At 30.8% G+C, this 72,089-nt stretch overlaps 2 protein-coding genes across 2 annotated transcripts; one reads left to right on the top strand and one right to left on the bottom strand.

Annotated features, from left to right (window-relative positions):
• Nucleotides 1–15,726: 15,726 nt before the first annotated feature.
• On the bottom strand, nucleotides 15,727–32,821 carry LOC119604785 (protein O-mannosyl-transferase 2). Its single transcript, XM_037957623.1, has 13 exons — nucleotides 32,606–32,821; nucleotides 32,344–32,427; nucleotides 32,200–32,284; nucleotides 32,005–32,109; nucleotides 30,063–30,171; nucleotides 29,712–29,986; nucleotides 29,341–29,640; nucleotides 28,914–29,114; nucleotides 28,605–28,845; nucleotides 21,984–22,132; nucleotides 21,666–21,876; nucleotides 18,658–18,804; nucleotides 15,727–16,216 (listed from the first exon to the last, which is right to left on the bottom strand). Exons 1-13 carry the CDS (start codon nucleotides 32,677–32,679, stop codon nucleotides 16,023–16,025), a joined length of 2,175 nt encoding a protein of 724 aa, XP_037813551.1. The 5' UTR covers nucleotides 32,680–32,821; the 3' UTR covers nucleotides 15,727–16,022.
• A 13,884-nt stretch (nucleotides 32,822–46,705) lies between these two features.
• LOC119604783 (coiled-coil domain-containing protein lobo) lies at nucleotides 46,706–47,675 on the top strand. The gene is made up of 3 exons (XM_037957621.1): nucleotides 46,706–47,188; nucleotides 47,295–47,423; nucleotides 47,670–47,675. The coding sequence occupies exons 1-3, from the start codon at nucleotides 46,769–46,771 to the stop codon at nucleotides 47,673–47,675; spliced, it is 555 nt and encodes a 184-aa protein (XP_037813549.1). The 5' UTR covers nucleotides 46,706–46,768.
• The last annotated feature ends 24,414 nt before the right edge of the window (nucleotides 47,676–72,089 follow it).

Raw genomic sequence — 72,089 nt, 5'->3', positions numbered from 1 at the left:
TTATTTAGATGGCCTGACCAGACTATAGGTAAATTGATTTATCCGTTTATTGTACTTACTCTTTTAGTGCACATAAACACACAAACATTAAGTACAAGATAGTATCAGGCGAAGTAACGATTAAACCTCATTCGTACATCGACGGATGGCGCACTTTTCCGCTGAACACAAGATATTTATGAAGCAATTAAACGGTACAAGTAATTATCAATATTTCAATAGATTCGAGTCAGACAGACGGTTCAGGTAGCCAATTACAACTACTTTTGGTTTCATAAATGACGTTGACGACGACATTCTCTCTAAATAATTCTAGTTATGATCAAATATTTGTAAATACATAGATAAATGTAGGTATGTATCTACATATGTATGTATGTCTGCAATATGCACAGACAAACATTTCATACGCGGTTCGCCATATAGAAATTGTCACAAACTAAATAAATAATAACTTTGTTTGATTGTTATTGAAACAAGGAACATTTCTATCATAGATTGATCCCACGTTTCATTTATATAACTACATACATATATTATTTATTTATGTAAAATTTGCAATTGCAGTCGTAAGTTGACATTGTTTTCAGATGTTAATGTACATTTAGTTATTAATAATAACTAAATGCACTCTTTAATTAGGGTTCAAACATTGTTTACGTTTTCATTAATGAGCCACGAAACATACAGGTATACTACATGTATTATTCAATTACGAGTTGATGATTTGTATGCTAACGGGTAAGTTCTTGTACACACATGAACTTAATATTAATGTGTCTCACAATATATGTATGTATCTTTTCTACCTTTTTTAATGTATGCGTAGTGAGGTGACACTTGTCGATATTGTCGCAATTAGATGTGAAAGGAAGTGAATTTAAATCCTAGCGCCAGGGTCATAAAAGACGAACACAATTTGAAATCATTGTTTCTCTCTCAAATGAAGATTAAGATTACACACACACATACGAGTACATTACTAAATGTATAGTTGGTTCATAGTCGCGATCACAAGTAAAAACAGACACTTAATTGTTTATAGAGAGTGTTGCAATCATTAATGATTGAGTAATTTACAAGGATTCAGAGAATTTTTATTTTATTTCATTGTCGTTAATTTTTTTCTTCAAGTTCTATGTGTAATTGACCCAGGTGCGTTAGAACAAATTTGTATCAAATATTGTGGGTTTGAAAACACATGAAGTGTTTTATTTATCATTTGTTTTCAAATACCCCCTGTAGTTGAAGGTAAAACATTTTCATTGTTATTTTTAACTACCGACTCAGTGGTGACATCACACTTGGAGAATTCGCCTCAAAGATTATAGTGTATCTAAACTATTAACAATTAGAAATGTGTTAATAGAACATTACATCACTCTGTGCGGAAAGTAAAATCGTGTTTTGGTTACCCCTCTCAAAATTTACCTTGCTTTATTTTTTTTAAAAAAAGGTATTTTTTATTTTTTTCTTAAATTCTACCGAATGAGATCTCTGTTGTAGAACAAAGTAGTCCTTATCGATCAGTACATTTGTTGTATGGAAACTGAGTAAAAAATTGACCTACATATGCCATTGGGCTAAAAGAAACCGTTGCACTATGAAATCAGTGAAGGTTTTTTATCTTATCCCAGTAAAATATTTTAAAATTTTGGTAATGAGTATTGTAGGTAATGTAGTTATTTCATACATTACTTGGTAATGAGTGGTCTTTATCAATAATTTTAAATAATTTTTTTGGATAGGATTTGTAGGCAATTGTCTATAGCGTACGTCTAATAAGAAATTAGTTTGTGGTTCTAACCCTAGTCGATATTAGAATATTTTTTAAAAAATATTGATTTTTTCATTTGTGTAGAAACCATTTCAGACAGAATGATAAAATAACTTGTTAATGGAGCACTGAGTAAGAGAATAGACTAACAAACATAGAAAATAACTTTAAAGCCGGTTTTAATTCCGGAAAAGTCGGGTAAGCACATTTGTAACCAGTTCTTTTTTAGTCATCGTCGAACAAAAATAAATCGTCGAACAAAAATAAAAAAAAATAAGAAAGTACTTACACTTTGCTCCAATATAACATGCCCACTTACTGGGTAAGTAAAGATTTTGCTGGGATGTATTACCGACATCCCACTGATTAAATTGACGTTTTCAATTTGGATTTGTCTTTAATATTCGCATATCTACTAGCAGTCAAAAATACAGTTTTACAAGAAGTAATTTTGAAGGATTTGGCGATAATTTATTCAAACGCAATTTTTGTTAATTTAAGCACAATTTTGTTTATATTTGAACTAAAATGTTTCTTTATTTATATGGTTCATATTTACTAGAAAAAAGTGTATGGCCTTCTATTGATTTAATTGAATTCAATAGAAATTTACTATAGGAGGTACCCTCTATTAAAGGGCATAATGTTTCGTAGAATGCAACTTTCGGGATTCGATCCAATTTTTAATTTAATTTTATTAATTATTTGATTCTTGCATTGTTTTGATGCTGTCAAACCCCGTCCATTTTAAATCGAAATACACATAATTGTAATAGTATAATTACCAAGGCAATTTCTTGTGAAATTTATTTTATCACTAATTTTTCTCCTATCGTATCAAGTTAATTTTTATAGATATTAAGAACTTAAGTTTTTGACAACAAATATATAGGCTCCTGATGACAGAGGTGCCGCTTTATGTACTCTAATACCAATTTAACAGAATCACGATCTCGAGAATGACAATAACTATAAAGCCTAAGGAACACCTTTAACTAATATATAGGGAATTTCACGTCAAGTGGCTCAAAACTCAAAAAATCGATTTCGACGAAATTTGCACTAAAGTTAGTACTATTGGAGAGTAGGTCAGACACAAATTTACAGCTCTATCGGTCAAGAACTGCCAGACTTAGAGGGGATCCAAGTTGGACATTTTGGTCATACAGGGTTTTATTCAAATGAGTGTTACTTCTCACCTATTGGTCCTAGCAAAAATTGTCCAAAGGAGTTCAATTTTTCCAATTTTTTTTTTCATTTTTTTTAATATTTTTTTTAAATTTTTTATTTCAAAATGGGCCATTTTTATTTTTCTGCTTAAAAGAAAGCTCAGACAAATTTCATTAAAGGTCTTTATAGTACCATAATGGGATGCGAGTAGGATATCCATCAAAAAATTATTTTTTAACTCAAGAATAAAATTTATTTGGCACTTAATTTTTCCCTATTTTTTCAAAATGGGCGTTTCAAAGAACCCATTTTAAAAAAATAGAGGAAATTAAGTGCCAAATATTGAAAAAAAATTATTCTTGAGTTAAAAAATAAGTTTTTTGGTGGATATCACACTCGCATAAAATCCTCTATGACCCTCTGACTCCGGCAGTTCTTAACCGATAGAGCTGAAAATTTGTGTCCGGCCTACTATCACATCGATTTTTAAAGTCACTTGATACGAAATTCCCTATATACATATTATTTATTTATTTTTTTTTTAATATTTTTTAATTGTATGCTATAAAAATGTTGGAATTAATGCATTTATAACAAAATATGCAAAAATATGCAACAACTATTTTGTTGCAAATTCTTAGATTCGAAAAGAAAACTATTAAAAGTTATTTTGAATTACTGACTACAAACATGCATTTACTTAGAAATTAGGGTATTCAAACGATTAAACGATTGGTTAATCGATCAATTGTTGACGATTAATCGCTCGAATAAATGAAAATTTCCAAATTTCAAAATAACGAATAAACCAAATAACTTATATCAATTAACCGATTAAGAAAAACTTATTACATATTTAACAATCTTATACAAAATTCAATATTTTTATAATAAATTTCTTTCTGTATTAATTCCCTTATTACTTTTCTATAATGAAGAATATTTATTGGATGATTTTTATAACAATACTTCAGAAACATTGTTGTTCTGATTTACATACTTCTAGAATGGGTTCATGCAGAAACATTTCAGATTTCTGAAAAGAATGATATCGCCTTTACTTCTAAATCCAGTTTTGAGGAACATTATTGTGTTTCTAAAGTATTTCTAATAAGTTCTTCAGCAATACATAGTTAACACTAGTTCATTGGAACGTATGAATTCTGGAATTCGTTGAAAAATCTCAAAAAAACATAAAATTAATTAACTTAATTTCTTTACATAGAAGAAAATAAATAATTTCTAATATTTGAGAAAAAACTTAATTAACAAATTTTAATTAAGTTTTTTGTTTGTTATAGGAAGAAAAATATTCTAAAAAAGAAATAATATTATTAAAAAAACATCCACTCTCCCTTTATTCGATTAACCGAATAATTTTGAATTATCCGATTATTAACCGGCCAACTTAAACCCCCAAAGAATTATTTGTCGAATAAACCGAATACGACAGAAAGCCTAATAATTGAATACTCTAATAGAAATCCATGCCCTGCTTATTTATGTAATATAGATAAGTCGAAATAAATTATTTAATATTGTAATATATTAACCTATTAAATGCAATAACTACGTAGTCATAACTAATTCCGAAATCTTCCAATTTATATTAAAAAATGTAAAATTCACATTGAAATTCCAAAATTTCTATGAAATTTAGAACTTACGCAGATTTAGATTATTGTTTTGGTTTAAATATAATTATGTGATTATTTAAAAATAAATAAAAACAAAAAGTTAGAAAAAATTTTGATTTCGTGCGAAAAATAGAAAAAAAATAGCTCCCAAATATGGAACAAATTTAAACGATAAATAATACTGCTCTATATAAATTTTTAGCAATATAATAATTTATTTAACTGTATAAATTTCTTATTGATGAATAAATTATTATATCAGGCTCGTGTTAAACTTCTACCAAGTGCACTGGATATTTTTTACTGGAAAGTACTCAAACACAAAATGATATTGTTTGACAACAGGACTGAGTTATTGAATTCGCATTATTTGAATGGATGAACGCAATGAATTCAATTCAATTAAATATTTAAAAAATAAAATAAAAATCAATCAATTAAATATTTTAAAAATAAGTCGCGACAAATACAAAAACACCAGTCTCAATTATGTCGATAAAATTTTAACTCATATCCTGTTTACATAGTCCATTTAGTATTAATTATTTGGTATAATATAAACACAAATGTCATTTAACAGTGTAAACACAACCACGAACAACTTCATTGTCTGTCCGTCAGCAGAGTTAAATATTATTTTAGAAGCAAAAACAATTTCTACGTCTGGTTTATTGGTTGGTTAGTTGGCCGGTCGGTTTAGTATGTAGCTGTCATTTAAGCAGGCAAACGTCAGATGACACTTGCCACAGCAATTTAAGAAAATAAATTCCCAGCCACAAGACTATACTCGCATGCAATTTAATCGATTAGTCGTCAGGCGAAATGAGCGTCAATGTCTGTCTGAACCACTTGCGACAGCACAAAGAACGAAACAAGCATATAAATATGTGTACATTAATTTACATGCATACATACATACATACATACATACATACATACATACATACATACATACATACATACATACATACATACATACATACATACATACATACATACATACATACATACATACATACATACATACATACATACATACATACATACATACATACATACATACATACATACATACATACATACATACATACATACATACATACATACATACATACATACATACATACATACATACATACATACATACATACATACATACATACATACATACATACATACATACATACATACATACATACATACATACATACATACATACATACATACATACATACATACATACATACATACATACATACATACATACATACATACATACATACATATTCTACATTTAGTAAGATTGCCATTGAAAGTGAAAATGGATTAGTGCTAATCTCCTATTTACATTCAAATAGAGACTAATAGAGGCTTAATCCTCTACAAAGTAATAAACAACGAATCTACTATATTCTTTTAAAATTTTAATTTAATTGATTTTTGAATATGGTGGGACAGATTAAAAAGTAGTTGAAATAATAAATCTTAAAATACTTATAGATGAAATAGATACTTAAATGAAGATATTTTATTACATTTTAATAAAGATAATTTATCTATATTTTCTTTTTCGTATTGCGCAAGTTTAAGGTGTATTTTCATACATTAGTGCTTATTAGAATTTATATCGCACATTTGCAACAAATTATTCGGGTGTTTTAAGTTAAGTAGGACAAAATATTTCGTTTGGTAAAATGTTATCTGTTTATATCCACCAAAATTTGTCACAAATATTGATTTTATATACAGAAACTAGCTATACCCAGTGTGTTTTGCTACCTGAAAAGATTCTAGCTCTAATAATTTCCCAGATATACGATATCTTGTATTCATTTCATATTGGATATGCCACGCCTACCATTGCAAGTTCACCAATTTCTCCAAATGTTAAGATAGGTTGATGAAATACACCTGGACCACTATTGGGCCTATCGTGCGCTCCTTTTCAAGGGAAATGTTTTTTGGTAAAAACGAAATAACCTTATATACTATTCACTGAATATATTATCGTCTGATGTTCATAAGCTCAGTTTTCTATACGTAGTTCCTATACGTAGTTCTATACGTAGTTCCTAAGAATTTTTAGCAATATAATAATTTATTTAACTGTATAAATTTCTTATTGATGAATAAATTATTATATCAGGCTCGTGTTAAACTTCTACCAAGTGCACTGGATATTTTTTACTGGAAAGTACTCAAACACAAAATGATATTGTTTGACAACAGGACTGAGTTATTGAATTCGCATTATTTGAATGGATGAACGCAATGAATTCAATTCAATTAAATATTTAAAAAATAAAATAAAAATCAATCAATTAAATATTTTAAAAATAAGTCGCGACAAATACAAAAACACCAGTCTCAATTATGTCGATAAAATTTTAACTCATATCCTGTTTACATAGTCCATTTAGTATTAATTATTTGGTATAATATAAACACAAATGTCATTTAACAGTGTAAACACAACCACGAACAACTTCATTGTCTGTCCGTCAGCAGAGTTAAATATTATTTTAGAAGCAAAAACAATTTCTACGTCTGGTTTATTGGTTGGTTAGTTGGCCGGTCGGTTTAGTATGTAGCTGTCATTTAAGCAGGCAAACGTCAGATGACACTTGCCACAGCAATTTAAGAAAATAAATTCCCAGCCACAAGACTATACTCGCATGCAATTTAATCGATTAGTCGTCAGGCGAAATGAGCGTCAATGTCTGTCTGAACCACGCGACAGCACAAAGAACGAAACAAGCAGAGAAAGAGGGGGACAGGAAGGACAGGCAGACAGACAGACAGACAGACAGACATACAGACAGACAGACAGACAGACAGACAGACAGACAGACAGACAGACAGACAGACAGACATACAGACAGAAGACAGACAGACAGACAGACAGACAGACAGACAGAAGACAGACAGACAGAAGACAGACAGACAGACAGACAGACAGACAGAACAGACAACAGACAGACAGACAGACAGACAGACAGACAGACAGAACAGACAGACAGACAGACAGACAGACAGACAGACAGACAGACAGACAGACAGACATACATACATACATACATACATACATACATACATACATACATACATACATACATACATACATACATACATACATACATACATACATACATACATACATACATACATACATACATACATACATACATACATACATACATACATACATACATACATACATACATACATACATACATACATACATACATACATACATACATACATACATACATACATACATACATACATACATACATACATACATACATACATACATACATACATACATACATATTCTACATTTAGTAAGATTGCCATTGAAAGTGAAAATGGATTAGTGCTAATCTCCTATTTACATTCAAATAGAGACTAATAGAGGCTTAATCCTCTACAAAGTAATAAACAACGAATCTACTATATTCTTTTAAAATTTTAATTTAATTGATTTTTGAATATGGTGGGACAGATTAAAAAGTAGTTGAAATAATAAATCTTAAAATACTTATAGATGAAATAGATACTTAAATGAAGATATTTTATTACATTTTAATAAAGATAATTTATCTATATTTTCTTTTCGTATTGCGCAAGTTTAAGGTGTATTTTCATACATTAGTGCTTATTAGAATTTATATCGCACATTTGCAACAAATTATTCGGGTGTTTTAAGTTAAGTAGGACAAAATATTTCGTTTGGTAAAATGTTATCTGTTTATATCCACCAAAATTTGTCACAAATATTGATTTTATATACAGAAACTAGCTATACCCAGTGTGTTTTGCTACCTGAAAAGATTCTAGCTCTAATAATTTCCCAGATATACGATATCTTGTATTCATTTCATATTGGATATGCCACGCCTACCATTGCAAGTTCACCAATTTCTCCAAATGTTAAGATAGGTTGATGAAATACACCTGGACCACTATTGGGCCTATCGTGCGCTCCTTTTCAAGGGAAATGTTTTTTGGTAAAAACGAAATAACCTTATATACTATTCACTGAATATATTATCGTCTGATGTTCATAAGCTCAGTTTTCTATACGTAGTTCCTAAGAATTTTTCCATCAGTGTTCATGAGGAATGTTATATCAGGAATCATTTGGATCTAATGTCTACAAAAGCCTGTCCTCTCTACATTAGTTTGAATCCGAATATCCAATTTTGTACAGCCGTGCTTGTACTAAACTCAGAGTTGCTCATTTCGAGGAGGCTTCTCGCCCTGCTCTCGTTAGGGTCACCACATAGGATTTCTGTGGTTCTACCCACCGTTTCAATATTCCAAGAGGCCTTATGGAATTCTTTCACCCATGTATCCTATGAAATATTCTAGCTTTAATATAGGAATTTTTGTATTTAATTTATATTCGAGGTGTCAAGCACCCTATTAAATTTCCGACCATTTTTCTCCAAATGTTCCCATGAATGTTAAAGTCCTTAGTGCTAAATTGAATCTGTGAAAGTTTCCCACATATACGAATTTATTCTCCGTGCAAAATTTGTTTATTTTAGCTCTAATAGTTTCTCAGTTATATACATATGAGGGGTTTTAAGCCCACTAATGAAAGTTCGCCCATTCCCCTTTAATATTCTAGCTCTAATAGTTTCCCAGGTAAACGATTTTTTTTAATTTAGTTCATATGGCCACACCTCAATTGCTATTCCGCCAATTTATGATCCAAATGTTTACATGGATGTCAAAGTTGTAGACAACACGCAGTAGACAACACCCGTTGTACGCGGCAACGCGTTATAGGCTTCTGTCAAAAAAGGTGGAATAGTGTATTTTTATTTAACAAGTTACACATTGTAGTTTTAACGCGTCTGCCGCGAAAAGTTCAGCAACTTTCAACTTTCGGCAGCTGATCAGGGTTGTATTTTGTTTTGTGTAGAAACTAAAATAAATTTCGCAAACAATGGATGAAAAATATTTAAAAATATACAATAACTTAATATTTTGATTTTTAAAACAGCAATAGTCTTAAAAAACATCAGGAGAAAGATCCAAATGACGCGTGGTGTGTAACTTGCCGCTTATAAAGCGCGAAAAGTTTTAAAAACGTGAAACGCGTTCCATATTCTAAACCGAGTTTTTGTATTTAATTCACATGAGAGGTTCTAAGCTCCCTAATGAAAGTCCGCCCATTATTCTCCAAAATGTTCGCATGGATGTTAAAGTTCTTCGTGTATAAATTTAAGATTCTAGATCTACTATTTCCCAGATAAACTATTTTTTTAATTTAATTCATAAGGAATATGACACGTCCCCTATTGCTAGTACGCCGATTTATTACCTAAATATTCACATGGATGTCCTGAAAAATTTGAACATTTTAGCTTCAAAAGTTTCTCAGATATACGAATTTTAGTATTTAATTCATATGGGATGTTCCAAGACTCCTAATGAAAGTCCGAAAATTTACAAACAAATATTCAAACACTCATTCATTTTTATACCCTCCATCAGCAGAGATGGGGGTATATTGATTTTCATTGGTCGTAGACTATAGAATATATATTATGGGTCCTTCTTAAATTCTTAGACGATCTAGCCATGTCCGTCCGACTGTCTGTTGAAAGCACGATAGGGTTCGATCGGAAAGAGCTAGAGAGCTAAATTTTCAACATATATTCCTTATATATAAGGTTTTATTGGTATTGTAAATGAGCAATATCGGTCCCGAAAAACAGCTTTAACAGTCATAAAAAATCCCTCTACCAAATTTTATCGGGACCAGTGTATAATTGACCCTACCCCCCATATAAGGCCTCTTTCAGAAAATGTCTTTAACGCTAATTACTGGCTTAAAAAACAGCGATAAAATTCGACAAAAGTAAGTTTCATACAAGTTAAAATGTCTCTACCAAATTTAATGAAATTTAAAACAACTCCGAAAAAAATACACATTCTGATGTAATTTTCACAAAAACTATGCAATATAATTCCATGAAAATCATCATACATTTGTTTTTACATGTCAATAGAATTCATTTCGAGAAAAAATTTTCTGGATCGGTCCATAATCGGACATAGCTCCCATACAAGGTGCTCTCCCGAAAATCACTTAAACGCGCATAACTCATTACTAAATTGAGATATCCATATGTTTGGTACAAGTATTGCATTTATATACAAAAATGTTACTGTGAAATTTTTTTCCGATCGGTCCATAATTGGTCATAGCTCCAATACAAGATTCCCTTCCGAAAATCACTTAAAAGCACATAACTCATTACTAAAAATTGATATCGATACATTTAGCACAAATATTGGTCTTATATACATAAATCATCCTATACAATTTTTTCACGATCGGTCCATATTTGGTCATAGCTCCCATACAAGGTCACCACCAGAAAATCACTTGAATGCACAATATTCATTGCCAAATAATGATATAGATACAGAATTTAGCCAAAATTTTGTCTTTATATACATTAATGTTACTGTGGAATTATTTACGATCGGACCATAATTGGTCATAGCTCCCATACAAGGTCCTCTTACGAAAAACTCTTAAACGCACATTACTCATTACCAAACAAAGCTATTGATACAAAATTTTGCACAAATATTAGTTTTATATACAAAAATTATATTTTAAGATTTTTTCACGATCGCTACAAGCTTCCCTTCCACAAATCACTTAAACACACATTACTTATTACTAAATTACGATATAGATACAAAATGTCATATCTCCCATACTAGGTCCTGCACCGAAAATTTTAATTTCCTTAAATTTTTCACACAAACTATTGTAATTTTCAATAAATCTTGCAATTGTAACAGATTTAAGCTGTTTATAAATCTTGGGGTTTTTCTGTTTAAGACATGAGAAAAATTATTTCTACCAATATTTGATCAATTAAAGAAGTATTAATATAAAAGTAGTTGGTGGGGGGTATTTAAGATTCGGCTCAGCCGAATATAGCACTCTAACTTGTTCAATATCAATTCATCTAAAATTTCCACCCCAGGTACTGAATAGTAGAATAAAAACCTACTTCTGAGCAATAGCTTATTATATCTTATAAGTATAAAATAATATTATTCGACAATACGCTTGTTAAAAAGTTATTTTATCTCGTACGGAAATTATATTTTTTATATTAGGTTAGGTTTCACAGGCTGCGTACTAGCAAGAGTACAACGCCTTATAAGGAAAACCCATACATCTTGCATGGTTTCCAAATTTACAATTTGTTGAAACCTACAATTTAGGTAGTATGTTTTATAAGGAACCATACGAGGCTACAGCACCTTAGCAATTGAGCAAGTGTACTCGTGTGACCAACCGTCTTGAGCTGAATATCGGATACAGTAGTTTTCCGATTTAACGAACCCATATGTTGTCAGGCCTGTTCGTAAAATTGAAAAGTTCGTTATATGCAGTACTAACTAAAACGTGGGTTTTTGGTAGGAAAATAATTAAAAATATGTACATAAAATATTTTTTAAATGTATTTTATAAAAATTAATTCTTTTTTTTTTTTTTTAAATAGCACAAAACACAAAATTCCGAATCTTATATACCCACCTTCAAACCATATTTGTGTCGAATTTAATCGCTGTATTTTAAATTCAGTCATGAGCTTTAAAGTTATTTCTCGAAGTACATCGCTATACTCGTATTTTTAAGCGAGTAATGAGCGTTGAAGAAATTTTCTTAAGGGGGCCTGATATGGAGGGTAAGGTCAATTATGGACCGATTCCCATAAAATTTGTTAGAGATTTCGGTTAGTATAGAACAAGTTTGTATCGAATTTCATCGGCGTACTCGTATTGTTAAGCGAGTATTGAGTTAAAGTCATTATCTGAAGGACGGACATAGCTACATCGAACTAAAATTTAATAAGAACCCAGAATGTGTTACAGTTTTGGGTATAAAAGCACCGCTTAAAACAACGGTATAGTTTTTTGCTACAACTTAGGTTATTTGTTATTTTTGATAAATGTCATTTTATCTTCATTTAAATAATAATATTTTTATGAGTTCGTTAAACAGAGTACAAAAAACAAGTTTTGTTCGTTATTTAAGGTAGTCAATAGGAAAAATTAGCTTGTTCGTTAAATGCGATGTTCGTAGAATTGAATGGTCGTTAAATCGGAAAACTACTGTATATGGTTTTTAATTGCCGTAAACACTACAGAACTGGTCTATATCAACGGTATATTGGGTTTGTCCCGAGTATGGCTTTTGAGCTCATAATTATGTTTAATATACTCGTATCTCGACAAAAAACCCCCTTCAAAAGATGACATTGATGTCCAAAATTCACAGTTAAATTCAGCATAAATACATTTTATGTAAGCGTAAATTCATCCTCCAAATTTTATGAGGATCGGCTCATATGGGTCATCTTAAGTGTAAAAAATTACTTAATGAATAATGTAATTCGATTTAAAAAGAGGCCGAAATGTTTAAAACTTTATGATCCTGCTTATTTTTTAATCAAAACCTATTAAAATTCTCTTATTTAATAGTTTATAATGTATAAATTTAGCGGAAAAAATCCCGAAAATCCCCGGGATTTAATTTTTAAAAATCCCGGTTTTCTGTATTTTCAATTCCCGTTTGGCATCCCTAGTATGTACATACATAGATACAAAATTTGGCTCAAATATTTCTTTTATATACAGAAATATTATTGTAAAAATATTTCAAGATCGGTCCATAATTGGTCAAAGCTCCGAAAATCACTAGAGATATTTAGAACTTTTTGACAACAAATATATATGTATGTATTTATAACAGATTTAACGCTTTATGAACTCTAATACCAATTTTACGGGACCACGATCTCGAAGATGACAATAATTATAAAGCCTAAGCATCATCTTTAAATTGTATATATTTAATTTCTAAAAGTGGGAAAGCTTACGAGCTCCATTCAAACAACGAACATGTGCGAATTAAAAAAATAAAGTTAAGTCGGACATGGTATGATACTCCAATTACGATTATATTTATGAAGGATATTTTGTGTGGGGGTTAGAGTTAGAGAGATTTTTTGACTAGTACATAACATCTCTTTTACATTTTATTTTAAAGTATTTTTATTGATTTGTTAAAAAGTTATTAAAATTACGGCCCCCAGAATTAATCGCCACTTTAGGTGCCACTGTGAATCTGTCCATAACAGGTCATATCTCCCATAAAAGTTCACCTCCCGAAAATCAATTAAACGCATATTAGTAATTACCAGGAAAACCAAAAATATGCTCTAAAAAAAGTAGAGCATATTTTTAAATATGCAGTAAAAAATCTTAAAATTTTAAAAATATGTTCCAAAAATTAAAGTTTTAATTACTTTACAACATTGAAAAGCTGAAGAACTAGTTTAATAGGATTTCGTTTAACGCTTAGTTAACCAATAAATAACAGGAAGCCACATTTGGCAAAATTTCAAGCGACATAGGTTGACACATTACTTCCAATTGTATTCATAGCTTCTAAACTGACATTAATATCGGTGTTGCAATTGAACCCAATAATTATCGTTACTAGTTTTTTAAACGACAAAAATGAATTGGTCTCATGAATCCAAAGTTTTATGGTTTTGTGTCCGATTTAAAATGTAATGCTTTATCAAATAAAATACTATAAAATTGGTTTTCATGATACTAATGTATATTTTTGCAACGTTTCGAAACGGTTGCCGTATCGGTATTTTGACTTATTTCGGTATTGGTATTTTAGCGTTATCGGTATTTTGGCTTATTTCGGTATTGGTATTTTAGCGTTATCGGTATTTTGATACATACAATCATAAGTACGTAAGCTGTACGTAAATAAATTGACTATCTCTCGCAAAATTATTTATTACGACATCAGCTGTTCAAGCATTGAGACATGTTGTCAGTGATGATAGAAGAGGGAAATCATAACTTAGTTGTATAAAAAAGGTACAAACAGTGTTGGCTAACATGATTTGGTAAAGATAACATAAAAATTATTGCCCAAGATATTGCAGTGTACTAAAAAAATCTATTTAGCTGGACAAATTAAATTTTAGCTTGAGACTGGACAAGCCAGCCAAGTCTAGCCAGGCTGGCAACCCCAGGGTAGGGTGAGTTACCGACAATTCGGTAGCAGGATTGGTTTGAAACTTTTGTGTACAGAATTTCATCGCTTTACTATGTATGTATGTATGTATGTATGTATGTATGTATGTATGTATGTATGTATGTATGTATGTATGTATGTATGTATGTATGTATGTATGTATGTATGTATGTATGTATGTATGTATGTATGTATGTATGTATGTATGTATGTATGTATGTATGTATGTATGTATGTATGTATGTATGTATGTATGTATGTATGTATGTATGTATGTATGTATGTATGTATGTATGTATGTATGTATGTATGTATGTATGTATGTATGTATGTATGTATGTATGTATGTATGTATGTATGTATGTATGTATGTATGTATGTATGTATGTATGTATGTATGTATGTATGTATGTATGTATGTATGTATGTATGTATGTATGTATGTATGTATGTATGTATGTATGTATGTATGTATGTATGTATGTATGTATGTATGTATGTATGTATGTATGTATGTATGTATGTATGTATGTATGTATGTATGTATGTATGTATGTATGTATGTATGTATGTATGTATGTATGTATGTATGTATGTATGTATGTATGTATGTATGTATGTATGTATGTATGTATGTATGTATGTATGTATGTATGCATGTATGTATGTATGTATTTATGTATGCGCGTATGTGTGTATGTATGTACATATGTATGTATGTATGGGAAGCAGATATTCGAAATATATCGGAGTTTGAAACTCCTGCTATCTCGAACACTTTTTTAGCTGAATCCAAAATACAACATACACTAAAGTTACTAGCTACTCTATCCAGGATAAGAGTACCACTTTTTTAATTCTTATACAAATTTGTGTTTCAAATGTGTCACAAAGTCCATGGACATTATAACACTTTTGAAAGTGAACGTTATGTCCATAGACAATATGACTCTTTTTGGTGTGACACTGGACATTATGACAATCCACAGTGCGTAAAATTCGCAATCCTGTTTAAAATTGTAATTAACATTTTTTTTATTTTTTGTTACTTATTGTACATTTTATATTTTCATTTAAACAATGAATGAAACACATTTAGTGGAAAACCCCAATTAGAAATGAACATATTTGTCCCAAAAATCTGCTATAAATTTTATTTCATTTGTTGGGTGTCTGTGGGTAACGACGAATATTTATAAAATATTTTCGTTCATTGTTCTTTCCATTTGGGGTCCATTAGCGTTTTTACTTATTTTAGGGCATTTTATTGTGTAGGAATGTTGTTCCAATGTTGAAATGAAAGTTTGTTTATAAAACCGTATGCTAATTAAAATTCCCATGTTGATAACCATTTTAGGCCGTGCATTGTTGAGTTGGGTTCATTAGCTAAAGGTCCACTCATTCCATATGCAAGTGGTGAGAACAACAGGAAACTATAAACCAGCACTGACATCAAACCACCCAGCAGTGAATGTTGAATCCACCTTGGCAAGCGGCCAGTTATATAATGAAACATAACTCCTGCAAAGGAAAGTAAAACATTAATTAAATTAATAGAAAATTGTGTTTAATTCGATAAGAAATAACAACTAAGAATATACTCGGACATGACCGACCACATGACACCCTACACCACATATTTATTAAAATACATTAGGGACCGATCCTAGAATTTCATTAAAATGCACATTGGTGAAATGTGAAATTTTCCAGTTTGTTGCTAAGACATTACGAAAATGTGGACCTTTAACTCCAATAATTCTTTGCAAACACCAAGGATAACAGGATGACATAAACCCATGTCTGATAAGGAAAACGCTCATAAGGTAGCACCCTTTAAAATATTAAATTACTCAAAAAGCGCAAAAATTCGCAATTTGCGGCAAAGTGAAACTAACTCATAACATTTCAGGAACAGTGCTTAGCATTTCGCAAAAAACAATTGCGAATTTGAATATATTGGTGTATTGGTATGGGATGATATCAAAAAATAAATTATATTCACTGTTCCAAAGTTCGAATTTCGCACAGGAAAACTGGTGTTTGAACCATAGTGCTATTCTAGTATTTAATTAATGACGTTCAAGTCATTTTTTGAGAAGGGTTTTGTCAAATAAGCCTCGATAATTACGATAAAATCTGAAGTATTATTTCATGATAGAACTGAACACTACCGTAACTTCAAGCAAAAACGTTGTTAAAACGACATAGGCCCATATTAAAGCTACGGCAGTAACTTCAAATTCTCTCATATTTCTTTTTATTTTCTTTTGTTTTTATTTTTTGTTGCATATTTACATGGTTTTGTTTTTAAAATACCACCTCGAAAGAATTATAGGATACAAGACAACTAGTGAAGTCAATAGCTAATTTATAACTAACTATAACTAATTTATTTTTCACATAATTTCTATAGAAAATTCAAAGTTTATTAGTTTTTAATAATAAACAAATAATTTTTTGTATGAAATTTTAAAAATTGTTATTGTGTTCATCAAGAAATAAAATTATAAATATTGAAATTTGTTTTATATGCCATTCACACCAATTCAAAAACTAATTGGGTTTTGAAAAACTAAATTTCAAAAACCAATACGTTTACACCATGAGTTTTTGAATTTTATTTACCAATACATACGCACATTCACATAATTTTAATAATGTTTTTTAATTAAACTAAATTGAAATTAGTATTATTTTCAAAACAATACGTTGTAAATTTTAAAATATGTATTTTTTCTTTTTGACATTTTCTTTTAAAAAAGCTTTTTAAAAGCTCAGCCAGAGATGGAAGTTTGGATTTTTGTTATTTTTATTGGGTTTTGTTTGGGTTTTTATCATAAACTAGTTGAAAGTAGTTTTTGATTTGTATGGAAAAACCAAAGAAATTTTAGTAGTTTTTCAAACAAAAACCAAATTAAGCTAAAAACTACTAGTTTTTGTTTGGTGTAAATGGCATATTATCAAAATCGGAGAGGGTAAAAATCCAAACTTCCATCTCTGGCTTAGCTTTTAAAAAGCTTTTTTAAAAGAAAATGTCAAAAAGAAAAAATACATATTTTAAAATTTACAACGTATTGTTTTGAAAACAATACTAATTTCAATATAGTTTAATTAAAAAACATTATTAAAATCATTTCTAAAATAAAAAAGTGCATATTGTGGGAAAAATTATGTGAATGTGCGTATGTATTGGTAAGTAAAATTCAAAAACTCATGGTGTAAACGTATTGGTTTTTGAAATTTAGTTTTTCAAAACCCAATTAGTTTTTGAATTGGTGTGAATGGCATATAAAATCCTGTTAGAAAAGTTTTAAAATGCCATTAAATAATTTTTATACTAAAAAAAAAATTGATAATAATTATTTCGGGGCTGTGAACTTCAAATCTATGTTGCTATTAAAAATATCTATGTACAACAACATTGAAGTTATTACGAAATATTTTCCAAAAATGCTTACCGCTTGGAAACCCTAATAAGTATCAATCATTGTATATAAAAATTTGTAAGTATTTATCTGCAACATCATTATTACATTTTGTGTGTTAACATCAACAGCTTTACATAAACTACCTAAATTTAGTTAAAATAATTTAAAAGCCTTCAAGTAAAATTCATATTTTTTCTTACAGATGCAAAGGTCAGAGTAATGTAAGAGGAAGTCAAACGATACCTTAAGACATGTTAAATTGAAATTTTAATATTTATTATTATACATATTTTATATATTATACATATTTTTTCTTTTTTCTATTATTCCTCCTTTCTCCAAATCGACGTTGGTGTCATAAACGGAGTTGTGAGTAATAATAATCTTATATGAAGAATGGTGTGTATAAGATGTTAGAATAAAATATATTAAATGAATTTTGTATAATTGGCAATTTCTCTTATTTGGGCATAATGCAATATTTACATTTCGAGGAAATTTAATGATTAAATTGTAAAATATAAATATTACCTGATAACATCGAATTAAATATTAAAGCAGGGAAGTAGTGATGAAAATACAAAACACGGCCCATGGCCCAAAATGGCAAGTAGTGTATAATCCATCCAAAAAATAACCAAATTGCCGCTTCCAGCGTCATGGAATTAATCGATGATTCTGAAAAAGAAATGCATGAGGTAATTCTTTGTACAAATAATTCTTAAACGATGCGTATTATTGTGCAGAACACGGAATGGGCTGAATAGGAAATTTAAATGAAATTTACCAGACATACATATGTATATTGTCACCATATATAAATTTTGTTCGATAGTTCATAGCAATGAACACCAAGAAATGAAACTGTGACGTTTTTTATAACAATGACGTTACGCTCTTCTCACGGACGTGTTCTGTGTAACTCCAACTCTCTCTTATAGAAAATATTAAAAGAAATATTTTAAATTTAAAGGTTGCCTTTCTTGATATAGAAGGCGCTTTTAATAACGTCAATCCTGCATCTATCTGCCAATCTCTATCTCGGGCTGGGTTTGGTAGGTCCGTTGTGGGATTTGTCGAGAATCTTCTCTCAAATAGGATCATTGAATCCTCCTTAGGAGATACAGTAATCTCTAGAAAAGCTTTAAGAGGTACTCCACAAGGGGGAGTACTATCACCACTCTTATGGAACATGGCCATAAATGATATTCTGGTAAAACTAGACTCTCTTGGCTATAAAACAGTCGCCTATGCTGATGATGTCGCGGTTGCGGTATCAGGCGATCACCTTGAAACTATATCCCAAAGGCTAGAACAAGCACTAAAGATCATTAGCTCGTGGAGTGTCGAATGTGGTCTTAGTGTAAATCCTAGTAAAACGCAACTTGTGCTATTCTCTAGCAAATACAAGATTCCTTTATTTCCGCTTCCTTGCCTTAACGGCGAAGTATTAAAACTCTCGGACAGCGCTAAATATCTGGGCGTTATCCTAGATAAGAAACTATCTTGGAGTACAAACGTACTCTCTAGGGCATCTAAAGCCATCACGGCACTATATGTTTGTAGGAAGGCCATAGGAACATGCTGGGGCATAAATCCAATGAATGTTCACTGGCTCTTTGAGGCAGTTATTAAACCTATTATGCTATATAGGGTTGTTGTCTGGTGGCAGGCGCTTGAAAAGGCTTCACTCAGACAACAACTGGAAAAAGTAATGAGATCAACTGCGCTTCTTATCACAGACGCTCTCAGAACAACTCCTTCGAAGGCGCTGTTCACTATGCTCAACTGGCTCTCGGTCGATCTCCTTGCAAGGAAATTGGCTATGTCAACTGCGGCCAGATTGAGTGTAACTGGCAAATGGAAACAATGCTCCATAGGCCATGCTAGGATCATAGATCTTATACCGGATAATCAGTACATTGTTGATTATTGTATTCCAGTACCGTCTCTAGTGAGAAAGTTCCAATATCATATCTCTTCGGAGTCTGAGGAATATCTCCTTCCGCCAAATAATTGCTTCCGAGTGTATACAGACGGATCCAAGACGACGAAAGGAGTTGGTGGTGGCATTTTCATTGAGGAATTTGGAACAAAAATCTCCTTCCGACTTAATGATGAATGTAGTATCCTTCAGGCTGAAATATCGGCGATAAGGAGGGCGGTAAATTGGCTAAGGTACTATCGGATATCTAATAGGGATATCAGAATTTATACTGATAGTCAAGCTGCTATTAAATCCCTAACTGGTGTGTTCTCCACATCCAAAATTGTCCATGAATGCCGGACGTCTCTCAATGAGATGGCGAGACATTCGAACATCACCCTAATTTGGGTAAAGGGACATGGGAATTCGTATGGCAACGGTATTGCTGACACATTGGCAAGAGCTGGCACTATGCTTAGCAGAATGGATATAGATCAGTTCTGCGGTATACCACTACTTGCAGTTAAGAGGCAAATCAGTGAAAAATGCCTCTGCATCGCTCGCGACAAACGGTCGCGTGAACACAAGTGCTCAACATGTAGAGTACTGTGGCCACAAATGGATCCTCAAAGGTCTAAATATCTTCTTGGTCTCCAAAGACCGCAGTTAAGTAGGCTGATATCGATAATCACTGGCCACTGTAAATTTGGGAACCATGCCAGACGCATTGGTCTCCCGTTCAACGATTACTGTAGGAGTTGTCAAAACGAGGATGAAGAAGAGACTATTACTCATCTTCTCTGCGATTGTCCTGCTTTGGCGGAGGCCCGTTTTCAGACGCTTGGATCGACCTATTTTGGTGATCTAACCGAATTGTCAAACATTCAATTAGAACGTCTTCTAGAGTTCATTAATTTGTCAAAATGGGTGTGAATCCTATTACTCACACTACTCATCCACGGCAGCTGCCCTGGCTTTCTCATTTCTCATCATCTCCTTCTCTTTGCAACTGTCTCTGTTCTTTCACTCTCCTCTATCTCTCCCTCTCTTCTCTTTTCTTCTTCTTACAGGTATTTTTACAAAGGGATCAACATGGACCCAAGTAAAGCCGAAATTGGCTACCTGTGTAAACCTAAAAACCTTTAAATGTAATAATTTTTTTCTCAATATTTTCAAATCCAACTTTTTGCAACTATGTTGGCTTGAGAATTCTACTAATACATTCATAGAGTTAAGTACCGACTGACAGTAGACTTCTACTACTTCTTGATATTCAGTGGCACTGAATGTGTAATCAATTATAATTATTTGTAATTGAGGTTTTGCTAACTACAATGTAATTTGTTTCCTCTCAAAGACATTTCAAGTAATTTTAAAATTGTTTATCATTGTATATCATTCAAAAAAAAAAAAAAAAACTAAAAGAGGACCTATATATTTTTTCCATACAATAAGGGCCTGTTCCTCTAAACACTAACGAATTTTTCTTTCTTATTGTTTATTGTTTTCAATGTACATACATATTTATGTGCATAAATATACGAAAAAAAATTCGTTCCAATTTATAGAAACAGGCAGTAAATTAAAGTGACTGTATTTAACATATACATACTTGGATTAGCCTTTAATTCGCATCCACCATCAATATTCTTAGTTTTGATAGTCATTAATTGTAAATATCGAATGCCATCTTCGCGTCTCTGTTTAATGGCATTGAAAACAAACACTATTACAAATAATGTCAGGAATACTAGATTGCTCCACCAAATGATTGGATTTCCCAATAAATAAATTCGATACGAACTGCCGGAAAAAAATTGTCCCTATTAACAGAAGAATAAAAAATATATAGAGAGCTATATTATATGTATGTACATATATAATGCATTCATCTCATGAATTATTTGAATATATTAAAATTATTACTTACTCGATAATTAATAGGCCATTGCCAGGGACGACTTGTAATCTCGCCTTCTTTTGGTTTAAGTCCAGCGTTGCCTTGAAACATGACGGCATGTGATTCCATAAATCTTGCTAAAAATCCAGGAGCATAAACACTGAAGCTAACGCTAGACACTTGAAATAAATTAACAATCAGTAATATTGTATCATAAATTTTTAAATTAATCGTTGTTTGCTAATTCATCGAAAAGTTTAATTCGAATATTTAATTTATAACGATGAATAACTTTTTAAGAAAATAAATAAAGCAAAACCTTAGTACTGAAAAACATTTATCATCCTGATATAAGAAAAAATAAAAAAAAAACAGTTTAAGTCAGACATACGCGAAGAGCCACCGTAAGAGATCTCTGGCTTTTCCTCATTCACACGTACGTACGTCATTCTTGTAGTTTTGAAGTTTTTTGATTGAGATACACACAGAGAAATCTCTGATGTTAAATTCCTGATAATTTCCTGTTTGCCGAATGTTATTTTTTCTAAGTGAATGAGTTAAATAATAAAAATTTGAAAAAAAGTTTAATCATCGACACAAACTCCTAAACAAATGTAATATCCGCTACTATGTTATTTCCTGACATATAAGCCGATTTCCGTCAATGTCCTGATAATATTTTCATTTAATTGACATTTAGAGCACTCCATATGAGTGCAAAACATCATGGAGGATATTTTTATGCACATAACAATCCATCATTTGTTAAATTTTGTAAAATCTTCCATTATTTATTTAGTTTTAACTGCACGAAGCATATATTAAGTTTCACCACATATCTTAAATTGCAAATAAATGCATTTCCGACGGCAATGATCAAAAATAATAGTTTATGCTTTAGTTTTTTCTAACATATATTCATACAAAATTCAAAATGTAACGCTTTTTTGTCATTTCATATAGAGTACACTGTAAAGTAGTACACTATACAACACTAGAAAATGTTACAAACTTTTCTTTCAGTGCAAAGAATGCAAAAACAAAAACTGAAGTGGTGTTAGTAAGGCAAGAAAATTTTACGCTCTGCCGATGTAGGGTTTAAGTTCAGACGTACTTTTAGGTTCTCAGCTATTTTTCTCTATCACCTCTAAAATTTTCAAAATGATAAGTTATTTTGCATTTTAGATGAAGATACTATATACTGAACTGTAGTAATTTTTTCTGTATGAAACATATTCAAACAAGTTAGAGTCCTATATTCGGCTGAGCCGAATCATAAATACCCTCCACCAGCTACTTTTATATTAATACTTTTTTAATTGATTAAATATTTGTAGAAATAAGTTTTCTCATGTCTTAAATGGAAAAACCCCAAAATTTAAACAGCTTAAATCTGTTACAATTCCAAAATTTATTGAACATTACAAACCCCATTTTCTTTTATATTTTTATAGCGCCCTAAGATATGCTTTAACGATATTTAATAATGTGCATGTATGCATGTGTGTGAAAGATTTAACCCAATAAGCAAAAACCTTTGAAATGATGTAAATGTGTATTTGAAAACCTATTCAAATTTCATACATAGCCTTTGAGAACAAATTTGAAAATTTTTGTTTTCAAATGGAAAATTATGGCCTTCTCAAACAAAAAGGCAGTTAGAAATCAAACGTATTTTTCAAATGTATTTCAAATTTAAAAAAAGGCTAGAGGTAAGCTTGAAACTAAAAAAATTTTCAAACGTATTTCAAGTATTCTTTATTATTATTTTCATACCTATTTCAAACCCTAATTATAATAAAATAAAACATTCATACATTTATTTTAGCATATTTTTCTTTTATATCTCCGATTATTTCTCCTATATTTAACGTTTTTTCGCTCCCTTGCTGTAGAAAAAATGTTCTGTTTTTATTTTTCTAAAATAATTTATTTTTTGAAAGAAACTTTTCTAAGTTCAATTAAAACAAAACTTTGAAAATTTTATAAATATCACACATTATATTTTTTTAAGCGTTTTTTTAAATTATCATGTTTATTTCAAAGGCTAAACTTTAAAATTTGAAAACAATTTGGAAAATACATTATTTAGTTAAGAAAATTTTCAAAAATATTCACAGGTTTGAATCGATGTTTATTGGGAAGGATTTTCAAAATACATATATATAATTTTGTTTTACACAAATTGATAATGCAACTAGTTAAATACGGTTAAAGTGCTTTTAGGGGCAGGACCTAGTATGGGAGATATGACCAATAATAGACCGATCGTAAAAAATTCTTCAAGCAAAATTTCTGTACATAAAAGCTATATTTCAGTCAAATTTTGTATCTACATATATCGTAATTTAGTAATAACCGATCGTGAAAAAATCTTGAAATAGAATTTTTGTATACCAAACTAATATTTGTGCCAAATTTTGTATCAATAGCTTTATTTGGTAATGAGTAATAGGCGTTTAAGAGATTTTCGTAAAAGGACCTTGTACAAGCTATGACCAATTATATATATAAAGACAAAATTTCAAAATCTGTATCTATGTATATCATTATTTGGTAATGAATATTGTGCATTTAAGTGATTTTCTGGAGGGGACCTAGTATGAGAGCTATGACCAAATATGGACCGATCGTAAAACAATTTTATCACTTAAACGCACATAAAATGAGTTATGTGCGTTTAAGTGATTTTCGGGAGGGAACCTTGCATGGGAGCTATGACCAAGGATGGACCGATCGGAAAAAAAATTAACAGTAATATTTCTGTATGTGAGAGCAATACTTGTACCAAACTTTATATGGATAATTTAATTTAATAATTGGTCATAGCTCCCATACAGGGTCCCCTCCCGAAAATCACTTAAACGCACATAACTCATTTTATGTGCGTTTAAGTGATTTTCGAGAGGGGACCCTGTATGGGAGCTATGACCAATTATGGACCGATCGGAAAACAACTTCATAGTAATATTTCTGTGCATATGAGCAATACTTATTCCAAATTTTATATGGATATCTTAATTTAGTAATGAGTTATGCGCGTTTAAGTGATTTTCGGGTAGGGTCCTTTTATGGGAGCTATGACCAATTATGGACCGATCGGAAAAAAATTTCATAGTAATATTTCTGTATGTGAGAGCAATACTTGTACCAAATTTTATATGGATATCATAATTTAGTAATGAGTTATCTGCATTTAAGTTATTTTCGGGAGGGGACCATGTATGGGAGCTATGACCAATTAAGGACCGATCGGAAAAAAACCTTCACAGTAATATTTCTGTGCATATGAGCAATACTTATTCCAAATTTTATATGGATATCTTAATTTAGTAATGAGTTATGTGCGTTTAAGTGATTTTCGGGAGGGGACCTTGTATGTTAGCTATGTCCAATTATGGACCCATCCAGAAAATTTTTTCTCTCAATGAATTCTATTGACATAAGATTTTAAGTTGTAAAATTAAAATCTTAAAAATGAACACTAAGAAGTGAAACGCTGTCAAAAAGTACCTAAGTCTACTGTCAGTCGGTACCTAACTCTAAGAATGTATTAGTAGAATTCTCAAGTCAAGTCAAAAATCGGATTTAAAAATATTGAAAAAAATTATTACATTTAAATTTATATTTTAAAAGATTTCTTTAAATATTTTGCAACATAATTTATCTATAAACATTATATATGAATACATCTTTGCTTTTTAATCTGCAATATTGAAATAATAAATAAATTATTTGAATTATTTTTTCTTGTACCATACGAAAATTTACAACATTGTTTTTTTTAAGTTTTAATTTTAACAACAAAAATTAAATCTTTTCGGGCTACTAAATATATTTAAAGTGTGCAAAAAAATAATAAAATATAACGTTAAGTGATGAATAATATATTCAAGTGGTATAAGCCACGAATTTTCGCGACAAAGTTTTGAAGTTTGGAGAGAGAGTAAGATTCTTACATATGTGTTGGAGTTACACAGAACTCGTCTGTGAGAAGAGCGTAACGTTATTGTTGTAAAAAAAATGACAGCGTTTCACTTCTTAGTGTTCAGTGATATCAGCATTCTGACAGAAGTTATTAACAAAAAACTCATTTTCCGGGAATATGTACTTTTGTATGGGAGGTATATGAAATTATGGACCGATTCTGGCAATTTTCAGCAGGAATCAAGATCTTGTGTAGAAACGAATGTATCAGCATGTACATCAGAATGTATAACTTTTCCCGATGTGAACCGATTTTGCTCATTTTCAATACCAATTTGTACCGGATAATAATGAATATTTTTGCTGAATTTCGTTAATTTCCATTGCACAGACATAAAGACGGACGTACAGACGGACATAGCTAAATCGACTCAGAATTTCATAAGGACCCAGAATATATATACTTTGTTGGGTCTCAGATGAATATTTCTTGGTGTTACACACGGAATTACAAATTTATATATACCCTCTATCACCACTGATGGTGGTGGAGAGTATAAAAATAGTTTGGCATTTAATTTTTTAAAATTTATATGCCCCTTATAACTAAATAAAATCATAAGTACACTAACAAAAATTTTCCCCCGCGATAAGCTCAAAATAACGGTATTTTTGACACCCAATTCGAAAAGATTGCAGCAATTTTTTTTTGAACAAGTAGAAAACTGAGGACCTTTTCAAAAAAAATGCTTTTTTATTTTTCTCGTATTAAGTACTTTGAAACACATCGTTTTAGAGGTATTCCTCCTAAAAAGTGGTCCACGGGACACTCTAATGTACATATGTCTTAAAAATTTGCGATTGCGTTTGTAATATCCACGATATAATTTTCCAACCCTATAAAAAATATACAGTGTCTCTTCAGGTGTACTTTGAAAAGAAATATAATTAAATTTTTTGTATGTAAAAGGAACAATTAAATTTTTTATATTATCCAGGGAGTCCTAAGATTTAATATCACACTATCTAAAATTTGGAAAAATTACATTTACTTACAATAATTTACCTTTTTTTAAGAAAATTCCCTAAAAAGTATTCGAATTTTTCCTGTATTTCACATTTTATCATGTTATACGAAACATACAAATTAGAATCAAATGTTTTTTTTGCTTAAAATTGTCTAAAGAGGTTACTATTTACCGAAGAAATATATTTTTGGGCCATTTGAAATTTTGGGGCGATTGTACCATCTTTAAAGTGGCGGTTTTGACCTTATTTGCATTTTTTTCCTTTTTTCCAGAGATTAAACTAAAATTTAATATTGGGATTTAATAAACCTCTTGAGGTATCTAAAAATAATATTTTTGTTGTAAGGATCTGTACTTAAACGTTCCATGATGTATTCTTGTGAACATTCTTCTGTTTCTAATGGAATTATTATGACGAGATTAATTGTTTTTCAAATGGCCGTGAAAATATTTCACTGTGTGAATTTTTTGTGCTAACTTTTTTAGTTTTTGTGATAGAAAAAATATTGGTCAGTGATAGAACGTCAATAATAGTGAATAATAAGACATAATAATTTTTTTGATAATATAATCTGAAGCCCGAAAAAATTGAAATTAAACCCCAGAACTGCCCGTGGGACACATTTGCCAAATATATGTAATGCTTGTGATGTAGAAAAAAATTTGGTTAAAATATAGAAAAAATCTGTAATAATTTGTTTTAATTTTTTTTTTGTTAAGTTATGTGAAATAAACAATAAATATCTGGTTTATTATACTTTGTTTAATGAAACAAAATATATAACACCGAAATAAGTTACTATTTTTTAAATTTTTTGGTTTATTTTACTAATGACAAATCTGCCTCATCATCTTGGCGTATTTACCCCATGGATGTGGTAAATGAGTCAGTTCAGAAAAGTAAAAAAAAATATCTACATTAGGATGACTTAGGTAAGATTGAAAGGGATAAAACTAAAGCCAACATATCTATGTATCCGAACCAAGAAAAAAAGTTAAGAATATGTATTAATTAATTTCAATTTGAGGCCGCATCAAAAAAAGTGGCTATGGTTCTTGGAAGTGATATTATTCCGGAAATAAAATTTCTGACTAACACTGATTGGAAAATTCTTAGGAATTATGTCCAGGAAACTGAGTTTCTGAACATTGAAAAATAATATATTCAGTGAATTTTTTTTTTTGTGAAAAGGAGCGCACAACAGGACCGAAAGTGGCCTAGATGTATTTGATGTACTATACATCCTCCTATCAACCTAACCTAATTTTTTATTTATTTTGCATATATTTCTTGGTTTCTATTCATAGCATACCTAAATTCGAATACTTATGCGAGACACTGTACGTATATTCTTTATATCCATTATGAAAATACGACTAAAAAATACGTCAATTTTAAAACCCATAAAAAGCTAAAATAATACGACTCTCGAACCCACTAAATATCATTTTCTATAGCTTGAGACCCGTTTAAAAAATGTATATATTTCTTTTCACAAATTATACTGAGGTCAGGATTTTCAATCGCTGGTAGGGAACTATGGATTGAGAGGATTCACATGAATTTCTTAAACAGGCTGTTCGGGGCACTCTAATGTATAAGTTCATTGTTTTATTTCGTATTAATTAGTTTTTATTGAAAACCCCGTTATATGAAATAGAACAATTAATATTATTTTAAAGATTCTTTACTCACAGTTCTTATGTTTGTTGTCTTCAATATTCCAATTGGAATTTTTATCTCGAACATTCAGATTGCATGAAACTTCCTGTTGTTCAAAACCCCATTTGGGCAGTTGTTTTCCACTTGATGTCAAACTGCAGCTTTGTAAGTAGTGGATCAATTTAAACTTTGTTGTAACAGTTTTCACAGTATCATTACTTTTACCTCCAACAATTAACAGTTTCCAAATGTCATTAGCATCTCCAATACCTTGCTAGATTTATTTGAATATTAATTGTTATATAAATGATACACATAGTACAAAAACATATAAAAACTTACTTCACCGTAACCAGTAACTTGTAAATGTTTTTTAGTCACCGGCGCTGGTTCGTTATGAGAATGAAGATTTCGGTGAGTAGACACATGTTCCAAACGAATAAGGTCTCCATGTTTCACTATTTGAGTACCTTCGAAGGTTTCTTTATTATATGGTTTTATTAGCCACTTGTTGTTGTCGTCTTTGTGGGTGTAAGTAGTAATCTTCATGAAAACGTAAAACATTTAAACAAAAACATACATATACAGTTACTTTTTGCAATAATTTTACCTTTTTTAAGTTTTTAAAATCTTTTTGTTTATACTAGCATATTCAACAACTTACTTTTTAATAGTATCATTGTTGGATATACCGTTTATATGTATTTGTATGCATTTAATTTAATATTAAAGTTTTAAATTGAACCAAAATTAATATTGTAGATCTTACCTGTTGCTGTTTAGCTCCAAACCCTTTTGGATACAAATGAAAATGTGAATGCAAGTAACCTCCGCCAGTTTTATGATTTTTAATTGTCACTATCGATCCATACGCAACTTCACGGGGCATACTGGCATTATATAGCGAATTTCCAATGAGATGTGATTGAAAAGCCGAACTATAAAAACCATCCCCATTGCCACTGCGATTTAATACTTGTAAATGTATGTAGAAGAATGTCATGTAGAGCAGTAATGGCCACACAATAAGTGTCACGGCTCGACACACCAATTGCTTAATAGTTTCAAACTGCAAAAAAAAAATAAATAAATAAATAAAAGACACTGCTTGCTGCTTCGTTGATTGTTCAAATTACTTACAATGGGTTTTTGTAAATCACCCAGAATTAGCCAGAGTTCATTAGCCGTGTGTAGACCTACAAGTAGAACTACAAAAAGTCCTACAAATTTAACACTTATTGTACATGACAACATCGTGCCTGTAAAAAAGAGCCACATCCACCATTGCCATGTATAGGAGAGTCCATTATGCGTTGTCTTCGATACTTTAACCATTCCCCAAACCGATGCAGTCATGAAGAATAGTAAAATGGGATCCAATAGTATATACTGATTTAGAGTGAGCAGGCCAACGTCTGAAATCATAAATTTTTTGATAGTATTATAAATAATATAGCTGTAGAACTTTGTGTAACAATTAATAAAACTCACCAAATATTAAATAACCTGCTGCGACAATAGCCGCTTCTACTGATCGTGTTAAATCGTGTACAGTATCGAAAGCCATAGGCATAATCAAAGCTCCCAGTGTAGTGCAGAACTTGAAAGAAAAAAATATATATTTATTGTATGTACATTATGACTTTTTGCAAATATCAAAGCAAGGCGTTTAAGTTTTGTATAAATATTACTTTTTCTATGTGAGAAAAATAAATATTTTTGATAACATTTTTGCATTTGTATTACACTATTTTAAAGAGAACATTCTTCTTTAAACCCCAGTTAAGAAATTTTTAACAAATCGCGATAACATTGCATGTTATAGATAATAGTATAGGTTTATATGAAAATTATTAAAATAATTTTAGTAAAAATAATGAACAAAAGCATTTTAGAAATTGCGTTCGGTGCGGGAAGTTTTTTAACCGAATTGACTTAAAAAATATCCTTTTATTATCAGGACAGTATTGGCTATAAAGCTTGCCTCCCAAAAAAAGTAATCACACTAATGAACATATATGAGCAATTATCAAAGGTTTTTTTTAATTTTAGAGTTAAAAAGAATCAAAAAAATTTGATGCCACATTCAAAATATTTTGTGTGAATATAATCATGAGGATCCGCCTATATTTAAAAGTCAACGATACGCCCATATTTCGGCCAATAAAAGGAAATATATATGAAAATCACTCAATCGTCAATAAATTGCATAAATATATAGGATTTAAAGTCAAATCCGACATTACATTATTAATAAATTAATTTTTACATGAAATGTATAAAATCTTCAAAAAAATCAATTGCATTTTAATTTTCTTCAAAAAGCTAGATTTTTTTAGGTTTTTCATTAATCGCAGATGATTTTCATATACATATGTATATTATTTATAATAGGTGATGCTATATAACATCCAAAGGATTAGCCTGGGCTCTTGAAATTTAATGTAGAAAAAATCCGCATTTTGAAGTGCTAGAAAATGTTAATTAATTTCGTATATATCTTCTTTTGAAAAATATATAACACATAATTGAACTTTAATGAAAAGTATAAAAAATCACATTCAACTTTGAGCTTCAAAATACTTTTCAATATCTAATATTCAAACTTTATTTTCTTGTACTTATAATTGATGCGTTAAAACAAAAAAACTTTTTATATATTAGTGTAGTACGTTATCTCAGCTTTCGGAAATATAATAATCTAAACTTTGCAAAAATCACTGTCGATAAGAAAATTAATAAAATCTTCCATTGTGCGATGGGCCAATTATGGACCAATCCGATCCTAAAATTTTTTCATGTCGAGTTTTATCACTATATTAGTATTTTTTAAACAGTTATACGGAGCTATACAAAAAGTGAACCAATATTGTCTGTCCATTGTCCATGTCAGGTCGAACCCTATCATGCTTTTAATAGACCGACGGACATGGTGGATATAATAAAACACAGCTTAAAACAAGAGTATATTTTTTACTACACCTATGTAGATATAGAGCATTTTTTGTTAAATTCCATTTTATATTCATTGAAATAATAATATTTTTATTAGTTCGTTAAACAATGTGCAAAAAATAATTTTTGTTCGTTATTAAAGGTACACAAACAGGAAAAATTTAAACGTGATGTTCATAGAAATATATGAATGATTGTTAAATCGAAAAACTACTGCAACTTTTTGGTCGGAGCAATGACGATATGTATGTATGTATGTATGTTTCATTTTATTTGTCAAGTGAAATTGAACCTAAATTCAAGATGTACATTAATTATTGAAATTTTGGTTGAAATTAAAACCATTTTAAAACTCATAGTTTTTTTGTATACATCACATCAGTACAGATTTCCATCATTCTACATCAATGATTAAATTATTTTTCATACAATTTATAGTTTCACAATGAACTTTTATTTTTTTTTTTAATTTACTCACATAGCGCATGCCTTCATAGTGTGTTCCATTATACTTATCACCGGGCTTTTCAAACGGATAAGTTCCATTATAGCCAGTCAAATAGCCCGATAAACCGATTAACATCTAGAATGGTATTAATTCACATACATATATTTAAAACAAATTATTTCGCTGTAGTAAATAGAGGAGTACATATAAGATTATTATACGTACCTTCCCCAATGGTGGATGCACATCAAAGAAAAATGTACGATTAATATACCAACTGCCCATTTTTCCAAAGTGAGTTTCATCCCAACTATAAACATAAAGTTAATTTCAGAAATATTTTTTTTTATTTATAAAATAACAACTTACCATACATGGTCTGGCTCAGTTACTTTATAATATCGGGTAGCAATGGTTAAAAGTAAAACCGTAGCAAAAATAATCCACCAATTTCTACGAAAACATTGAAAAATAATTTCAATTAGATAAACACACATATTTTGAAAACTATGTAATTATTAATTGCATATAAACATTTGTTTGCTATTTTGTGCCTTAAAAATAAATTGATCATACATTGTTTGTGTCTTAAGTCTTTTGTTTTCATTGTTTTTTCACTTTAATAACTTACAATTTTTCATTATTGTACTGCAATAGAAATATTTTACCCTCGTTTTTTGAGGTTTTCTCAACAATTTGTTTCATTTTTTCACTTTTTATATTAATTTTCTTCTTACAATTAAAAAAATAAATATTTAAATACTTTCAGACTTTCTTCATGTTTCTTGTTGGACAACTTTTATTTAAATAAGAAAACGACTGACTGACTAACTGCCACGATTACACTAAAATTTCTTATATGAAAATATTTTTGTTGAAGGCATTTCTTCATGGGTTTTGTTATGATATAAAAAAATAACAATTTTTTTTAAGAAAAAAACTCGAAAAGAAGAGTAAAAGAGAGAATAATAATAACGAAACAACAAGAAAACTTCTTATAAGAGCGTTAAAAAAAGAAAACAAAACGATCATTCTCCACGACCAGGTAAACAAACTAAATATGTAGGTTTATGTGCATATGTTCTTATACATTATCTATGTATAGTGCTGCCAACACAATTCATACAAAACAAATTGTACGAAACTTGAAAACAACACGCTTATTTGATTATGTAATTCCTACTGGTATTTGTATGCCACTTGATTACTTCACTGTCGTAAAGGTTTGAAACGAAATATGTTGAAATGAAAATACATATTTAAGTGCCTATACTAGTGTTTTTCACGGGAATTACGCAGAATTTTCAATCCCGAAATCCCGGGAAATTGTGCGGAAATTCCCGGGAATTATTTTCCTTAGTATTATGTGATATTTTTGAAACAAATTTTGTTTACAATAAATATATCGCTTTGTAGTGTTAAATTCAGGCACCTGTAGTTTGAGTGCGAGGTTTATATAGAGGGACTGATTTTCTGAAATTTGCCGTTTTTGTGAAATACTAGTATATTTGATAAATTTATTGAAATAATGAATCCATATTAACCATTGGGTAAAGGAGGAGTATTTGCAAAATTTCATCACATTGTCTTCAAAATTGACACCTGTAGTTTGATTGCAGACAGGGCCGAGTGGTATACTTTACGGTGGGTGTAGGGACAATATTCTTATTAATTACAAGTATCAGTTAAAATTAATTATACAATCCTCACTATAGTGTAGGGAATAAAAATCATTCCTATAGAAATGTTTCAGGTTTGATCTGCCTTACAATTAAAGAAAGGATACTGGTATCCCTTAATATAAAGTTATGCCACATTTCATAATTCAAAGACAAGCTTATCGCAAAAGAGTAAGCAAAAGAGTTCTCGTTTGAAAGGATTAAAATAATATATTTCCGAGACATAGGTGACTCTTATACGACTTCATTACGATAATCCAGTTAATTTTAATTATAAATATTCCATTCCGACGTGATACACAGATTTTAACTTAATTTTGTTGGCTAATATTATTAAATTAACAGCAGAAAATACAGAGCGTTTCTCGTAATTAGTCAAAACCACGCAGTAAAGTTATTCGTAGATATTTTAAGATTTAAATTTAAGCTCCAAATATACAGTAATACCGGAAAGGGTCCTCATATTATTTTCCCGAAAACTTAGCTTACATACTAAGTTCACCCCTCTGCAATAGCAAAAAATTTTAGAAACGTGGATCTTTAAGCACATGTCTACAATACTTGTTAAAGAAACCTTTTCGCTACGTTTACGAGAAATGAAAATTAAACATCATGTTAACATTTCAACAAAGAAGTATTTCGATCTTCAAATCCATGCAATTGTAAACCTCTCTGAAACATTAAATTCTCAACGTACGGGAATATTCTATTCTTTATATTTATTTGACCAAGGGATTTTCGGATGAACAATAAGATATCAAAATATGTATGGTGGTTCGTGAAATTAAATAAATTCTTCAAGGGGTCCGCGAAGTAAACAGTGGGAACCGCTGATCTAATTAATGTAAAAAGTCCAGACTAAAATTTTGGAACACTATTTTTACGAACATCGATTTAAAAAAAACGGTTCTCGGTTTATTACTTTTCTTAAAAAATCTGCGTTTTCTCTATTAATAAAATTAAAAAATTGTTACTTTGAAAAAAAAAAAAAACACAAAGTAACAATTCAGAATATAATATGTAATAATTCTTTTGTTTATATAATTCCATTTTGATTCCTGTTAAAAATGTTCTTTATTATATGTATGTATGTTTTATTTAAGAAAATCGTACTATTTATTAATGTATTAGAAACAGGCCACTATCGGGCCTGTTGTGCGCTGCTTTTCATGGAAGAAAAAAGTTTGTTGGTAAAATAAACAACATAGTGTCCACTGAACATATTATCTTTCAACATTCTTGAACTCTGTTTCCTGGCCGTCATTCCTAAGAATTTCCCAATATATATAGCCTTCCAATATGTCCAGTACACATATAACCGCTTTTGGCCAGTTCACCTAAAGTTATGAGACGTTCGCTTGTAAGTGCCGCCTCAAATCTTAAATATGTTTCAATGGGCGGAATATCTAGCAACGTTTCTAGGGCCTTGCTTGACGTTGTGCTTCTGGCATCATTTTTACCCAAGCAGCATGTAAGCTGAACTCCCTGTTGTATTTTGATATTACACTTTTTGTACAAAGAAGTCAAAACATTTATAAAACCAATACGTCAAAGTAGGACTAAGTCCACATTTCATGCTTATAGTTCTCTTACATATCGCCCATGTTGTGTCTGCTTTTTAATTTTCGGCGGAGGGTTACACTCTGTCTATCACCGGTATCTTCTTGCAGAATATTTAGCAATTTGTTCCAGGAGCTGTAACAATGTAGGGCACAAATGCAGTAGAATATATCAGCGAGTATTGATTGATATGTAAATTCAAAGAGCTTGATTATACTTACTTGTGAACCTGCAGCCTTGTTGTTGTTTAAATAAATAAAAGAAGGAACTTCTACTTTGTTTTTAAATGTTTTTATTTTTGCGAACAGTTTATGTTTTTTGTGATATATGTTTTGATTGTAACAATTGGAAAGTAAGTTTGTACTTCACTATCCGTGATACATACATACATACACACATGCATACATACATACATCATACATACTACATACATACATACACAGACATACATACATACACAGACAGACAGACAGACAACAGACAGACAGACAGACAGACACAGACATAGACAGACAGACAGACAGACAGACAGAAAGACAGATACAGACAGACAGACAGACAGACAGACAGACAGACAGACAGACAGACAGACAGACAGACAAAGACAAGACAGACAGACAGACAGACAGACAGACAGACAGACAGACAGACAGACAGACAGACAGACAGAAAGACAGACAGACAGACAGACAGACAGACAGACAGGACAGACAGACAGACAGACAGACAGACAGACAGACAGACAGACAGACAGACAGACAGACAGACAGACAGACAGACAGACGACAGACAGACAGACAGACAGACAGACAGACAGACAGACAGACAACAGACAGACAGACAGACAGACAGACAGACAGACAGACAGACAGACAGACAGACAACAGACAGACAGACAGACAGACAGACAACAGACAGACAGACAGACAGACAGACAGACAGACAGACAGACAGACAGACAGACAGACAGACAGGACAGACAGACAGACAGACGACAGACAGACAACAGACAGACAGACAGACAGACAGACAGACAGACAGACAGACAGACAGACAGACAGACAGACAGACAGACAGACAGACAGACAGACAGACAGAAGACAGACAGACAGACATACATACAGACAGACAGAAGAGACAAAGACAGACAGACATACAGACAGAACAGACAGCAGACAGACGACAGACAGACATACAACAGACCAGACAATACAGACGACAGACAGGACAGACAGACATACAACAGACAAACATACATACAACAGACAACATACATCACATCAGACAACAACAGACATTACAGAAACAGAAAACATACAGATCAACAGACAGACAGACTACAATACATAAATACATACATACATACATACACAGACAGAATACATACATACATACACAGACATACATACATATACATACATACATACAACATACATACATACATTACATACACCATAAATACACATACATACATACATACAGACATACATACATACATACATACATACAATACATACATACATACATACATACAACATACATACATACATACATACATACATACTATACAATAATTCGAACAATTTTTGTCCATTAATCGAATAATACTTCAATGTAACTTTTACGAAAATTTTATTATACATATTTGCTATTTTGTAAAACTAATCTTATATATAAAGTTGGCTCGAGTTTTAAATTTATAGGCATTTAAAGTTTTGCATATTTTGTGAAAAATTGTTCTGATATGTATTCTATATGTATGTAATCCAATAAGTCAATATATAAATTACTCAATTACTTAAGGTCTAAGATATTTAAATTTATTAGTGTTTATACCTTGTGGGCTTTTATTTCCTTTTTATTTTAAAAGTTGTTAGTAGATGCTCTACTTTCAAATTTTATTTGATTTATAAACAAATAAAATTAAAAATTTTTAAAATTGTACGAAAGTAAAATGGATTAGTTTACTAAAATTAGATTTTCTATGGATCCCTTCATGGTCCAACTCTGATTTTTTGAGATATTGTTGTTGATATTGTAAACCAATTTCAGTAAAGGAATAATTAAAATGGGAGTTACCGTTTTAAGATATCCTTGACTCAAGTACATTTTTTGATGTCATTATCCTTATTTTAAAACCTTAAAATTCAAATAAAGTATTGTCAAACTACAACACATAAGCATTAATTACAGTCTAAAAAGATTAAAATCGGATAAATATGTTAGAATATATACATGATCAAATTTAATCCTTTTTAGAAAAACTCTTAGAAATATGAACTTTGAACCTCGATAAAATCAAAACCGTAACTAATAAAAGAGTTTCACCGAATTTATACCGAATATCACCATAATTAGAGCTCAAAATTTTTTTGATATTACATATGAGAAAATTGTCCTAAAAAGCTAAGTTTAAAATGCTTATAAATTAATAATACGAGCCAACTTTTTAAAGCCCTTTAGGGAATTGGGACCATTAATTGTCTGCTTTCATTTCCCGTTGGTCTTTACCGAAAATTTGTTACATAGTGTTAGAGACCGATTGTAAAAAGTTACGAAGTATTGTGTGTTTAAGTGATTTTCGGTGACTTTGTATGGGAGCTACCACCAATAGTGAACCACATCTTGAAATAGCATTTTTGTATAATATTTGTGCCAAATTTTGTAAGGACCTTGTGTAGTAGCAATGACCAAATAAGGACCGATCGTGAAAAATTTTTAAAATAACATTTCTGAGTATAAAAGTAATATTTGCTCCAAAATTTTGTATGTATATCGTTATTTCGTAATGAGTTATATGCGTTTAAGTGTTTTTCTGAAGGGGACCTTGTATGGGAGCTATGACCAATTGTGAACCGATCCAAATTTTTTTTCTCCAGATGACATAAAACTGTAATTGGTAACATTTTGTGAAGATATTGACATTCGAACGGAAGTTATTAACAATAAACTCATTTTCCGGGAATATGTACATTTGTATGGGAGGTATATGAAATTATGGACCGATGCCACCAATTTTCAACAGGAATAAAGCTCTTGTATAGAAACAAATGTATAATGATTTTCGTGGTGTTATATTGCACAGTTTTTTTGGAGTTTTTTTTTTTTTAATTTTGATTCATAACTTTTCCCGATGTGAAACGATTTTCATAAATATTTATCATAAATATTTTGGGTGAATTTCGTTAATTTTTGTTGCTTCGTGTTAACGTGAGACTGTTTTATACAGACAGACATACGGTCGGACGGACATAGCTAGATCGACTTAGAATTTCATAAGGTCTAAGAATATATATGAGCAATTATCTTTTTTTAATTTTAGAGTTAAAAAATCAAAAAATTAGTTTGAAGGCACATTCAAAATATTTTGTGTGAATATAAACAGACCCTAACACGTGATGAATCCGTTCGCGTTAATCATTTTGATCGAGGGGCGCAAAAGTTATAGCGGTTTTCACCTAAATATTTAAGCAAATACTTAAAAAGAGTATTTATATGTGTTATATTTGAAAAAAAAAATTATTTTCAAAAATTTTAAAAATACACAGTAAGAAATTTGATTTTAGTATTTTTTTAACTTGATGTTTATAGTTTTTGAAAAATAGCGAATTAGTAAAACTTAAGAAGAAACTGTTAATATCTGAAATCTACGAGCTTGATTTATAATTAAAAAATTATAGTTTGAAGAAATTAAATATTTATAGAATGATGCTTTTTGATGTTAGGTACATTTTATTTGGCCCACAAAACCTACAATTATTTAACTGCGCCCCAGTTTTACATTAAAATATTAAGAAAACTTGCAAATGGTGATAATTTTGACAAATTTTGAGCATCATCCATGATGTGCCTTGGCAAAATATGTTTAGATAAAAGTGACGTCTTTGTAGCTTACATGGATATTCTAAATACATTTATGATCCCAAACCATTGTGTTTGTCATTATCTTCATGTCTATTCATTAAATGTTTGTATAAGTCGATGTTTGATATATAAAACCGCAAAAATTAAATTTTGCAAAATTTTTAAACAGTTCCTAAAATTTTTGGATTCGAATTTTTTTTCATGCTACTCCGATTTTATATTTCAAAATAACAAAAAACCCTATTTACGCAATTATTCAAATTATTTTCTATATAAGTGCTAATGTGCCGCGCCATCTACTATTCAGGGCACATTAACGAGATATATACCATACTATGTATAATAACATCAGCTAACCACTGTTGTCCCAATTTTTGTATTATATTTAGGGGCGTCAGCGCCCGGTAAAAAAAACGTTAAAAAATTCAAAATTGCAAAAATCCTGGTGACAAATTTCAACATCCAAGTTGTAATACGTAAGGTGACACAGATAAGCTTGTAAAAATTTAACTCCTAAGTGTCTTTAATCAGTACAATAACGAATAGTGTCCAAAAGTTTAAAGCTATGGACAAAAACATAAAAAGAAGGTGAAAAAAATTAGTTAGTGACACACGATTTTTTTTTTAATTTTGTAAACTTCCAAAACCTATTACGTTACCAAAGCAAATAAAAAACAATTATTTTGAAAAGGTATTCAGTTCCCTACCTGCGATTGAAAATATGTTCAAAAACAGTTTTCTATTTCGAATTGGGTGTCAAAAATTCCGTAATTTTGAGCTTATTGCGAGAAACATAATAAAAATTTTGTTAATGTATTTCTGGTCCACAAAACGACTTTTATTGTATTGTAAGGGGCATATAAATTTCAAAAATTCTAAAAAATTCTGAAATGGACTAAACCAAATGCCAAACTATTTTTAAATATTTTTCTATATGAACTAAAAATTAACATAATTTTGACACCCAAAAAAAAAATTTGTTAATGTATTTCTGGTCCACAAAACGACTTTTATTGTATTATAAGGGGCATATAAATTTCAAAAATTCTAAAAAATTCTGAAATGGACTAAACCAAATGCCAAACTATTTTTAAATATTTTTCTATATGAACTAAAAATTAACATAATTTTGACACCCATTTCGATAAAAAGCGAAAACAATATGCCTCTCCAACCCACTAAAAATCATTTTGTGAACCAATATTATTCTACAAAAATTTTAAAATTATTTTTCCCATAATCAGCACAAAATAACGAAATTTTTGAGACCAATTTCGAAAAAATAGATTTTTTAAATATTATTCTGAGGTCAGAATTTTCAATCGCTGGTAGGGAACTGAAAAATATATTTTTTATTTTTCTTGTGAAATACAGGCAAATCCCGGTATAACGAATCTCACTTTAACGAAAATCCGATATAACGAACAGCCAAATTTTTAACATTAACTACCTTATATAGCGAACGTTTAAGAAATTTTATACTCGATATAACGAATAAAAAGAAAAAATACCTAAAAAATCCAGCTTTTGATTTTATATTTATATTGTTAATATCAAAAACTTGATTGAGCAATTAGATTATAATGTAAAAATGAAAGAAGTCGCCCATATTCCTAATTTTAGTTATACTACATATCTGACCTATCGATCAAAATTCCCTACATTATAATCTAAAAAGCATAAATCTGTTAGATGTGAATTTAATGGTAAATTTAGCTTGAATAGTGTTTAAAAGGGATACATTGAAATAATACAATTTTACAGCAAAATAAATTATTTCGATACCCCAATATGGCGCAATATTCCAGGGTTTTGAAGTTATCAGCATGAGACTCAGTTATCGATTCTCAAGTTAAGTTTTTCCTCAAAAGAGTTTAATTCTATCTTCTAGATAATAAAATAAGGTTAAGGAAATAGCAGGAAATTAAAGTTGTTAGAAAACTAAAATCCTTCACAAATTTTTCATTCCGTTCAAAATGGAAAAACGTGTGCGTTGTTATTAGTTGTTTGAAATAAAATTTGAAGCAATATTTTCATACATTAATTTGAATGGTTTTTTTCCATTAAATAAAGAAATTTACTAGAAAAAATAATTCCGATATAACGAATATTTCGATTTAACGAAAGGGCCTGACATTATATCATTCGTTATACCGGGATTTGCCTGTAATAATAATATGTATATACAGTGTAGGGTTCTATAGTTGAAACGAAAGGGTCGACTTTTCGACTTTTTGCATTTAGTTAAAAGTCGACTTTTCGACCTTTCGACTTTTTCCATTTTATGAAAAGTCGATTTTTCGACTTTTCGACCTTTTTCACTTATTTAAAAGTCGACTTTTAGACTTTTCGACTTTTAGTATTTTATAAATGGTCGACTTTTCGACTTTTTCCGACTTTTTTCGACTTTTTTCGACTTTTCGACTTTTTTCGACTTTTCGACTTTTTCCGACTTTTCGACTATTTGATTTTTTACGACTTTTTGACTATTTTCGATTTATTTCGACTTTTTTTCGACTATTTTCGACTATCTTTTTACTTTTTTCGAGTTTTTCCGACTATTTTAGAGTTTTTGACCTCTTTTCCACTTTTTTAAAATTTTCGTCTCTTTTCGACTTTTCGACATTTTTCGACTTTTCGACTTTTTTCGACTTTTTCCGAATTTTCGACTTTTTTCGACTTTTTTCGGCTTTCTTCGACTTTTTTCGATTTATCGACTTTTTTCGACTTTCCGATTTTTTGACTTTTCGACTTTTATTTACAAAGTCGACTTTTCGACCTTTTTCATAGACGATAGTCGAGTTATCGACTTTTTTGGAACAAAATAGTCGACTTCGACTTTTCGACTTTTTTCGACAAAAAGTCGATTGTTCGATTATTCGAAAGTCGATTCATAGAACCCTAATACAGTGAATCAACTAAGTTTTTTGCCTACCTTTTTTAAGAGAATTTTGTTTTTTGTTCATAAATAAAATTAAAAAAACAAGTAAGAGTGCTATATTTGGCTTTGCCGAATCTTATATACCCTTCACCATAGTGTATTTAATAAATTTCAATTTCATAAAATTTAAATGTATTTCATTTTCCCGACTGTATCATTATTATAGCAATAGCAAAACAAAATGAACAACAACAGTGCTAAACGAAATAACCACACAAAAAACAAAATACACAAGGCAGTAAAACCAACAGCATCCAAACATAAGAAACGAAGTATATAAAAAACAAAAACAAAATACACAATGCAATGAAACCAACAGACATCCAAACATACGAAACTGAATACACCAAGAAACAAAAACAATATACACAAGGCAATGAAACACACAGCCATCCAAATATACAAAACGAAATATTAAAAAATAAACAAAAACAAAATACACAACGCAACGAAACCAACAGACATCCAAATATTCGAAACTGAATACACCAAGAAACAAAAACCAAATACACAAGGCAATGAAACACACAGCCATCCAAACATATGAAACGAAATACTTAATGAATATGCAGTGTTGTTGTTGTTATATGTATATGAAAGCATGGAAAAATTTGTCTTTTTTATGAAATTTTCAGAGGTTGTCTCGGATTTTTGCTCATATCTCCGGTATTTATGGACCGATTTGGCTGATTTTAAATAGCGATCTTCTCGAAAGCATGTCTAACAGAATTATTGAAGATTCGCCGATATCTGGGGTCCTCTAAAAACTGATTTCAACAAACACACAGACGGACAGACAGACAGACAGACAGACAGACGGACACAGCTTAATCAACTCCGCTACCTATAAGGATCCATAATATATATACTTTATGAGGTCGGAAAATTATATTATAGAAATTACAAACGGAATGACAAACTTATATGTACAGTGTCTCACATAAGTATTCGAGTTTGGTTGTACTTTGAAAAGAAACATAATTTAATAATATTTTTTGTGTGTGAAATGAATAATTAAATTTGTTATATTGTCTAGACTCTAGAGAGTCCTAAGGTATAATATCACACTCTTTAAAATTTGGAAAAATTACATTTACCTCAATTGATTTAACTTTTTTTAAAAAAAGTCCATAAAATTGCCTCACAAAAGTATTCGAATTTTTCCTGTATTTCATATATGACCATATTATACGAAACACAAAAATTATAATCGAGTGGTTTCTTGCTAATATATTTAAAATTTTCAATACATTATATCGGTATACAATTCCAAAACATGCCTTTACAAAACGTCATCCTATACAGTAGATTTCAGTTTTTACTATTCGTAACTTTCACGCTTATGTTGCCCATTACAATAACACTGTAAGTCCAAAATTTTGGGTTTATTTTAATCATAGTAATCAATATTTAAACAGGTATCGATATTTTTGAGTTAGACCATAATTATATAGTGGCATGCAGCCTGGAGGTCATTGGTGCATAAAAATAATGATACTACCATATTGAATGGTGTTTCTTCGAGGCATGTTTTGGAGTTGTACACGTCCACAATACATTGAAAACTTAAAATATATAAAAGCTGATATCTAAAAGAATATATACAAGAAAACTTTCCCGAAAATTTTTGACCCTAGTATTATGAAAATGGACTTAAGTTCCAATATATTGAATTAGCGACAGAATAATGATATCAATAATATATCTTGGATCGTTCAAATACAGATTATTATAACAAAAAATACTATTTTTAGATACTCCAAGGGTTCTATTAAATCCCAATATCAAATTTTGGTTTTATCTCTGGAAAAAAGAGAAAATACTACAAATATTGCAAAAAAATCGCCATTTTAATGATATTACATAAAAAGAGGGTACAAATCCTCAAAAATTTTGGACCAAATGGGCCAAAAATATATCATTTCGGTTGATAGTAACCCTTTAAAACAATTTAAAGCATAAAAACCATTCGATTCTAAAATTTGTGTTTCGTATAATATGATCAAATATGAAATACAGGAAAAATTCGTATACTTTTGTGAGGCAATTTTATGGACTTTTTTAAAAAAAGCTAATTTAATTTATGTAAATGTAAATTTTTCAAGTTTTAAAAAGCGTGATATCAAACCTAAGGAATGTCTTGACAATACAACAAATTAATTTATTTTTTTTGCACACAAAATATATTATTAAATTTGGTTTCTTTTCATAGTTCACCTAAATTCGAATACTTATGAGAGACACTGTATATACCCTTCTCACGAAGGTGAAGGGTATAAAAAAAAACAGGTAAAAAGTAAATTTATGTTTTTTAATTGAAAGTAGAGATTATGTAGAATGGGAAAACCAAGAAAAAAATATTAAAATACAAATTTTGATGCATTTGTTGTTGCATTTTATTATTTTTCAGCACGTCAATAAAGTATTTTGCATATTGAAATTTCCAGTTAATTTCGTTTGGTTTTTCAAATTATTTTTAATTGCTTTTTGGAATTTATTGTTTTATTGTTAAAAGGACACGTGTTAAGTATTTTTCAATTGTAATTTTCAAAAATCATATCCTTATTGTGTGAAATTGTGTAGTTATTTGCGTCAAAAATGTTTGAAGGGAAATAATGAGCCAATTCTAATATAAAAAATAAGTTTAGAACAAGTATAAATCAATGAAATTCAATTATGAGATGTTTAATCAATCAGTAAAAAATATAAAATATAGAAATTGATGAAATAACACAAAGAATTATTAAAAAAATTACTAAAAAAAACGCACTGAGTTGTCTTTTAAAATCCTTAACTGCCAAAGGAGAGCGTTTCATTTTCTTCTCCAAAGTCCATATACGAACTTAAAAGAACATGTTTAAATTTAAACCTCTAAACAGACCTTAGGTTGCTTGGAAACAATATAAAGTGAACTATCGTGTGGTACGGGAAAAATACTTAATTTAGATATTTACATATAGAGGCGGTTCTCATCACCTAAGATCAACAAAAGCAATATTTTTCAGCTAATACATACACTTATATATAGTTAGAACCCAAATCAAGAATAACTATCCAAATCCAACTACGCCTACTGCATTTTATTCATAAAATAATGCATTCAAAATATGGGGTAGAATATCAAGATTCTAGCATGTAATAGTTCTATAGTGGTATACGGTGATATCCCCATACTTAGGGTGGCTAGGATGGTACTTAGTGTTAGCTTTATTGAATAAGAATCAATATTATACAATTCTAAATGAAATTCACACAGTACTCACCAAATAGATGGGGTTTCCGTAATGTAGTTTTTGTTTATCAATACAAAATGACCAAAAACCCAGATTATTTTTGTTATAATCTATAGATTTATACCACGTTCCACTACTAAAATATCTAAAAAATGTTATTCTAATACATAGGAGTAATAAAAATATTAAATTTTATAAAATAATGCAGCAATATTAAAAAAATGAACAAAAAACCTAAAAAAGCAAAATACTTTATTGACCTTAAAAATTAACAATACGTTCACATTTTATCAAAAATCTCGTTAATTAATATCACGATTTTACTTTTTATGGTAGAAAATTAAAATATAAGATATTCTTTAAAAAGTACAACAAACAAATTGCTTTATTTTGCTAAAAATAATTGTTCAGATAAAGTTTTTTCTTAAAATTTATAAAATTTTACATAGGCAAATTACTTAATTGATTCACTGTATATAGGATTAATAAAATTAGTTTGGCATTGAAAATGGGCAATAAGTAATTTTTAGAAGAACTAACCAAAATTAAAATAAATTCAAATTCCCTTATTCATAAACAACATTTTATTTTATGAAAGGTTTATAAAACAAAATCTCCATACGAAATTTGATTTATAAATCGTTTATAAAATAAAATTGTGTTTATGAGTAAGGGACAAAATTAAATAACCAATTTTGTTTAAAAATAATCAGAGTGGCAACACTGCGTTATTTTTAAGCGGCAACACTTTTATTAGGTTGTGTGTCAGGTTTGTGACTTGGCTTTTCTTTTCTAATTCTTTGTTACCTTCATTCCTTCTCGTGAATTCGGTGTTCTTACACCAAGTGGATAATGCGAAAGGTTTAAGTGGGAAAGGTTTTATGGAAAAATTATAATTTTCCATAAAAATGTTAACAATGTGTGACAAATATAGTTATTTGCACTAAACTACACGGTTGGAAACCTTTTCGAATCATATAACGGTATTTTAGTGGTCTCGGCATTTTGGTTTATTTCCGTAACGGTAGCTTTGTGTTATCGTATTTTGGTTTATTTCGGTTATCGTTATTATTTTAACGGTAACAGTAGTGTGCGAAAAAACCTATATGAACATTTGCCATCTGTTGGTGTGTAGCAAAGTAAGACAATTTTATTAGTTTTAAAATGGTTTTAGTTTTGATTGGAAAACTTACTTACCACATTGGAAACCGTTTTACCTTAGCGTTGCAAATGGTTTTGATTTCTACTACACGACGATTTGGTTGGCAGCTCGAAGAATAGTAAATACAAAAACCGGGTGACTAAATGAGAGACAACACCTCACATGTTCACCACACCATGGGTTATATTTTAGCATCAACTAGCTTCCAAAAGAGGGTTCTGTTTTGGAAATAAAATTAAATTAGAAAAAAAACTTCTTACGTGCGAATTAACGTTCACATGACAACCAAAAATTGTTTTAATTTTAAATATATTTCTAGACTTTTTATTTTTCTGTAAATATAAAAGTAACAATTATGCCGCGTCAACCTTATATTTCAAAGGCTAAAATTAAAATTGATCCACATAAACATGATGATCAAATCAAAAGTATTGAAGAAGCTCATCAGGAAACAGCACGTTTAGCTGAAATGGAAGCCGAAAATGCAGATATTGAAGAGGCGAGCTATGAAGAAGAGGAGGAACTTGAAGACTTAAAAATTGAGACCGTTCAAAACGAAGATTCTCGTCAAGTTGGACGCATTGATTTATCATTTCCTGAAACTGTTGAAGAATTTAAGGATTCTATTCACTGTTACCCTCCTTCCTACTATACTCTATCAGCTAAAGAACGGCTTCTGTTATTATATGCAGAAAATTTTAGACACCAGTTTGTTATTAACAATTCGAATAGACGTCCGCTAGTTTTGGCCCTACCCAATGAATGTAATGTACAGGTAAGCATAAAAGTAGTTGCTGGTAGTGCAATAAAATTTTAGTTTTTACTTATACCGATGATGATTCGAAATAAATATGTAAAATTAAATTTTGGAAAATTTATAGAAATTCGTTTGTACCACAATACGACCTTCATCATTTCTCCATAAACCTTTAATTAGAAATGCGGAAGAGTGTGCCAGTTTCGTTGCAGATTTCATTATTTACGAACCTCTGGATGATATGATGAGTTTTGTAAGTACACTTTATTTACTTTAGATATTAAGTCAAAATATAATAGAACATAAAGGATATTAAAAATCTGTTTAAATAAGGTGATTTCAAGATTTTAAAATGTTATTGAATAATGAAAACAATAGACTTCATAAATACATAAGAATTTTGTATATTTTAAGAGATTTACTATTGTCCAATTCACTATCGATGTCGTATACAGGGGAGTAATAAATATTATGACTAATTATTTTACGATTTCATTAGCATTAAATTGAAAAAAAAAAAAAAATTATATGTAATTATTTTTTTACTAGAATTATTTTGTCTAATGGTAATGCTTTTTAATGGAACGATTTCATTAGTAATTATTTAAAAAGAAATTTTCATTACCATTATTCAATAGATTTTAGAAATTTTCGAACATTAGTTCAAAAATTTCGAATATCCGAACATTATAATGTATTGTCATTAGGTAAAATCATGCATGCCAAATATCAGCACATTCGGACTAGAAGAACTAGTTTTAACAGCTTTAAAAATTTTTCAAATACGAATTCCACTTTTATAAATACTAATTAAATTTGTTTTTGAAAATTCATTACCACTATTAAAAAAGTTATAATGAAAAAACATAATTTTCATTAAATGGTACTTAAAATATTTTTCATTAGAATTTTTTTTATAAATGGAATTGATATTTTAATGCTTAATGAAAAATTCTATCGTTGTATGTCATAAAAAAATTTTTCAAATTCAATTTTTTGAAACAAAAAAAATTATAAAAAATTACGACATACTACCATACAACTATACAATACCGATTGTGAATTGAACATATCTGTTTTTCTAAATGCGATACCACATTTTCTTTATTAGAAATTTATTGAAAACAAACAAATTAAATTTTTGTAAACCAATATTTAACAAAATCACTTTCATTTATTAGAAATTTATTGAAAACAAAAAACAAAAAAAAAATAAAATTTTTGTAAACCAATATTTAACAAAATCACTTTCAACTTTTAAAATCGACGTCTTCCGATTTGGATGAAATTTGCACCAAGGTTAGTACTATTGGATAGTAGATCTGAAAATTGTGTCTGGCCTACTATCCAATAGTACTAACCTTGGTGCAAATTTCGTCAAAATCAATTTTTTGAGTTGAATGCCTTGACATGAAATTGACCATATTTATATTATAAGGCCCATATATTTACAAAAATACTCTCTTAGATCCTCAAAATATGTTAAAAGTAAATTTACGCTTCAAAAAAACAATTGTTTAGTTTTTGAGCCGTCGATGACTATATCCAATATATTGGAGACAATCTATTGGAGACAAAATATTTACGCTCTTGGTTTTTACACTTCTTGCTAATTTTTATACCCTCCACCACCATCAGTGGTGCTAGAGGTTATATATAACTTTGTCATTCCATGTGTACTATCAAGAAATATTCATCTGAGACCCAACAAAATACATATATATATTAGGGTTCTTATCAAATTCTGAGTCGATTTAGCTATGTTCGTCTGTCTGTGTAAAACACGCTCACGATAAAACGAGGCAATAAAATTTAACCAAATTCACCTAAAATGTTCTTCACTTTCCTATTGAAAAGCAAAATCGGTTCACATCGGGAAAAGTTTAAAACAACCCCGAAAAAAATAATAATTTTTTACACATTCTTCTGTAATTATCACGAAAACTATGCAATATAATTAAATGAAAACCATCATACTTTCGTTTCTACATGAAAGCTTGGGCCCTGTTGAAAAATGGCGGAATCGGTCCACAATTTCATATACCTCCCATACAAAAGTACATATTCCTGGAAAATGAGTTAATTGTTAATAACTTCCGTCAGAATGTTGATATCTTCGCATAATTTTACAAATTAAAATCTTATGTCAATAGAATTCATTTAGAGGAAAAAATTGATGGATCGGTCCATAATTGATCATAGCTCCCATACAAGATCACCTCCAGAAATCACTTAAACGCACATAACTAGTTACTTAATTAAAATATCCTTACAAAATTTGGTACAAGTATTGCTCTTACATAAAGAAATGTTACTGTGATTTTTTTTCCGATCGTTCTATAATTGGTCATAGTTCCCATACAAGGTCTCCTCCCGAAAATCACTTAAACGCACACAACTCATTATTAAATGAGGATATCCATTTAAAATTTGGTACATGTATTGCTACAGAAAAATATTACTGTAAATTTGTTTTCCGATCGGTCCATAATTGGTCATAGCTCCCATACTAGGTCTCCTTTAGAAAAACACTTAAACGCAAATAACTTATTATTAAATTAAGATATCCATAAAAATAAATACTATTTTTGTACACAGAAATGTTATTTTAAATTTTTTTCACAATCGGTCCATATTTGGTTATAGCTCATAACTCATTACCAGGGCAAGGATTTGTATGCAAATGCATGTTTGTAGTCAGTTACTCAAAATAACTTTTCGTTTTCTTTTCGAATCAAGGAATTTGCAACAAAATGGCATGGCAAAATGGATTTGTTGTTGCACATTTTTGCATATTTTGTTATAAATGCATAAATTGCATATTTTGCTTTAATTGTATATATTTTGCATATTTATAACATTTTATAGCATATTTTGCATATCTTTTTTTCGAATACAAATTGTGTTTTTTTGTATTACATATATATTTGTAAAATTTACAACCAGTTAAGCGAAAGCGAATAATAAATTTTATTTTTTGCGAATGCGAATGTAAATAGTATAATTCAAGTTAATTTGCAAAGAAAATTATATATTAGGAAATTACATAATATATTTTTTTATGAAAAATTGAGTTGTATCAAAATTTTTACTTCATAATACATAACTAAAGAACAAATCGATACCCTATATTCAAAAAGTGCTAAATCAATAAAGTCTAGTTTTCAGGAAAGCAAAAAAACTATTCAATTCGTGAAATATTGCACTAAAAGACAATATTTCTTCCATAATATGTTTTTAACATCCTTACTAATTCTTACCTATGAACAAATTTTAATATTTTGCACATTTTAGCGACTTATTTAAGATAGCACTTTTTGGTCGACAAAAAAACAAACATTTGTTCTATGTTAGCATGTTTTGTTCAAAGAATAGAACAAAAATTTCTTCTAATAATATGCGTTATTTTATAATTTTATGAAATGTTTTTTTTTTAGGATATAAGTCAAACCAGTAAGTCCAATAAGATGCATTTACACCATTTAAGTAGAAAAACTCATGGCATATCTGCTTGTTTACTATTCCTTATTCTCAGTACAAATATTTTAAATTATGAAAAGTTTTTGAATATAAAAAGTACCAATATTTTTTGAATAATACTCCATAATTTGCACATTTAAAGACTTTTTTATAATCAAAATTCTAAATTGGAACCATAGAATATTATAGATCTTAGTGTTATAAACGATTTCTGAAATAACTTTACATTTTTCGGAAAAACATTATTTAAAGTCTAAAACTGGCTTTATATACAAATATATAAATGATCATATCTTAAAAACTATACATTCAATTTATTAATCTTCACCTGTTTTGTGTTCAGCATGTTCATCTTGTTAATATACAAAATAAATTTTAAATAAATTTGAAGTTTTAAAAAATTTTATAAAATTTGTATGGAAGTTAGCACTTATTTTCTTCAATAAATATTTAGCTTAGGATAGCATATTAACAAAAATTTATACCAGACGTGGATCATGCATTGAGGAATCCTTTTGCATCAAAAACTCACTTTGCCCAAAATTGAGTTCGCACTTTTTGAATATAGGGTCACGAAATACAGGTCCGGGAATTTTAATTTTCATTCTCTAAGAGTGTTTACATTTAATTTTTCGTTAGTTTTTTTAGAAATAGTATTCGCTAAAACATCCACAAAGATTTTGCGAATGGAAAAAAGAAGCGAATAATTCGCATATGCGAAAGCGAGCATTTGTTACATCCCTAGAATTAAATAAAAAACTTGTAAACAGTAAAGAACAGTAGCTATCTAAACTCCTTTTTTGCTAGGATCAATAGGTGAAAAGTTACACTCATTTGAAAAAAACCTGTATTACCAAAATGTTCAACTTTGACCCCCTCTACCTCCGGCAGTTCTTGACCGATGTGTATGGCCTACTATTTAATAGTACTAACCTTGACACGATATTGCCCATATTATTAAAAGGTGTTCCTTAGTCTTTATAGTTATTGTCATTCTCGAGTTGAAATTTTTATTAGGGTACATAAAGCGATATGTCTGTCATCAAGAACCTATATATTTGTTGTCAAAAACTTAAGTTCTATAATAAAAATGTACTTAAATACAATAAAAGTAAAATTACGCAAGAAAATATTTTTTGGTGCATATTTTCCCATTTTAAAGTGCATTTTTTAAGCGCATATTTTTCATTTTTAAGTGCATGAAAATCCTTGCCTTGCTCATTACCAAATATTGATATCCATACCTTTACCACAAATATTGCTCTTATATACATAAATGACACTATAATTTTTTTCACAATCGGTCCATATTTGGTCATAGCTCCCATACAAAGTCCCCTCCAGAATATCACTTAAATGCACAATATTCATTACCAAATAATGATATATAGAATTTAGCAAAAATTTCGGTCCCATACAAGGTTCTCTTATGGAAAGCACTTAAACACACATTACTTATTACTAAATTACGATACAGAAACCAAAATTGACTGAAATATAGCTTTTATGTACAAAAATGTTACTTAATGATTTTTTTACGATCGGTCTATAATTGGTCATATCTTCCATACTAGGTCCTGCCGCATTTAACTTGTTGCATTGTCAATTTGTGTATATTTTGAATTTCCTTAAATATTTCACACACATGCATGCAAATTATTAACTATCGCCTAACTTCAAAAGGAACAATAGGTCATATAAGATCTTGATCGGATGCCCCGCCCCTTTTTACGCCCACTTTTTGTGAAACTATTATTACACCAATTTTGCAATCACAATATGCAAAAACTACTAAACCGATTAACTTGAAATTTTGCATACCGATAGGTAAAAGCTTGAAAACCAATTTTGCAATCACAATATGCAAAAACTACTAAACCGATTAACTTGAAATTTTGAATACCGATAGGTAAAAACTTGAAAAGAACTATAGCCTATATATAAGAACTTGATCCGATGCCACGCCCTTTCTACGCCCACTTTTTATAAAACTATCCTTACCTATATCTTATCCTATAATTACATGAAAGAGAAAGTCTGTTCGTTACGCTTTCACGAACAAACTGCTGAACCGATTTTCATGAAATTTAGAACACTAATAGTTCTATTCTAAAGTGGAACAATAGTCTATATAAAATCATGATTTGACGTCACGATTCTTCTTATGCTCACTTTTGTTATAGCAAATTTTCATTCGAGACTTACAGAAAACTATTGAACCGATTTACATGAAATTTGGTATACCGATCTCAGGATCTGGATCAGACGCCACGCCCCTTTTTACACCAACTTTTTGTAAAATAATTATTAAACCAAATTTACGTTCAGGCATACAAAAAACTCATGAAATCTGTTATAATGAATGTTGTGGAATGAACAGTATGACACATTACATCTTCAAAACCTATAATATATAATAATAAATATATATGAGACTTTTTTACTCTTTCCCTACATAACTAATAAACTTATTTTCATAAAATTTTGCATTTAATAGGTCTAACCCCAGAAGTTAAAAAAAAAAACTATATGATATTGATTTGATGCTACGCACATTTTTATGTTCGCTGTAACACCAAATTTCTAGGCTAAATATAAAAAAACATGAACCGATTTTCAAGAAATTTGGCAACAGACAGTGTATTTTTAGAATCAACTTTTTGATCTGGATTTTAAGCTTCATGAAATTTTGCATGACAACAGTTCTATCGTGGAAAGTTAGGTTAGTTTGAGGAAGAGAATGTTTAATACATTAAATCCGAATAAATACACCTATACCACTAAGTTCGGACCTGTTATGATCTTAATGAAATGCAATGACCTTTTCCCGTCCATTTTTTTGTTACATTTATAATGCTCATGATATATACTTTTTATAGTATATGATAATTATTATTTAGGTAGTTAAAATTTCAATCAAAAATTTATTTTTATTTGAAAACTCTAAAATGTTTGTAGGTCCTTAACTTACTCTACGAGTAGGTAGAATAAAAATCTGTAATCAATTTAATTTATTATCAAAAATCGATTTTCATCTAAAGCGTAAAATCGGTTGTGGATTCGTAACCCCATCACTTACATTTTCCACGCGAAAATTATTCTTATTTCAAAACCTGTAATCCGCTGCATATCCTCAAAAAAAAAAAACTATTTTAAAACAGGATCCGAAATTTTTTATCAAAGTTTTATTGTTGTAGATTTGTATATATTACTCCCATCACTTATATTTTCCACCGGTAAACTATTTTTATTTCAAAACCTTTAATTTGCTGTATATCCTCAGAAAATAAAAATGTTAAAAGAGAATCGGATGTAGTTTTCTACGATCAAGAAAACTATAAACTATATTAGATCTTGAATGAATGTCTACGATGCCACTTTTGTATGCAGTACTGAACAAAAAAACTATAACTATATTAGATCTTGAATGAATGTCTACGACGTCACTTTTGTATGCTGTACTGAACAAAAACCGCTCCTAAAATAGTGTAAATAATATATTCATATTACATTTTTCACAAAAATTCGAATTTTAAATTTAAATCTACAAATCCATCTAGAAAATCATTTATATCTCCCCTTAAAATTTCTATTTATATAACTGTTTAAAAATTTACTTTAAATAACTCTCAATTCGAGAAAAAATAATGATCCGTAATCACTGATATTTTTCATACAAAAATATAAAATTTAAATTTATTGTTAAATCGAGATAACAATAAAAATCTGCAATAAGTTAAAAAAACATCAAAAATTATCTTGATATAAATTCTAAAAAACCATGATATGTATTTGACTACTCATTAGAGTGTCCTGAAAGACAGAACTTTTGCAAATCTTATATACGTATACCTCTGAAACGATACATATAAAGCATTGTTCATATAAAATATAGATGAATTCATCTTTCAATATCTTTTTATACTTTTAGAAAATTATCCACCAAAAATTCTGCACGTATGTAGCACCGTATTTATTCCAAGCTTTTCAAATGAAATAATGATTTTGAATAATTCCAGCACACATTTTCCATTTACCATTAACAAATTCCGAAATATTTTAATTAGAGGAAGATGTGAATATTTTAATAAGTAAAATTATTTGGTAACTTTTTTGTATATCTAACGATATTTGATCTTTAAACCTTTATTTCTCCGGATTTAATAAGTGGTGTCTAAATCCATCCAAAACTTTAGTGTGGATGCATAAAAGCTAATGAATAAAAATAATATTTTTAAACATACTTTTTTATAAATAGATGTATTTTTGAGAAACAAAGACGAAAAAACTGTATTTTTACTATTTAATGAACAACTCAAAATTGTTTGTCAAATTAAAAGTAGAAAAAAACGTAATTTTGTTCTTTTTAAAGGAATTTGAAATCAAAGAACCCAAATTTTTCATGATTTTGTGCAGAATTTCTTATAATTGTTTCAGTTTTTTTCAATTACTTCAATGTACTTTTTCAAACAGCAAAAAATCGCTTGAAATTTTATATTATATAAAAACCGAAGACTTTTGCCTCTTTACACCAGGGGCACTACAATTCAAAGTACGGTGTGACGTAATTTAAACTGAACAGTTCTTTAAATCTACTGCAAAAATAAAACAGTTCATTTGAAAGTGTCCTTAGTTCCCTACAAGTGATTGAAAATGCTGATTTCAGTATAATTTCTCAAAAAAAAGTTTTTTAAATTTTTCTACAAATTAGTAAAAATTTCCTAATTTAAGCTCATTTTCAACTACTAAACTTTTAAGGGACTTTTTGGTCCAGAAACTGACCTTAAGGATTAAAAAAGGCAGAAAAATAAAATAACTATTATCGTTATAAGGTAAATTTTGATATCTATTTCAAAAAAAGTCATTACAGACAGAAAAATATTATCGCAGCTAGTAAAAATATAAAAGAAAATGGCGCTTGTAATCAGCGTTGCCGTTTTGGACTTTTCCTACCCAAGTTGTTAGGATTTTTTTAATTTGGTAGGATGGTAGTTAAAAATCGATTTTTGGTAGGTTTGTCAAAACACATACTTTTATAGAATTTTAACAAATTAATTATATTAGTAAAAATCACTAAATTTAGTACAACGATGAACTCATTTATTTACTGTATTAAAATATTAGTAATTATGTATATCAGAATTTTTAATATATTTTTGAGTCATTAAATGGAGTTCGGAATAAGGTCTAATAACAGGACTTGGTCCTACTTGGGATCGATACTCAGAAAATTTTTTAGACAAATTAAGGATTGAAAACTACAGATTTTTCTTGAGCCATTAAGGGCGGGTTTTTCTGATAATGATAATCTACATTCTTTGTTTAAACCAAGTTTAATCTATATTTTGTGTTTTTCAGTAATCAGTTACGTTACTTATTATCCTAGTTTAACTCAGTGTTGTTGGCTAATTAAACCTAAGTTATAAATGAGAAAACACAATCAACAAAAACAATAAAATAATCAATTCGGAAGAAGAAAACCTTTATTTTTTAAGTAAATAGTATTTTTTTTGATTTGTTTTATCAATATTATTATTGTTTTAAATGTTTATGCTCTTAAATCTATAACCATAGACTATCATAGACTGGAATCAGCTGATTTTAACAATATGACGAAGGCAAACAAAAAAAATTACGAAAAATCAACAAAAGAAAATGTATAATGAACCACGGGAGATTTAAAAGAGGGACTAATATATAAAGATATATTTTCACCTCTTTTCACCATACACATAATTTTTTTCAAATGTAAAATCAAATTGCAATACAGTCAAACCCCTTTATAACTAATATTTGCTTTTTACGAACTCATCTTAATTACCGGAATTTTGATAACTATATTGATACAAAAACATATTTTATTAAGAATTCTTGGTTAAAACGAAATACTATTTAGTCCCATGAATAAAATTTCATACAATTATCCATTTTCATATCGAACTTCAAAAAATATGTGTTGAAAACAAATAAACGGGTTTTACTGTACATGCAAAGTCAAAAAAGTTGTTTGTGGTATTGATAGTGTATTGAAAAGTGTTTTATAATGAAAAAAAACCTTAAGAAATAATTAAAAAATAAATCCAATACACTTTTAGTTAGAATCTAAGCAAATATTTAATAAAATAAGGTTGTTTTCCTTTTAATCTTCATTTTTTTGCAATTCTTCTTCACATACAATTTCTTCAATGTTTACATTTTTTGCTGTTTTTTTTTTCAAACGAGCGATGAAAACAATCATACAGCTCATCTGACACACTCAATGATTTTTTAATATATTTTATTTTTTGTCATATTACGTCACGGGTACTTAAAACTGACTTATGGTAAATTTGTTCACAATTGCTGCAAACCAAAGTATTTTTGAACATTCAAATGATTTTCCTGGATGACATCATGGACCGATTATATATAGCAAATTTAATCGAAATATTTTAATCATTGAAATTCCTGTTGTTAAGTCGTTTAGATTTTACAAAATTGATATCTTCAAGGACGTTCCCCCATACAAATTAATAAAGGAACTCAAGAAAAAAATGTATCATAAAATTTTTACTAGTATTGTAACGCCCCTTTGCATTTTAGGTTACGAAATACCTTTTCTCAAAAAAGTTGTATTTGATTTAAAAAAATTGGTAGGTTTTAAATGATTTTGGTAGTTTTTTGACAAAAATTTGGTAGGATTAAAATTTGGTCAGTGGCAACCCTGCTTGTAATATTCAATAAATCTTGCAATTGTAACAGATTTAAGCTGTTTAAATCTTGGGATTTTCTATTTAAGACATGAGAAAACGTATTTCTACAAATATTTGATCAATTAAAAAAGTATTAATATAATAGTGCCTGGTGGAGGGTATTGAAGATTCGGCTCAGCCGAATATAGCACTCTAACTTGTTTGAGTTAATGATACTTTTCCCTTAACAATTGTTATTAATTTGTACTCACTAGTAACAACTTTTTGTTCTTGAGCAGAGCTATTATGATAATCAGGGAAACCGAAAACATGCTCTAAAAAAGTGTTTTAAGCGCTTTAAATATGCCGTAAAAAACTCAAAATATGCTCTTAAAATTTAAAAAATATGCTCCAAACATAATTATTTTAAATTATATTTTAACATTGAAAAGCTTAAAAAGACTGAAATTGTAATGAAATAATAAATATTTAATATCATATTTTATCCTACTACATTTTTTATAATTGATTCATCTGATAGTTTGAAGAACTAGTTTAATAGAACTCTGTTTTACGTTCAGATAACCAATAAATAACATGAAGCCATTTGGTCCCCAAAATACATATTTCAAACGACAAAGTTTGACACATTTCTTCCAATTGTATTAATAGCTTCTAAACTGACATTTTAATCGGTGTTGTCATAAAATCCAATAAATAAAATCCAATCCACTGTAAGTAAAATTTCAACTTTCAAAAAGACACAGAAAAACGCCGAAACATGTGAACTTAATTTTCGGTCGTAGAATCTAGTGGCATACTCCGTTTTGAAAAGTTAGGTCAAAATCAGGAGATATTGGATTTTAAAGTTTACACTGTTTCTGAGGTGTTTTTTGATTATTTAAATTAAAAAAACTTTCACGCATAGAAAATTATTAATTATGCATATACATATATTTAGCTTTTTATAATTAGTTCGTATGTCTATGCGTGAAAACTTTTTTCAAAAATTTAAAAATTAAAAAATCACCCCATAAACAGTTCATACTTTAAAACACAATATCTCCCGATTTTGACCTAAATTTTCAAAACGGAGTAAGCCACTAGATTCTACGACCTAAAATTAAGTTTAGGTGTTTCGGCGTTTTTCTGTGTCTTTTTGACATACTTACAGTGTTACCCCGTGTCTATATTAGACAAATATTTATCACGGCACTTGACAAAACGTCGGCAGAAGGTTAGGTTAGGTTGATAGGAGGATGTATACTACATCAAATCCGAAGAAATACACCTAGGCCACTATCGGGCCTGTTGTGCGCTCCAATTCAAGAAAAAAAAAAAAATTGTTCACTGAATGTATTATTTTTCCATGTTCAGAAACTCAGTTTCCTGGACGTAATTCCTAAGAATCTTCCAATCGGTGTTGGTTAAGAATGTTATTTCCGGAATAACATCACTTCCAAGATACTTGGATCTAACTTCGACGAATGCCTGACAATGGCAAAGAAAGTGCTCCAGAGTTTCACTGTCCTCTCCACATGCTCTACATTCGTCTGAATTCGCACGTCCAATTTTGTATAGATCTGCTCGTAATCCTGTGTGTCCACTGAGAATACGTACCATCATACTAACCTCAGACTTGCTCATTTTGAGAAGATTTCTCGTCTTGCTCTCATCAGGGTCACCCCATAGAATCTTTGTGGTTCTACCCACGGTTTCATTATTCCAAGAGGCCTTATGGGATTCTCTCATCCATATTTTTAATTCAGCTTTTGTTGCGTCGAATGGTTTTGCGTTTGTCAGGTTAACTACATCGAGCTCCCTTCCCTTTAAAGCTATTACATTTGCCCTTTCGTTGCCGACTACTCCCGAGTGGCCTGGTACCCATATGATGTGAACCTTACCTCTGGGAGAGTATTCAGTTAAAGCTTTCTTACAATCCAATACGGTCTTAGATTTAATTCTATCACCTGATATCGCACAAATTGCCTTCTGGCTGTCGGTAAATATATTAAGCCCTGTGGGCGCCATATTTATTCTAATCCAATTTACACATTCCGTTATTGCTCGTACTTCTGCCTGGAAGCTTGTGTTATGATTAGGTAAACGGTGGTATATTTCTGTTTCTGGGTCTTCAATATAGAACCCCAGACCCACTTTGTCCCCTAATTTAGAGCCATCCGTGTAGCAACGGATTCCTACTGGTATTTGCTCTAATGTTCCGCTTGACCAAGACATTCTATCTGGGATTAGCGTTTCAAAGTTTCCGACATATTCAGTGTCTGGTATGCGATCAGGCACGTCCGATGAATGTGTATAACCTTCCAATGTGTCCAGTATACATTGATGACGTGTCCTATAACCGCTTTTGGCCAGTTCGCCTAAAGTAAAGAGCCGTTCGGTTGTAAGCGCCGCCTCATATCTTATATATGTTTCAATGGGTGGAATATCTAGCAACGTTTCCAGAGCCTTGGTTGAAGTAGTACACATGGCACCACTTATACCCAAGCAGCATGTACGCTGAACTCCCTGTAGTAGTTTGATATTACACTTTTTGTCCAAAGCAGTCCACCAGATTATTAAAGCATAAGCTAGAATTGGTCTAATTACACTTTTATAAAGCCAATTTGTCATAGTAGGACTAAGACCCCATTTCATGCCTATGGTTCTCCTACATATCGCCCAGCACCGATGTGCCTTGTTGATCCTATCCTCTATGTGGTGTCTCCATTTTAATTTCCGGTCAAGTATTACACCTAAGTACTTAACTTTGTCTGTCACCGGTATCTTCTTGCCCAAGAAGCAAGGTTCAGTATATGTATAAATTTTTGTCTTTCTTGTGAAAAGACAGATTTCCGTCTTCGCCGGGTTAACATTGAGGCCTCTCGGTTGAGCCCAGCTCAAGGCCGTATTCAGAGCCTCCTCAGCTCTTCTACACAAGTAACTTGGATCCTTTCCCTTTAAAAGTATTACGACATCGTCTGCATAGCAGACAGGTCTAAGTCCTTTCTCGGTTAGGGTCCTTAGGAGGCTATTAATCGTGGTAACCCAGAGTAAAGGTGACAAAATGCCACCCTGTGGTATACCGCGAAATACCTTTTTCCTGATAGTTATATCGTACATCTCGCAGCTTATCCATCTGTTCCTTAGCATGTAGTTGATCCAGTTACGGAGCACCCGGTCAACATAAAACTGGTCTAGGGATTGGATAAGGGTATCAGTGTGCACGTTATTGAAAGCGCCTTCGATGTCAATGCATACTGCCAGTGTATACAGTTTGCTATCGAAAGATTCACCTATGTAGTGGACAACTTCATTTAAAGCGGTTTCCACCGATCGTCCCTTTACATAAGCATGCTGCTTATATTTAAGGTCATTGTATGGTATGCTGCTTTTAACCATGCTATCGACTATCCGTTCCAAGGTTTTAAGTAGGAAGGACGTAAGACTTATCGGTCGATAGGACTTAGGTGTCGCATAGCTAGGTTTCCCTGGTTTGGGTATAAATATTACCCTTGCATCCTGCCATTTAACTGGGGTATATGCCAATTTTAAGCATGCAGTGAATATCTGTGACAGATGTACGGAAACCAGTCCCGCCTCCATCTGCAAAAGTGCCGGGAAAATTCCATCTGGCCCTGCAGCTTTATAGGGAGCAAAGCTCTTGATTGCCCCTTTAACCATGTCAGTTGTAATAACTATTTCCGTGTTACCCTCCCCTTCCTCCAATATCGGTTCATCTATGTTATTCGATATACCGGGTGGGAAATGAGAATCCATTAGGAGTTTCATTGTCTCCTCCATATCCTCAAGCCTCCTGCCCGTGTCATCGATCATAGATTCCGGTTGGACATGAGTTTTGGATAGGAATTTTTTTATCTTCGATACGTCATTTACGCTATCTACCTGTTCACAGAAAAGTTTCCAGGAGTCTCGTTTGGCTTTTCGAACGATTTTCTTATATTCACCAAGTTTATTACGATACTCATCCCAGTATACTGCGGTCTTTTTACGCCGTGCCCGTTTAAATAGTTTGCGAAGAGTCTTCCCAAGGTTCCGGATCTCCCCAGTTACCCAGGGTTTTTCCTGGGCAGATCTCCGCTCTCGCAGAGGGCAGCTGTCCTCGAACGAATCAACCAGGGCACTTGTGAACGTTTCCACTTTGGCATCTATATCCTCTTTATTTCGACATTGAAAAGTGTCCTGACCTAAACGGTTCTTTAGTAAGGTCCCGAACATTGTCCAATTAGTTTTAGACTTATTCCGAAACTTTATCGGCTTTGGTGGTGGCCTTAGTATTTTGAATCTTATGTACCTATGATCAGAAAAGGAGTGCTCGTCCGAAACTCTCCAATCCTGAATTTCGTTTATAAGCTCTTCTGAACATATAGTTATATCTAATAATTCTTCTCTGATTCTATTGACGAAGGTAGCTTTATTACCTAAGTTCAATGTTATCAAGTCTTTAGTATTAAAGAAATCTATGAGGGCTTGTCCCCTGCGATTGGTGTTTGTACTACCCCAAGCTACATGGTGCGAGTTGGCATCACAACCTATTACAATTTTCTTATTTTTCCTTTGTGCCTCTTCAACCAGTTTCATCAGATCCGACGTTGGTGGTAGTGTCGGAGAATCGAAAGGCAGGTAAATAGATGCAAGGAATATGTTGCCACGACCTTGCTTCAGCACCGTTGCATCCGATGTTGATAATCCTGTTGAGAGGAGAAAACATAAGTTCTTGTGACATAAGATACATGTTCTCGGGCGAGATCCTGTATCAGCGTAGAAAAGTTGGAAATTTACGTGATTTAATCCAGAAACCTTGTTGCGAATCGTCCAAGGTTCCTGGATTAAAGCTATATGTATTTTACCTGTGGCTATTAATGCAGTGAGTACTGTTGATGGCACTGCGGTGTCCTTATCAGGCATAGGAATAGCAGTATTTTTAATAGACACATTCCCAATTCTGGAGAGCATTGCTGTTCTGTCTTCTGGCGGGTGAGTGATTTCCTCCTCGCTTTTAGGATTTGACTCCTCAACATTGCTAGTACTTGCTAATGATGCTTTGGGTACTGTCTTAGGTGTTTTAGTGTCCTTGTCGGGGCCGGTTTTGACAGCCCTTTCAATCGGCGCCTTCCCAATTTTGGAAAGGGCAACTACACTTTCTTCTGGCGAGTTAATGGTAAATTCCTCGATTTTAGGATTTGACTCCTCAACGTTATCAGTAGTGGATACTGATGCTGTGGTCTTAGGTTTTTTAGTGTCCTTTTCGAGGCTTGTTGTAACAGCCCTTCCAATCGGCACCTTCCCAATTTTGAATATGACAGATTTAGAGGCGAAGTAAGCCCTACCTTTATTCTTGGCAAGACTAGCCATGGATTTCTGGTCGATACCTATTACAAATAAAGTTCCTTCAGGTTCTTCTTTCCTGTAAAAGACATCCCATTTTTCCACGGCCAGCTCAGCATTTTGACCTCCAAGAATTTCCAGTATACGTTCATTAGCCAGTTTACTGCCCCATCCTTTTATGTAGACAGTGGACTTTAGGAGCACCGGAAACTCGCTCTTCTTTGCCAGTCCCAGCCTAGCGCCGTCCCAGGGAGGAGGGATACTTTCCACCAAGTTCTTTAGGGTGCTAACACATTGGTGACACATCGCAGCTCTCGCTCTCTATTGGTTGTTTGCCCTTTGAAGCGATTGCATGGTCCACTATCTTATTGTTGACCAGGTCTTCTATTTTACTCTGTTGGTCTATTGGAATTTTGCCTGTCGGATTACCGGCATCGTAAACTGCATAGCAGAGATCGTCCCGGTGCCTACTTCTGGCAACTTTGGCGTAAGATGGCGGCTCTTTTCCTTTTCCTCCGTCTAGCTTCTCCTTCCTCGTTTTTCGGGGCTTCTTTTGAGATTCCCTTACCTTCGAGGTTGATTTCGCCGACGTGTTCGTCTTCGGAATATCTGGCTTGGCGTTGTCACCCTTACTCGCAGGATTCTCACTTGAGATTCCTTTGAGTGAAGTATGTCTTGGCTTCGACTGTATATTAGAAGACGGGGAGCTCTTTTTCTTCTTAGGTTTATTCTCAGTTGTCAACTCCTCGGGAGAACTGATCCTTTTTGCCTCAGATCTTGTGAGAGTTCCTGAAGCATCTTTTTCAACTTCCTCCTCTGTGCTCCAGAAAGTCTTTTCTTAGTAATAGGTAGTTTAGCTATGCTATCACTCACCTCTTTCACCATTTGCTCTACTTCATCCTTTTTGGGATTTGCTATAATGGTATTATTATTATTATCATCTGAGGATTCAGAGTCGGAACCCTCACCTATATTTAAAGGCTGAGGTAGCTTAGAGCTCTCTCCGAGTACATCCTTCTCTTTCACCCCTATATTTTTGCCAGCGGCATGCTGTACACTTGACGCATTGTCCGCCACGGAGGCCAAGGTACCCACCTCCGTAGTAGTATTCTGTTCACGATTGCAGGATGACGACGACACGTGACTCGCGAGTAGATCAACACTTGCCGCCGGTACTGGGTTATTTAGGCCCTGCACCGTAACTTTTACCTTTTTATTTTTATTTTCCATATTTGTTTTCGGCAGAAAAATTGTCAGTTTTTTGTTTATGTTAATATATAGGGGTAACAAAACGTTGATTTTATCACGACAACTCACTGATAATTTTATTGAAATAATGCTATATTTTATAAAAACAATTAAAATTAAATGCAAATTTTGTAAATAAACACTAATTTCACTAAAACTAATGTTAAAAATCAATTTTAATTGCGCAAAAACAAATTTCTAAACAAATTTTACAATAAAATGACGTTTGTTATCAAGATTGTCATAACGACGTTATAACGCTAATAAATGCCGTCTGCACCTGCTAATTTTTTTATTATGATAACAATTTGACGTTTATCATAATAAATATTTGTCTAATATAGACACGGGGTTATCAATACTAGTTTTTTAAACGATAAAAATGGATTGGTGTCATGAAATCCAAAGTAATCGGTTTTATGTCCGATTTAAAATTTAATGCTTTATTGAATAAAAAATATAACATTGGTTTTCATGAGACTAATGTATTTTTTGCAGTTTTCAAGTTCTACAAAGAAAATAATTTTTTTCAAAATTTTAAAATAGGCTAAAAAATTTTAAAAAAATAAAAAAAATTAAATTTGATTTTTTAAAATAAAGTTTTGAAAAGAAACAAAAATGAAAAAAAGCGAAAAACTTCAAAATATGCACTAAAAGAGTAAAATATACTCTAAAAACTCGAAAATATGCCTTAAATATGCTACAAAAGTCAAATCATGCAAAATTATGCTCTTATGGGTAAAATATGCAAAATATGCTGTAACAAATCGATGCCAAAATTCTTAATTTGGTCTGAAACGTGTAAATATCTTATCCATGAGTCTATACGACGCAACACAAAAAACATGCATTTGCATATTTTGGTTTCCCTGATGATAATCAATGCATTCCAATAGCAAAGGTTTAAAATTTTTTGATTTTCTATATAGACAATAAAATATATATCTTCTTAGAAAATGAATTTTTATAACCTCCACTTTTTATACTAAAACACTTAACATAATTATGAGTTCCAAAACCCAATTCGGGAGCTACGGTTGTACGGAGACTAGCTGATAAATTAACCAGCAAACAAATTGAATTAAATTTAAAAATTGGAGATTTGGTTATACAAAAAAATCTAAAATAATATTTATTTATCAATTAAATGTAAAAGTTTATTAAATGAAAATGACTGCCAGGCCAACAACTGCAAGTTCGCCATTTTTCCAAACGTAAATTTGCATTTTAATAAAACCTATGAAAAATTTGAATAATTTAATAGTAGTTTCCCAGATATACGAATTTGTATATTTAATGCTTATGAGAGATGCCAAGCCTCATATTTTCCGCATATGTTCATATTTATGTTAAAGTTCTTCCGCAAAATTTTAGAATTCTAGCTTTAATAGCGGTTAATTCATATGGAAGGTGCCACGCCATATAATTGTTTTATAGTTTCTCAGATACATTAATTTTTGTATTTTATTCATAGGTAGGTGCCACGCCCCTGTTACTAGACCGCCAAAATTGGAAGATTTTTGTTCTATGTAATTCTTTCCCAGATATACGAATTTTTATTTTATTTTTTATTTAATATGAAAAGTGTCAAATGTTCACATGGGTGCAAAAGTTACTCGTGCAAAATTTTAAGATTCTAGCACTAATAGTTTAACAGATAAACGAATTTGTTTAATTTATATGGGAGGTGCCTTGGCCCCCGCTGATAATCCGCCCATTTTTTCTACTGAGTAGCTGCGGAAAAAAATTAGGACTCTAATGTTATATTTTCTCAGATGTACTAATTTAAGATTTTCTTATATCGTTACGCCCTTAAAGCACTTTTCAATATTTTACAGGAGAGACAAAAAACTAAATAAAATTAAAACTTTAAACTTTATAAAAATATCTCTCTCATCTATGTATTATACCCTAACATCAATAAACATTTTTGAAATGCAAAAGGGCGTAACAACACTTTTTATACCCTACACCACTATAGTGGGAAGGGTATTATGCGTTTGTGCTGATGTCTGTAACGCATTAAAATATTAGTACTATACCCACCTTAAAGTAAACCGATCGACTTAGAATAACTGAGAATTCTGAGTCGATTTAACGATATCCGTCCGTCCGTGTGTCCATGTAAACATTGTTATCAAAGTACAGGTCGCAATTTTCAAGATAATTTGATGAAATTTCGAATACACGAAGCCTAGCCTCCATACAACTTAACACCCCGAAAAGGTCTTTTGAGCTTATAATTATGTATAATATAAATGTATCTCGATGAAAGTTCGCGCAACTAAGTTTTATACAAGCATTGATGCCGAAATGATCGGACTTCATTTGAACCTAGCCCCCATACAAAGCCCCCTTCAGAAAGTGACTTGAATAACCGCAATTAATTTATTAACACTATTATTACAATGAAATTTAGCACAGACGAATCGGTCCACTTTTGCTCCTATCCCCCATATAAAGCCTCTTTTAGAAAATTAGTTTTTCGTCAATAAATTGCTTAAATAAATCGTAATTAAGGTAATATTCAAGATAAATGCTTTATTATGAAAAATAAATCACATTTAATACTCATAACTGGTGTAGGGTATCATATGGTAGGCCACGCCCGACTATACTTTCTTACTTGTCAAAATTTTACACTAGAGACAAGAAACGAAATAAAATTAAAACTATCTATGTATATATATAAAAATGAATGTGTGTTTATTTGTTTGTTTAAAGTCTACAGACGGCTAAACGGACCAATTTTCTTGAAATTTTAACAGTACCTTCCTGTATATCTGGAAGGAACTATAGGCTACTTTTTATTTTAAAATTTTAAGTAGGCGAGGTGCCACGCCTACTTAGTAAATAACTATTAAAAGTCATATATCTTGGAAACTGGTACGATTAGAGTCCTCAAATTTTGTACGGATAACTTTGACATCTATAAGAATATTTTTGGACAAAATGGGCGGAATGACTATAGTGGGTGTGGCACCTTCCATATTAAGAAAATATTAAATCAGTATATATATATTTTTTTATTGGACTAGCACTCAGCGGATGACCCCTACTTATGCGAAGCATTGTGTTGGAACTAGGAAAATAGGTTGTGGGAAGGAGGATAGAGGGAGTAGTGTTTGTGGACATTTGATTTAAATCTTCTTATATCGAAAGTGGGTATATTCTTGAAGAAAGACGTGTGTTACGCAAGAATATACGGGTATCGGGAACAAGTTCCCTAATTTCAAAGGAACACATTCCATTGTAGTATCGATAGAACAGTGAAATACACCCCACGTTGCGACGGTGCTCCAGTGAATCAATAGAGTTTGATTCCCTACTGTCACCGGTAAGTACCTTCGCCCTCTCCTGTACGCGGTCGAGTAGCTCCAAAATAGACTTCGAAGCTCCGGCCAATACATGAGAGTTGTATTCCATTTTCGGTCGGATATAAGTGGTGTAAATAGTAAGAAGATCAGATGGAGTGAAGTATGTCTTACACCGTTTCAAAAAACCGAGACACTTGAATGCTTCTTTCGACACTTGAAAAATGTGTTTAGTCCAGCGGACATCGCACTGAATTTTCATGCCCAGAACATCAAGAGTTTCTGATTCCTTAATATTTATACCACCCATATAAATAGATGGAACAACAATTTATGCCAAGCGTTTATGTGTTAAAAAACAACATTGAGTCTTACGGGCGTTAAAATCGACTCTGTTAACACGACCCCATTCGGAGATTTTAATCAAGTCGTGATTAAGCGATTCATTCATATTGCGCCTCATTGCCCCAATCTCTATAGGGCTTGGCCTATGATTAAATGAATAAGAATGGCAGATACTGCTGTCATCCGCAAAAGAGTAGATAGAGTTGGAAGTTTGACATAGGTCATTTATAAAGATAAGAAATAGGGTAGGGGAAAGAACGGAGCCTTGCGGTACCCCTGAATTAATCTTGAACTTGTTTGATGAGATCCCATCTATAACAACTCGTAATGCGGTCGTTAAGTAAATTGTTGGTCTCTAAATACTTGACAAGATAGAAATTGACCATACTTTCCATAACTTTAGAAAATGCTGAACAAATTGCTATTGGACGGTAATTTTCAGGATTATTAACCTCTCCCTTTTTAGGAATTGGCGTTACATTAGCCATCTTCCAGCATGCAGGAAATTGCCGGCATGATTTAGAATGCTGAAAAGATTAGCTAATGGATGAGCTAGCGTCGAAGAGCACTGCTACAAGACCAGTGCCGGTATGCCATCTGGTCCAGGAGACTTGTTAATGTTGAGAACTGTTAGAACTTTTTTAACGACACGCGCTCGAAAGAATATATTTCGGAAAATGTAACAGTTAGAGCCCTCAAATTTGGTCGGAGCCACATAAGTCTCAATATGATTAGTTAGGATAAAAAGTGGGCGGATTAGCAGCAGGGGGCGTGGCACCTCCCATATGAATTAAATACAACAAAATATTTTATCTAAGAAACTAATAGAAGTAGATTCCTAAAATTTTGCAGAAAGGACTTTCATATTCATCTGAACATTTTGGGGAAAAAACGGTGGCTTGGAACACCCATATGAATTATATAGAAAAATGTGTATATCTGAGATACTTTAGAAGCTAGAATCTTCAAATTTTACATAAAGAACTTTGACATTCATGTGAACATTTAGAGAAAAATGGGCAGACTTCCAATGGTGGGATTGAATTAAATACAATACAATATTATTTACATTTTTCATAGCTTACATTTAAATCCTAATTAGCGTTCGGAAAAATTGGAGAACTTGTTATAATTTGAGTGGCATCTGCCATGTGTAAGTGGGTTTTTTGCTTTCAGGGTAGCAAAGCACACTGGGTATAGCTAGTATATATAGACGCCTAAACTGCTGGACCGATTTTCTTGAAATTTTCACAGTGTCTTCCTATGAGCCTGAGGAACTATAGGCTACTTTTTTTTCAAAATATTAAGTAGGCGAGGTGCCACATCCATAATAAGAATTAAAAGTTGTATATAACAGAAACTACAACAGCTAGAGTCCTCAGATTTTGTATGGACAACTTTGACATCCATATGAACATATGGGCAGTCTAGCTATAGTGGGTGTGGCACCTCCCATATAAGAAAATCTTAAAATAGTAAATCTGAGAAAATATAGCAGTTAGAGTCCTTAAGTTTTTTATTCTGTGAAAAAATTTGCACGAAGAACTTTAACATCCATGAGAACATGTGGGGAAAAAAGGGTGGACTTTCATTAGGGGGGCTTAGCATCTCCCATATGAATTAAATGCAAAAATTTGTATATCTGAGAAACTACTAGAGCTAAAATCCTATAATTTTGCACGAAGAACTTTTGCATTCATGTGAATGTTTGGGTAATAAATTGGCGGACTAGAAATAGCGGGCATTGCACCTCCCATATGAATTAAACAGAATAATTCGTTTATACAAACTTTCATCAGGGCGTCTTGGATCTTCTCACATGAATAAAATACAAAATGTCGTATAACTAAGAAACTATTGGTGCCAGAATTTTCAAATTTTGCACAAATATCTTAGCATGAATGTGAATATTTAGGATTTTACGGACTACCAATAGAGGACTTGGCATCTTCCATATGAATTAAACACAACAATTCGTTTATTTAATAGTATAGCTCGAATCTTAAAATTTTGTACGAAGGACTTTAACATCCATGTAAACATTTGGGTGAAAATGTGGGAGGGGGATGCTTGGATCCTCTCATATTCATTAATTACATACAAACAAATTTGCGTACTAGCATTAGATGGCGGGGTACCTCCCATATGAATTAAATACACAAATTCGTATATATGGGAAACTATTAGAGCTAGAATCGCAAAATTTTGCACGAAAAACTTCGACATTCATTTCAACATATGGAGAAAAATAGTGGACTTTCAAAGGACAAAAATTCGTATATTTGAAAACTATTAGAATATGTATTAAAATTTTCAACATATGGAGAAAAATAGTGGACTTTCAAAGGACAAAAATTCGTATATTTGAAAACTATTAGAATATGTATTAAAATTTTTCGTATGTTAAATAAAAATCCAATTTAACGTTTGAGAAAAATTTGGAAACTTGAAATAGTTGACGAGGCATCTCTTTAGAAATTGTAAAGTGGGGGTTTTATTTATATTGTTTTAATTATATGGTAGCAAAGCACACTGGGTATTGCTAGTTGTTGTTATAAAAATTACATTTTCTTTTATGTATTATGTCATAAACAGGGTAAGGATTTCTATGCAAATGCATGTTTGTAGCCAGTAAGTCAAAATAACTTTTTTTCTTTTCGAATCAAAGAATTTTCGATTTGTTGTTGCATATTTTGATATAAATGCATATTTAGCTTTAAATTGCTTTTTTGCATATTTCTTACATTTTTATTGCATATTTTTGAAATGTTGTGTTTTGGTTTCTTGGTATTAATATTTTTACTATAAATTTGATATTTACACACAAATTTAAAATTTCTTGATATTTATTAAAAAAAAAACAAACAAAAAAATTTTAGGTTCCATCTCTGTAACTATGATATTAAATTTTACAGAGTTATTTTTTTAAAACCTACACCACTATGCATTTGTGCTGATGATACCTTAAAATGTCGGCTCAGATTCACTTTCTGAGATTGTCTATCTGTGTGTTCATATAAACTGATAACTTGACGAAATTTGGTGCACACATCTTTATAAAACAATAATTATAAAGCAATTATAATTATTGTCATTCTCGAGATCGTGATTCCGTTAAATTGGTACATAAAGCGGTAGCTCTGTCATCAAGAACCTACTTATGTATATATTTGTTGTCAAAAACTTAAGTTCTAAAAATCCATAAATTAGTGATAACAATTGCAATTTTATTTAAATTTCATAAGGAAACATTTTTGGTGCATATTTTCACATATATTTAAAAAAAAATTACATATTAGCAAAATATTTAAACAAGTTATAAGAATCTATCCTAAGATATTACAACAAATAACAACATTCAGATTTGATTGCATGAACATAATTGTAGGAAAAGATAGTAAAAACCCCACACACTATATGTTAGTGCATGAAATATTTCACTATGGTTTCAAGAAAAATTTCCAGTTATTTCATTTTTGTTTTGGGGATTTATGTCGTGGAGTGTTATTTTATGACGCCATTATATAGCTTCAGTTTGACATTCACAGTTTATGGGTTAATATTATTTGATTTTTCTAAAACATCAGATATTATCTGAAATTTTATATTCAGAAAATGTTTCATATAAAAGGCATGGGGTTAGTGTTTATAAAAAACCGACTTTTGGAAAAACCGGTTTTTCGGTTAACCGAAAATTGACCATTTCAAGAAAACCGGTTTGTTGGTTAACCGAGTATAAAAAAACAGGTTAAACCGGTTAACCGAAATGTTTGGAAATCTTTAAAATATTATAACATTTAGTTAAAAAATTTTATTCTGTGAAATATTATGAATTACTTAATAAGATATTTGCTCTTTTTAGTATAGTACATTAATATATCATAAGAAAACAAACTTATACAGATCTGAAGATATTATTGATTCGTTAGGTATATGGAAGTTGCTATAGGAGGGATGAATTGACCTTTGAATATATAATGCATCTATATCAGGACTATCAAGTATAAATAGTCCAGGACTATCATGTATAAATAGTGTTCAGGCTCGCGACGATTCATCGGGAACGGAAGTAGACGACGACTGTCTTGACATAGACTTTGAGCCCCTGTTTTAATTCTGACCTCCCTCCGCTCGAAACGCCTGTGGTTGTTCAAATTACTGTGAATGACGCTTAGAAATATTGACAGGTGTCATTCTGATTTCCTGTCAATCAACCAAAGCGCAATTACAGTTTGTGAAAAATCCCAGCAGCATAAATTCATAAATTCGGACAGCGACAACAACCCTTATGTTTCGATAAATAAAGTCCGTTTTTAGAACGTTTGAGAAACTTCTCGATTTTTATTATACTCACGCAGTAAAGAAGTAAGTGCATCCTGCATTTTATTCATCTTAATAAATAACAAATTTCTTCATATAATGGTTGGAATTTTTTTAAATAGTTCCTAATTGTCTGAAATTGTAAATCTCCATTTTATATACATAACATATGTTTAACATTTCCTAACATTT

Source organism: Lucilia sericata, unplaced genomic scaffold (assembly GCF_015586225.1).
Source record: "Lucilia sericata isolate MDLA Ls3-8-SP2 unplaced genomic scaffold, ASM1558622v1 Contig000431F_arrow, whole genome shotgun sequence".
Taxonomy (NCBI): domain Eukaryota; kingdom Metazoa; phylum Arthropoda; class Insecta; order Diptera; family Calliphoridae; genus Lucilia; species Lucilia sericata.
Note: the sequence above shows the minus strand (reverse complement) of the source record. Positions and strands in the feature narration are given on the sequence as shown.

Bases quoted from the DNA above. Each gene is read 5' to 3' on its own strand.
- LOC119604785 (XM_037957623.1), bottom strand. From the start codon at position 32,679: ATGAAACAAATTGTTGAGAAAACCTCAAAAAACGAGGGTAAAATATTT. The intron at 32,428-32,605 runs GTAAGTTATTAA...ATGTTTTCGTAG, and splicing joins CAGTACAATAATGAAAAATT to AAATTGGTGGATTATTTTTG. The intron at 16,217-18,657 runs GTAATATTTATA...TTTCCTTTGCAG, and splicing joins ATTTAATTCGATGTTATCAG to GAGTTATGTTTCATTATATA.
- LOC119604783 (XM_037957621.1), top strand. From the start codon at position 46,769: ATGCCGCGTCAACCTTATATTTCAAAGGCTAAAATTAAAATTGATCCA. The intron at 47,189-47,294 runs GTAAGCATAAAA...GAAAATTTATAG, and splicing joins CCAATGAATGTAATGTACAG to AAATTCGTTTGTACCACAAT.